Genomic DNA, 61,883 nt, shown 5'->3' on the forward strand with positions numbered 1-61,883 from the left:
CATTTCAGAGAGCCCCCACACCGTTTCATTTCTGGCCAGCATTGCACCATTTGTTGATTTCATTTCAGAGAGCCCCCACACCGTTTCATTTCTGGCCAGCATTGCACCATTTCACCTCTTTTCATTTCAGAGAGCCCCCACACCGTTTCATTTCTGGCCAGCATTGCACCATTTGTTGATTTCATTTCGGAGAGCCCCCTCACCGTTTCATTTCTGGCCAGCATTGCACCATTTGTTGATTTCATTTCAGAGAGCCCCCTCACCGTTTCATTTCTGGCCAGCATTGCTCCATTTGTTGATTTCATTTCAGAGAGCCCCCTCACCGTTTCATTTCTGGCCAGCATTGCACCATTTGTTGATTTCATTTCAGAGAGCCCCCACACAGTTTCATTTCTGGCCAGCATTGCACCATTTGTTGATTTCATTTCAGAGAGCCCCCTCACCGTTTCATTTCTGGCCAGCATTGCACCATTTGTTGATTTCATTTCAGAGAGCCCCCACACAGTTTCATTTCTGGCCAGCATTGCACCATTTGTTGATTTCATTTCAGAGAGCCCCCTCACCGTTTCATTTCTGGCCAGCATTGCACCATTTGTTGATTTCATTTCAGAGAGCCCCCTCACCGTTTCATTTCTGGCCAGCATTGCTCCATTTGTTGATTTCATTTCAGAGAGCCCCCTCACCGTTTCATTTCTGGCCAGCATTGCACCATTTGTTGATTTCATTTCAGAGAGCCCCCACACAGTTTCATTTCTGGCCAGCATTGCACCATTTGTTGATTTCATTTCAGAGAGCCCCCTCACCGTTTCATTTCTGGCCAGCATTGCTCCATTTGTTGATTTCATTTCAGAGAGCCCCCACACCGTTTCATTTCTGGCCAGCATTGCACCGTTTCACCTCTTTTCATTTCAGAGCGCCCCCACACCGTTTCATTTCTGGCCAGCATTGCACCATTTGTTGATTTCATTTCAGAGAGCCCCCTCACCGTTTCATTTCTGGCCAGCATTGCACCATTTGTTGATTTCATTTCAGAGAGCCCCCTCACCGTTTCATTTCTGGCCAGCATTGCTCCATTTGTTGATTTCATTTCAGAGAGCCCCCTCACCGTTTCATTTCTGGCCAGCATTGCACCATTTGTTGATTTCATTTCAGAGAGCCCCCACACAGTTTCATTTCTGGCCAGCATTGCACCATTTGTTGATTTCATTTCAGAGAGCCCCCTCACCGTTTCATTTCTGGCCAGCATTGCACCATTTGTTGATTTCATTTCAGAGAGCCCCCACACCGTTTCATTTCTGGCCAGCATTGCACCGTTTCACCTCTTTTCATTTCAGAGCGCCCCCACACCGTTTCATTTCTGGCCAGCATTGCACCATTTGTTGATTTCATTTCAGAGAGCCCCCACACCGTTTCATTTCTGGTCAGCATTGCACCATTTTACCTCTTTTCATTTCAGAGTGCCCCCACACCGTTTCATTTCTGGCCAGCATTGCACCATTTGATCATTTCATTTCAGAGAGCCCCCACACCGTTTCATTTCTGGCCAGCATTGCACCATTTGTTGATTTCATTTCAGAGAGCCCCCACACAGTTTCATTTCTGGCCAGCATTGCACCATTTCACCTCTTTTCATTTCAGAGAGCCCCCACACCGTTTCATTTCTGGCCAGCATTGCACCATTTGTTGATTTCATTTCAGAGAGCCCCCACACCGTTTCATTTCTGGCCAGCATTGCACCATTTCACCTCTTTTCATTTCAGAGAGCCCCCACACCGTTTCATTTCTGGCCAGCATTGCACCATTTGTTGATTTCATTTCGGAGAGCCCCCTCACCGTTTCATTTCTGGCCAGCATTGCACCATTTCACCTCTTTTCATTTCAGAGAGCCCCCACACAGTTTCATTTCTGGCCAGCATTGCACCATTTGTTGATTTCATTTCAGAGAGCCCCCTCACCGTTTCATTTCTGGCCAGCATTGCTCCATTTGTTGATTTCATTTCAGAGAGCCCCCTCACCGTTTCATTTCTGGCCAGCATTGCACCATTTGTTGATTTCATTTCAGAGAGCCCCCACACAGTTTCATTTCTGGCCAGCATTGCACCATTTGTTGATTTCATTTCAGAGAGCCCCCTCACCGTTTCATTTCTGGCCAGCATTGCACCATTTGTTGATTTCATTTCAGAGAGCCCCCACACAGTTTCATTTCTGGCCAGCATTGCACCATTTGTTGATTTCATTTCAGAGAGCCCCCTCACCGTTTCATTTCTGGCCAGCATTGCACCATTTGTTGATTTCATTTCAGAGAGCCCCCTCACCGTTTCATTTCTGGCCAGCATTGCTCCATTTGTTGATTTCATTTCAGAGAGCCCCCTCACCGTTTCATTTCTGGCCAGCATTGCACCATTTGTTGATTTCATTTCAGAGAGCCCCCTCACCGTTTCATTTCTGGCCAGCATTGCTCCATTTGTTGATTTCATTTCAGAGAGCCCCCACACCGTTTCATTTCTGGCCAGCATTGCACCGTTTCACCTCTTTTCATTTCAGAGCGCCCCCACACCGTTTCATTTCTGGCCAGCATTGCACCATTTGTTGATTTCATTTCAGAGAGCCCCCTCACCGTTTCATTTCTGGCCAGCATTGCACCATTTGTTGATTTCATTTCAGAGAGCCCCCTCACCGTTTCATTTCTGGCCAGCATTGCTCCATTTGTTGATTTCATTTCAGAGAGCCCCCTCACCGTTTCATTTCTGGCCAGCATTGCTCCATTTGTTGATTTCATTTCAGAGAGCCCCCTCACCGTTTCATTTCTGGCCAGCATTGCACCATTTGTTGATTTCATTTCAGAGAGCCCCCACACCGTTTCATTTCTGGCCAGCATTGCACCATTTCACCTCTTTTCATTTCAGAGAGCCCCCACACCGTTTCATTTCTGGCCAGCATTGCACCATTTCACCTCTTTTCATTTCAGAGAGCCCCCACACCGTTTCATTTCTGGCCAGCATTGCACCATTTCACCTCTTTTCATTTCAGAGAGCCCCCACACCGTTTCATTTCTGGCCAGCATTACACCATTTGTTGATTTCATTTCAGAGAGCCCCCACACCGTTTCATTTCTGGCCAGCATTGCACCATTTGTTGATTTCATTTCAGAGAGTCCCCACACCGTTTCATTTCTGGCCAGCATTGCACCATTTCACCTCTTTTCATTTCAGAGAGCCCCCACACCGTTTCATTTCTGGCCAGCATTGCACCATTTGTTGATTTCATTTCAGAGAGTCCCCACACTGTTTCATTTCTGGCCAACATTGCACCATTTCACCTCTTTTCATTTCAGAAAGGCCCCACACCGTTTCATTTCTGGCCAGCATTGCACCATTTCACCTCTTTTCATTTCAGAGAGCCCCCACACCATTTCATTTCTGGCCAGCATTGCACCATTTGTTGATTTCATTTCAGAGAGCCCCCACACCGTTTCATTTCTGGCCAGCATTGCACCATTTCACATCTTGTCATTTCAGAGAGCCCCCACACCCTTTCATTTCTGGCCAGCATTGCACCATTTGTTGATTTCATTTCAGAGAGCCCCCACACCGTTTCATTTCTGGCCAGCATTGCACCATTTGTTGATTTCATTTCAGAGAGCCCCCACACCGTTTCATTTCTGGCCAGCATTGCACCATTTGTTGATTTCATTTCAGAGAGCCCCCACACCGTTTCATTTCTGGCCAGCATTGCACCATTTCACCTCTTGTCATTTCAGAGAGCCCCCACACCGTTTCATTTCTGGCCAGCATTGCACCATTTCAGCTCTTTTCATTTCAGAGAGCCCCCACACCGTTTCATTTCTGGCCAGCATTGCACCATTTGATCATTTCATTTCAGAGAGCCCCCACACCGTTTCATTTCTGGCCAGCATTGCACCATTTCACCTCTTTTCATTTCAGAGAGCCCCCACACCGTTTCATTTCTGGCCAGCATTGCTCCATTTGTTGATTTCATTTCAGAGAGCCCCCTCACCGTTTCATTTCTGGCCAGCATTGCACCATTTGTTGATTTCATTTCAGAGAGCCCCCACACAGTTTCATTTCTGGCCAGCATTGCACCATTTGTTGATTTCATTTCAGAGAGCCCCCTCACCGTTTCATTTCTGGCCAGCATTGCACCATTTGTTGATTTCATTTCAGAGAGCCCCCACACCGTTTCATTTCTGGCCAGCATTGCACCGTTTCACCTCTTTTCATTTCAGAGCGCCCCCACACCGTTTCATTTCTGGCCAGCATTGCACCATTTGTTGATTTCATTTCAGAGAGCCCCCACACCGTTTCATTTCTGGCCAGCATTGCACCATTTCACCTCTTTTCATTTCAGAGAGCCCCCACACCGTTTCATTTCTGGCCAGCATTGCACCATTTGATCATTTCATTTCAGAGAGCCCCCACACCGTTTCATTTCTGGCCAGCATTGCACCATTTGTTGATTTCATTTCAGAGAGCCCCCACACAGTTTCATTTCTGGCCAGCATTGCACCATTTCACCTCTTTTCATTTCAGAGAGCCCCCACACCGTTTCATTTCTGGCCAGCATTGCACCATTTGTTGATTTCATTTCAGAGAGCCCCCACACCGTTTCATTTCTGGCCAGCATTGCACCATTTCACCTCTTTTCATTTCAGAGAGCCCCCACACCGTTTCATTTCTGGCCAGCATTGCACCATTTGTTGATTTCATTTCGGAGAGCCCCCTCACCGTTTCATTTCTGGCCAGCATTGCACCATTTCACCTCTTTTCATTTCAGAGAGCCCCCACACAGTTTCATTTCTGGCCAGCATTGCACCATTTGTTGATTTCATTTCAGAGAGCCCCCTCACCGTTTCATTTCTGGCCAGCATTGCTCCATTTGTTGATTTCATTTCAGAGAGCCCCCTCACCGTTTCATTTCTGGCCAGCATTGCACCATTTGTTGATTTCATTTCAGAGAGCCCCCACACAGTTTCATTTCTGGCCAGCATTGCACCATTTGTTGATTTCATTTCAGAGAGCCCCCTCACCGTTTCATTTCTGGCCAGCATTGCACCATTTGTTGATTTCATTTCAGAGAGCCCCCACACAGTTTCATTTCTGGCCAGCATTGCACCATTTGTTGATTTCATTTCAGAGAGCCCCCTCACCGTTTCATTTCTGGCCAGCATTGCACCATTTGTTGATTTCATTTCAGAGAGCCCCCTCACCGTTTCATTTCTGGCCAGCATTGCTCCATTTGTTGATTTCATTTCAGAGAGCCCCCTCACCATTTCATTTCTGGCCAGCATTGCACCATTTGTTGATTTCATTTCAGAGAGCCCCCTCACCGTTTCATTTCTGGCCAGCATTGCTCCATTTGTTGATTTCATTTCAGAGAGCCCCCACACCGTTTCATTTCTGGCCAGCATTGCACCGTTTCACCTCTTTTCATTTCAGAGCGCCCCCACACCGTTTCATTTCTGGCCAGCATTGCACCATTTGTTGATTTCATTTCAGAGAGCCCCCTCACCGTTTCATTTCTGGCCAGCATTGCACCATTTGTTGATTTCTTTTCAGAGAGCCCCCTCACCGTTTCATTTCTGGCCAGCATTGCTCCATTTGTTGATTTCATTTCAGAGAGCCCCCTCACCGTTTCATTTCTGGCCAGCATTGCTCCATTTGTTGATTTCATTTCAGAGAGCCCCCTCACCGTTTCATTTCTGGCCAGCATTGCACCATTTGTTGATTTCATTTCAGAGAGCCCCCACACCGTTTCATTTCTGGCCAGCATTGCACCATTTCACCTCTTTTCATTTCAGAGAGCCCCCACACCGTTTCATTTCTGGCCAGCATTGCACCATTTCACCTCTTTTCATTTCAGAGAGCCCCCACACCGTTTCATTTCTGGCCAGCATTGCACCATTTCACCTCTTTTCATTTCAGAGAGCCCCCACACCGTTTCATTTCTGGCCAGCATTACACCATTTGTTGATTTCATTTCAGAGAGCCCCCACACCGTTTCATTTCTGGCCAGCATTGCACCATTTGTTGATTTCATTTCAGAGAGTCCCCACACCGTTTCATTTCTGGCCAGCATTGCACCATTTCACCTCTTTTCATTTCAGAGAGCCCCCACACCGTTTCATTTCTGGCCAGCATTGCACCATTTGTTGATTTCATTTCAGAGAGTCCCCACACTGTTTCATTTCTGGCCAACATTGCACCATTTCACCTCTTTTCATTTCAGAAAGGCCCCACACCGTTTCATTTCTGGCCAGCATTGCACCATTTCACCTCTTTTCATTTCAGAGAGCCCCCACACCATTTCATTTCTGGCCAGCATTGCACCATTTGTTGATTTCATTTCAGAGAGCCCCCACACCGTTTCATTTCTGGCCAGCATTGCACCATTTCACATCTTGTCATTTCAGAGAGCCCCCACACCCTTTCATTTCTGGCCAGCATTGCACCATTTGTTGATTTCATTTCAGAGAGCCCCCACACCGTTTCATTTCTGGCCAGCATTGCACCATTTGTTGATTTCATTTCAGAGAGCCCCCACACCGTTTCATTTCTGGCCAGCATTGCACCATTTCACCTCTTGTCATTTCAGAGAGCCCCCACACCGTTTCATTTCTGGCCAGCATTGCACCATTTCAGCTCTTTTCATTTCAGAGAGCCCCCACACCGTTTCATTTCTGGCCAGCATTGCACCATTTGATCATTTCATTTCAGAGAGCCCCCACACCGTTTCATTTCTGGCCAGCATTGCACCATTTCACCTCTTTTCATTTCAGAGAGCCCCCACACCGTTTCATTTCTGGCCAGCATTGCACCATTTGATCATTTCATTTCAGAGAGCCCCCACACCGTTTCATTTCTGGCCAGCATTGCACCATTTGTTGATTTCATTTCAGAGAGCCCCCACACCGTTTCATTTCTGGCCAGCATTGCACCATTTCACCTCTTTTCATTTCAGAGAGCCCCCACACCGTTTCATTTCTGGCCAGCATTGCACCATTTCACCTCTTTTCATTTCAGAGAGCCCCCTCACCATTTCATTTCTGGCCAGCATTGCACCATTTCACCTCTTGTCATTTCAGAGAGCCCCCACACTGTTTCATTTCTGGCCAGCATTGCACCATTTCACCTCTTTTCATTTCAGAGAGCCCCCACACCGTTTCATTTCTGGCCAGCATTGCACCATTTGTTGATTTCATTTCAGAGAGCCCCCACACCGTTTCATTTCTGGCCAGCATTGCACCATTTCACCTCTTGTCATTTCAGAGAGCCCCCACACCGTTTCATTTCTGGCCAGCATTGCACCATTTGTTGATTTCATTTCAGAGAGCCCCCACACCGTTTCATTTCTGGCCAGCATTGCACCATTTCACCTCTTTTCATTTCAGAGAGCCCCCACACCGTTTCATTTCTGGCCAGCATTGCACCATTTGTTGATTTCATTTCAGAGAGCCCCCACACCGTTTCATTTCTGGCCAGCATTGCACCATTTGTTGATTTCATTTCAGAGAGCCCCCACACCGTTTCATTTCTGGCCAGCATTGCACCATTTGTTGATTTCATTTCAGAGAGCCCCCACACCGCTTCATTTCTGGCCAGCATTGCACCATTTGTTGATTTCATTTCAAAGAGCCCCCACACCGTTTCATTTCTGGCCAGCATTGCACCATTTGTTGATTTCATTTCAGAGAGCCCCCACACCGTTTCATTTCTGGCCAGCATTGCACCATTTCACCTCTTTTCATTTCAGAGAGCCCCCACACCGTTTCATTTCTGGCCAGCATTGCACCATTTCACCTCTTTTCATTTCAGAGAGCCCCCACACCGTTTCATTTCTGGCCAGCATTGCACCATTTCACCTCTTTTCATTTCAGAGAGCCCCCACACCGTTTCATTTCTGGCCAGCATTACACCATTTGTTGATTTCATTTCAGAGAGCCCCCACACCGTTTCATTTCTGGCCAGCATTGCACCATTTGTTGATTTCATTTCAGAGAGTCCCCACACCGTTTCATTTCTGGCCAGCATTGCACCATTTCACCTCTTTTCATTTCAGAGAGCCCCCACACCGTTTCATTTCTGGCCAGCATTGCACCATTTGTTGATTTCATTTCAGAGAGTCCCCACACTGTTTCATTTCTGGCCAACATTGCACCATTTCACCTCTTTTCATTTCAGAAAGGCCCCACACCGTTTCATTTCTGGCCAGCATTGCACCATTTCACCTCTTTTCATTTCAGAGAGCCCCCACACCGTTTCATTTCTGGCCAGCATTGCACCATTTCACCTCTTTTCATTTCAGAGAGCCCCCACACAGTTTCATTTCTGGCCAGCATTGCACCATTTCACCTCTTTTCATTTCAGAGAGCCCCCACACCGTTTCATTTCTGGCCAGCATTGCACCATTTGTTGATTTCATTTCAGAGAGCCCCCACACCGTTTCATTTCTGGCCAGCATTGCACCATTTGATCATTTCATTTCAGAGAGCCCCCACACCGTTTCATTTCTGGCCAGCATTGCACCATTTCACCTCTTTTCATTTCAGAGAGCCCCCACACCGTTTCATTTCTGGCCAGCATTGCACCATTTCACCTCTTTTCATTTCAGAGAGCCCCCACACCGTTTCATTTCTGGCCAGCATTGCACCATTTCACCTCTTTTCATTTCAGAGAGCCCCCACACCGTCTCATTTCTGGCCAGCATTGCACCATTTGATCATTTCATTTCAGAGAGCCCCCACACCGTTTCATTTCTGGCCAGCATTGCACCATTTGTTGATTTCATTTCAGAGAGCCCCCACACAGTTTCATTTCTGGCCAGCATTGCACCATTTCACCTCTTTTCATTTCAGAGAGCCCCCACACCGTTTCATTTCTGGCCAGCATTACACCATTTGTTGATTTCATTTCAGAGAGCCCCCACACCGTTTCATTTCTGGCCAGCATTGCACCATTTCACCTCTTTTCATTTCAGAGAGCCCCCACACCGTTTCATTTCTGGCCAGCATTGCACCATTTGTTGATTTCATTTCAGAGAGCCCCCACACCGTTTCATTTCTGGCCAGCATTGCACCATTTGTTGATTTCATTTCAGAGAGCCCCCACACCGTTTCATTTCTGGCCAGCATTGCACCATTTGTTGATTTCATTTCAGAGAGCCCCCACACCGTTTCATTTCTGGCCAGCATTGCACCATTTGATCATTTCATTTCAGAGAGCCCCCACACCGTTTCATTTCTGGCCAGCATTGCACCATTTGATCATTTAGTTCAGAGAGCCCCCACACCGTTTCATTTCTGGCCAGCATTGCACCATTTCACCTCGTTTCATTTCAGAGAGCCCCCACACCGTTTCATTTCTGGCCAGCATTGCACCATTTGTTGATTTCATTTCAGAGAGCCCCCACACCGTTTCATTTCTGGCCAGCATTGCACCATTTGTTGATTTCATTTCAGAGAGCCCCCACACCGTTTCATTTCTGGCCAGCATTGCACCATTTGTTGATTTCATTTCAGAGAGCCCCCACACCGTTTCATTTCTGGCCAGCATTGCACCATTTGTTGATTTCATTTCAGAGAGCCCCCACACAGTTTCATTTCTGGCCAGCATTTCACCATTTCACCTCTTTTCATTTCAGAGAGCCCCCACACCGTTTCATTTCTGGCCAGCATTGCACCATTTGTTGATTTCATTTCAGAGAGCCCCCACACCGTTTCATTTCTGGCCAGCATTGCACCATTTCACCTCTTTTCATTTCAGAGAGCCCCCACACCGTTTCATTTCTGGCCAGCATTGCACCATTTGTTGATTTCATTTCGGAGAGCCCCCACACTGTTTCATTTCTGGCCAGCATTGCACCATTTCACCTCTTTTCATTTCAGAGAGCCCCCACACCATTTCATTTCTGGCCAGCATTGCACCATTTGTTGATTTCATTTCAGAGAGCCCCCACACAGTTTCATTTCTGGCCAGCATTGCACCATTTCACCTCTTTTCATTTCAGAGAGCCCCCACACCGTTTCATTTCTGGCCAGCATTGCACCATTTGTTGATTTCATTTCGGAGAGCCCCCACACTGTTTCATTTCTGGCCAGCATTGCACCATTTCACCTCTTTTCATTTCAGAGAGCCCCCACACAGTTTCATTTCTGGCCAGCATTGCACCATTTGTTGATTTCATTTCAGAGAGCCCCCTCACCGTTTCATTTCTGGCCAGCATTGCTCCATTTGTTGATTTCATTTCAGAGAGCCCCCACACCGTTTCATTTCTGGCCAGCATTGCACCGTTTCACCTCTTTTCATTTCAGAGCGCCCCCACACCGTTTCATTTCTGGCCAGCATTGCACCATTTGTTGATTTCATTTCAGAGAGCCCCCACACCGTTTCATTTCTGGCCAGCATCGCACCATTTCACATCTTTTCATTTCAGAGAGCCCCCACACCATTTCATTTCTGGCCAGCATTGCACCATTTGATCATTTCATTTCAGAGAGCCCCCACACCGTTTCATTTCTAGCCAGCATTGCACCATTTCACCTCTTTTCATTTCAGAGAGCCCCCACACCGTTTCATTTCTGGCCAGCATTGCACCATTTGATCATTTAGTTCAGAGAGCCCCCACACCGTTTCATTTCTAGCCAGCATTGCACCATTTCACCTCTTTTCATTTCAGAGAGCCCCCACACCGTTTCATTTCTGGCCAGCATTGCACCATTTGTTGATTTCATTTCAGAGAGCCCCCACACCGTTTCATTTCTGGCCAGCATTGCACCATTTGATCATTTCATTTCAGAGAGCCCCCACACCGTTTCATTTCTGGCCAGCATTGCACCATTTCACCTCTTTTCATTTCAGAGAGGCCCCACACCGTTTCATTTCTGGCCAGCATTGCACCATTTGATCATTTCATTTCAGAGAGCCCCCACACCGTTTCATTTCTGGCCAGCATTGCACCATTTGTTGATTTCATTTCAGAGAGCCCCCACACCGTTTCATTTCTGGCCAGCATTGCACCATTTGATCATTTCATTTCAGAGAGCCCCCACACCGTTTCATTTCTGGCCAGCATTGCACCATTTGTTGATTTCATTTCAGAGAGCCCCCACACCGTTTCATTTCTGGCCAGCATTGCACCATTTGTTGATTTCATTTCAGAGAGCCCCCACACCGCTTCATTTCTGGCCAGCATTGCACCATTTGTTGATTTCATTTCAGAGAGCCCCCACACCGTTTCATTTCTGGCCAGCATTGCACCATTTGATCATTTCATTTCAGAGAGCCCCCACACCGTTTCATTTCTGGCCAGCATTGCACCATTTGATCATTTAGTTCAGAGAGCCCCCACACCGTTTCATTTCTGGCCAGCATTGCACCATTTCACCTCTTTTCATTTCAGAGAGCCCCCACACCGTTTCATTTCTGGCCAGCATTGCACCATTTCACCTCTTTTCATTTCAGAGAGCCCCCACACTGTTTCATTTCTGGCCAGCATTGCACCATTTCACCTCTTTTCATTTCAGAGAGCCCCCACACAGTTTCATTTCTGGCCAGCATTTCACCATTTCACCTCTTTTCATTTCAGAGAGCCCCCACACCGTTTCATTTCTGGCCAGCATTGCACCATTTGTTGATTTCATTTCAGAGAGCCCCCACACCGTTTCATTTCTGGCCAGCATTGCACCATTTCACCTCTTTTCATTTCAGAGAGCCCCCACACCGTTTCATTTCTGGCCAGCATTGCACCATTTGTTGATTTCATTTCGGAGAGCCCCCACACTGTTTCATTTCTGGCCAGCATTGCACCATTTCACCTCTTTTCATTTCAGAGAGCCCCCACACCATTTCATTTCTGGCCAGCATTGCACCATTTGTTGATTTCATTTCAGAGAGCCCCCACACAGTTTCATTTCTGGCCAGCATTGCACCATTTCACCTCTTTTCATTTCAGAGAGCCCCCACACCGTTTCATTTCTGGCCAGCATTGCACCATTTGTTGATTTCATTTCGGAGAGCCCCCACACTGTTTCATTTCTGGCCAGCATTGCACCATTTCACCTCTTTTCATTTCAGAGAGCCCCCACACAGTTTCATTTCTGGCCAGCATTGCACCATTTGTTGATTTCATTTCAGAGAGCCCCCTCACCGTTTCATTTCTGGCCAGCATTGCTCCATTTGTTGATTTCATTTCAGAGAGCCCCCACACCGTTTCATTTCTGGCCAGCATTGCACCGTTTCACCTCTTTTCATTTCAGAGCGCCCCCACACCGTTTCATTTCTGGCCAGCATTGCACCATTTGTTGATTTCATTTCAGAGAGCCCCCACACCGTTTCATTTCTGGCCAGCATCGCACCATTTCACATCTTTTCATTTCAGAGAGCCCCCACACCGTTTCATTTCTGGCCAGCATTGCACCATTTGATCATTTCATTTCAGAGAGCCCCCACACCGTTTCATTTCTAGCCAGCATTGCACCATTTCACCTCTTTTCATTTCAGAGAGCCCCCACACCGTTTCATTTCTGGCCAGCATTGCACCATTTGATCATTTAGTTCAGAGAGCCCCCACACCGTTTCATTTCTAGCCAGCATTGCACCATTTCACCTCTTTTCATTTCAGAGAGCCCCCACACCGTTTCATTTCTGGCCAGCATTGCACCATTTGTTGATTTCATTTCAGAGAGCCCCCACACCGTTTCATTTCTGGCCAGCATTGCACCATTTGATCATTTCATTTCAGAGAGCCCCCACACCGTTTCATTTCTGGCCAGCATTGCACCATTTCACCTCTTTTCATTTCAGAGAGGCCCCACACCGTTTCATTTCTGGCCAGCATTGCACCATTTGATCATTTCATTTCAGAGAGCCCCCACACCGTTTCATTTCTGGCCAGCATTGCACCATTTGTTGATTTCATTTCAGAGAGCCCCCACACCGTTTCATTTCTGGCCAGCATTGCACCATTTGATCATTTCATTTCAGAGAGCCCCCACACCGTTTCATTTCTGGCCAGCATTGCACCATTTGTTGATTTCATTTCAGAGAGCCCCCACACCGTTTCATTTCTGGCCAGCATTGCACCATTTGTTGATTTCATTTCAGAGAGCCCCCACACCGCTTCATTTCTGGCCAGCATTGCACCATTTGTTGATTTCATTTCAGAGAGCCCCCACACCGTTTCATTTCTGGCCAGCATTGCACCATTTGATCATTTCATTTCAGAGAGCCCCCACACCGTTTCATTTCTGGCCAGCATTGCACCATTTGATCATTTAGTTCAGAGAGCCCCCACACCGTTTCATTTCTGGCCAGCATTGCACCATTTCACCTCTTTTCATTTCAGAGAGCCCCCACACCGTTTCATTTCTGGCCAGCATTGCACCATTTCACCTCTTTTCATTTCAGAGAGCCCCCACACTGTTTCATTTCTGGCCAGCATTGCACCATTTCACCTCTTTTCATTTCAGAGAGCCCCCACACAGTTTCATTTCTGGCCAGCATTGCACCATTTCACCTCTTTTCATTTCAGAGAGCCCCCACACCGTTTCATTTCTGGCCAGCATTGCACCATTTGTTGATTTCATTTCAGAGAGCCCCCACACCGTTTCATTTCTGGCCAGCATTGCACCATTTCACCTCTTTTCATTTCAGAGAGCCCCCACACCGTTTCATTTCTGGCCAGCATTGCACCATTTGTTGATTTCATTTCGGAGAGCCCCCTCACCGTTTCATTTCTGGCCAGCATTGCACCATTTGTTGATTTCATTTCAGAGAGCCCCCTCACCGTTTCATTTCTGGCCAGCATTGCTCCATTTGTTGATTTCATTTCAGAGAGCCCCCTCACCGTTTCATTTCTGGCCAGCATTGCACCATTTGTTGATTTCATTTCAGAGAGCCCCCACACAGTTTCATTTCTGGCCAGCATTGCACCATTTGTTGATTTCATTTCAGAGAGCCCCCTCACCGTTTCATTTCTGGCCAGCATTGCACCATTTGTTGATTTCATTTCAGAGAGCCCCCACACAGTTTCATTTCTGGCCAGCATTGCACCATTTGTTGATTTCATTTCAGAGAGCCCCCTCACCGTTTCATTTCTGGCCAGCATTGCACCATTTGTTGATTTCATTTCAGAGAGCCCCCTCACCGTTTCATTTCTGGCCAGCATTGCTCCATTTGTTGATTTCATTTCAGAGAGCCCCCTCACCGTTTCATTTCTGGCCAGCATTGCACCATTTGTTGATTTCATTTCAGAGAGCCCCCACACAGTTTCATTTCTGGCCAGCATTGCACCATTTGTTGATTTCATTTCAGAGAGCCCCCTCACCGTTTCATTTCTGGCCAGCATTGCTCCATTTGTTGATTTCATTTCAGAGAGCCCCCACACCGTTTCATTTCTGGCCAGCATTGCACCGTTTCACCTCTTTTCATTTCAGAGCACCCCCACACCGTTTCATTTCTGGCCAGCATTGCACCATTTGTTGATTTCATTTCAGAGAGCCCCCTCACCGTTTCATTTCTGGCCAGCATTGCACCATTTGTTGATTTCATTTCAGAGAGCCCCCTCACCGTTTCATTTCTGGCCAGCATTGCTCCATTTGTTGATTTCATTTCAGAGAGCCCCCTCACCGTTTCATTTCTGGCCAGCATTGCACCATTTGTTGATTTCATTTCAGAGAGCCCCCACACAGTTTCATTTCTGGCCAGCATTGCACCATTTGTTGATTTCATTTCAGAGAGCCCCCTCACCGTTTCATTTCTGGCCAGCATTGCACCATTTGTTGATTTCATTTCAGAGAGCCCCCACACCGTTTCATTTCTGGCCAGCATTGCACCGTTTCACCTCTTTTCATTTCAGAGCGCCCCCACACCGTTTCATTTCTGGCCAGCATTGCACCATTTGTTGATTTCATTTCAGAGAGCCCCCACACCGTTTCATTTCTGGCCAGCATTGCACCATTTCACCTCTTTTCATTTCAGAGAGCCCCCACACCGTTTCATTTCTGGCCAGCATTGCACCATTTGATCATTTCATTTCAGAGAGCCCCCACACCGTTTCATTTCTGGCCAGCATTGCACCATTTGTTGATTTCATTTCAGAGAGCCCCCACACAGTTTCATTTCTGGCCAGCATTGCACCATTTCACCTCTTTTCATTTCAGAGAGCCCCCACACCGTTTCATTTCTGGCCAGCATTGCACCATTTGTTGATTTCATTTCAGAGAGCCCCCACACCGTTTCATTTCTGGCCAGCATTGCACCATTTCACCTCTTTTCATTTCAGAGAGCCCCCACACCGTTTCATTTCTGGCCAGCATTGCACCATTTGTTGATTTCATTTCGGAGAGCCCCCTCACCGTTTCATTTCTGGCCAGCATTGCACCATTTCACCTCTTTTCATTTCAGAGAGCCCCCACACAGTTTCATTTCTGGCCAGCATTGCACCATTTGTTGATTTCATTTCAGAGAGCCCCCTCACCGTTTCATTTCTGGCCAGCATTGCTCCATTTGTTGATTTCATTTCAGAGAGCCCCCTCACCGTTTCATTTCTGGCCAGCATTGCACCATTTGTTGATTTCATTTCAGAGAGCCCCCACACAGTTTCATTTCTGGCCAGCATTGCACCATTTGTTGATTTCATTTCAGAGAGCCCCCTCACCGTTTCATTTCTGGCCAGCATTGCACCATTTGTTGATTTCATTTCAGAGAGCCCCCACACAGTTTCATTTCTGGCCAGCATTGCACCATTTGTTGATTTCATTTCAGAGAGCCCCCTCACCGTTTCATTTCTGGCCAGCATTGCACCATTTGTTGATTTCATTTCAGAGAGCCCCCTCACCGTTTCATTTCTGGCCAGCATTGCTCCATTTGTTGATTTCATTTCAGAGAGCCCCCTCACCGTTTCATTTCTGGCCAGCATTGCACCATTTGTTGATTTCATTTCAGAGAGCCCCCTCACCGTTTCATTTCTGGCCAGCATTGCTCCATTTGTTGATTTCATTTCAGAGAGCCCCCACACCGTTTCATTTCTGGCCAGCATTGCACCGTTTCACCTCTTTTCATTTCAGAGCGCCCCCACACCGTTTCATTTCTGGCCAGCATTGCACCATTTGTTGATTTCATTTCAGAGAGCCCCCTCACCGTTTCATTTCTGGCCAGCATTGCACCATTTGTTGATTTCATTTCAGAGAGCCCCCTCACCGTTTCATTTCTGGCCAGCATTGCTCCATTTGTTGATTTCATTTCAGAGAGCCCCCTCACCGTTTCATTTCTGGCCAGCATTGCACCATTTGTTGATTTCATTTCAGAGAGCCCCCACACAGTTTCATTTCTGGCCAGCATTGCACCATTTGTTGATTTCATTTCAGAGAGCCCCCTCACCGTTTCATTTCTGGCCAGCATTGCACCATTTGTTGATTTCATTTCAGAGAGCCCCCACACCGTTTCATTTCTGGCCAGCATTGCACCGTTTCACCTCTTTTCATTTCAGAGCGCCCCCACACCGTTTCATTTCTGGCCAGCATTGCACCATTTGTTGATTTCATTTCAGAGAGCCCCCACACCGTTTCATTTCTGGCCAGCATTGCACCATTTCACCTCTTTTCATTTCAGAGAGCCCCCACACCGTTTCATTTCTGGCCAGCATTGCACCATTTGATCATTTCATTTCAGAGAGCCCCCACACCGTTTCATTTCTAGCCAGCATTGCACCATTTCACCTCTTTTCATTTCAGAGAGCCCCCACACCGTTTCATTTCTGGCCAGCATTGCACCATTTGATCATTTAGTTCAGATTGCCCCCACACCGTTTCATTTCTAGCCAGCATTGCACCATTTCACCTCTTTTCATTTCAGAGAGCCCCCACACCGTTTCATTTCTGGCCAGCATTGCACCATTTGTTGATTTCATTTCAGAGAGCCCCCACACCGTTTCATTTCTGGCCAGCATTGCACCATTTGATCATTTCATTTCAGAGAGCCCCCACACCGTTTCATTTCTGGCCAGCATTGCACCATTTCACCTCTTTTCATTTCAGAGAGGCCCCACACCGTTTCATTTCTGGCCAGCATTGCACCATTTGATCATTTCATTTCAGAGAGCCCCCACACCGTTTCATTTCTGGCCAGCATTGCACCATTTGTTGATTTCATTTCTGAGAGCCCCCACACCGTTTCATTTCTGGCCAGCATTGCACCATTTGATCATTTCATTTCAGAGAGCCCCCACACCGTTTCATTTCTGGCCAGCATTGCACCATTTCACCTCTTTTCATTTCAGAGAGGCCCCACACCGTTTCATTTCTGGCCAGCATTGCACCATTTGATCATTTCATTTCAGAGAGCCCCCACACCGTTTCATTTCTGGCCAGCATTGCACCATTTGTTGATTTCATTTCAGAGAGCCCCCACACCGTTTCATTTCTGGCCAGCATTGCACCATTTGATCATTTCATTTCAGAGAGCCCCCACACCGTTTCATTTCTGGCCAGCATTGCACCATTTGTTGATTTCATTTCAGAGAGCCCCCACACCGTTTCATTTCTGGCCAGCATTGCACCATTTGTTGATTTCATTTCAGAGAGCCCCCACACAGTTTCATTTCTGGCCAGCATTGCACCATTTCACCTCTTTTCATTTCAGAGAGCCCCCACACCGTTTCATTTCTGGCCAGCATTGCACCATTTGTTGATTTCATTTCAGAGAGCCCCCACACCGTTTCATTTCTGGCCAGCATTGCACCATTTCACCTCTTTTCATTTCAGAGAGCCCCCACACCGTTTCATTTCTGGCCAGCATTGCACCATTTGTTGATTTCATTTCGGAGAGCCCCCACACTGTTTCATTTCTGGCCAGCATTGCACCATTTCACCTCTTTTCATTTCAGAGAGCCCCCACACCGTTTCATTTCTGGCCAGCATTGCACCATTTGTTGATTTCATTTCAGAGAGCCCCCACACCGTTTCATTTCTGGCCAGCATTGCACCATTTCACCTCTTTTCATTTCAGAGAGCCCCCACACCGTTTCATTTCTGGCCAGCATTGCACCATTTGTTGATTTCATTTCGGAGAGCCCCCACACTGTTTCATTTCTGGCCAGCATTGCACCATTTCACCTCTTTTCATTTCAGAGAGCCCCCACACAGTTTCATTTCTGGCCAGCATTGCACCATTTGTTGATTTCATTTCAGAGAGCCCCCTCACCGTTTCATTTCTGGCCAGCATTGCTCCATTTGTTGATTTCATTTCAGAGAGCCCCCACACCGTTTCATTTCTGGCCAGCATTGCACCGTTTCACCTCTTTTCATTTCAGAGCGCCCCCACACCGTTTCATTTCTGGCCAGCATTGCACCATTTGTTGATTTCATTTCAGAGAGCCCCCACACCGTTTCATTTCTGGCCAGCATTGCACCATTTCACCTCTTTTCATTTCAGAGAGCCCCCACACCGTTTCATTTCTGGCCAGCATTGCACCATTTGTTGAGTTCATTTCAGAGAGCCCCCACACCGTTTCATTTCTGGCCAGCATTGCACCATTTCACCTCTTTTCATTTCAGAGAGCCCCCACACCGTTTCATTTCTGGCCAGCATTGCACCATTTGTTGAGTTCATTTCAGAGAGCCCCCACACCGTTTCATTTCTGGCCAGCATTGCACCATTTGTTGATTTCATTTCAGAGAGCCCCCACACCGTTTCATTTCTGGCCAGCATTGCACCATTTGATCATTTCATTTCAGACAGCCCCCACACCGTTTCATTTCTGGCCAGCATTGCACCATTTGTTGATTTCATTTCAGAGAGCCCCCACACCGTTTCATTTCTGGCCAGCATTGCACCATTTGTTGATTTCATTTCAGAGAGCCCCCACACCGTTTCATTTCTGGCCAGCATTGCACCATTTCACCTCTTTTCATTTCAGAGAGCCCCCACACCGTTTCATTTCTGGCCAGCATTGCACCATTTCACCTCTTTTCATTTCAGAGAGCCCCCACACCGTTTCATTTCTGGCCAGCATTGCACCATTTCACCTCTTTTCATTTCAGAGAGCCCCCACACCGTTTCATTTCTGGCCAGCATTGCACCATTTGATCATTTCATTTCAGAGAGCCCCCACACCGTTTCATTTCTAGCCAGCATTGCACCATTTCACCTCTTTTCATTTCAGAGAGCCCCCACACCGTTTCATTTCTGGCCAGCATTGCACCATTTGATCATTTAGTTCAGAGAGCCCCCACACCGTTTCATTTCTAGCCAGCATTGCACCATTTCACCTCTTTTCATTTCAGAGAGCCCCCACACCGTTTCATTTCTGGCCAGCATTGCACCATTTGTTGATTTCATTTCAGAGAGCCCCCACACCGTTTCATTTCTGGCCAGCATTGCACCATTTGATCATTTCATTTCAGAGAGCCCCCACACCGTTTCATTTCTGGCCAGCATTGCACCATTTCACCTCTTTTCATTTCAGAGAGGCCCCACACCGTTTCATTTCTGGCCAGCATTGCACCATTTGATCATTTCATTTCAGAGAGCCCCCACACCGTTTCATTTCTGGCCAGCATTGCACCATTTGTTGATTTCATTTCAGAGAGCCCCCACACCGTTTCATTTCTGGCCAGCATTGCACCATTTGATCATTTCATTTCAGAGAGCCCCCACACCGTTTCATTTCTGGCCAGCATTGCACCATTTGTTGATTTCATTTCAGAGAGCCCCCACACCGTTTCATTTCTGGCCAGCATTGCACCATTTGTTGATTTCATTTCAGAGAGCCCCCACACAGTTTCATTTCTGGCCAGCATTGCACCATTTCACCTCTTTTCATTTCAGAGAGCCCCCACACCGTTTCATTTCTGGCCAGCATTGCACCATTTGTTGATTTCATTTCAGAGAGCCCCCACACCGTTTCATTTCTGGCCAGCATTGCACCATTTCACCTCTTTTCATTTCAGAGAGCCCCCACACCGTTTCATTTCTGGCCAGCATTGCACCATTTGTTGATTTCATTTCGGAGAGCCCCCACACTGTTTCATTTCTGGCCAGCATTGCACCATTTCACCTCTTTTCATTTCAGAGAGCCCCCACACCGTTTCATTTCTGGCCAGCATTGCACCATTTGTTGATTTCATTTCACAGAGCCCCCACACAGTTTCATTTCTGGCCAGCATTGCACCATTTCACCTCTTTTCATTTCAGAGAGCCCCCACACCGTTTCATTTCTGGCCAGCATTGCACCATTTGTTGATTTCATTTCGGAGAGCCCCCACACTGTTTCATTTCTGGCCAGCATTGCACCATTTCACCTCTTTTCATTTCAGAGAGCCCCCACACAGTTTCATTTCTGGCCAGCATTGCACCATTTGTTGATTTCATTTCAGAGAGCCCCCTCACCGTTTCATTTCTGGCCAGCATTGCTCCATTTGTTGATTTCATTTCAGAGAGCCCCCACACCGTTTCATTTCTGGCCAGCATTGCACCGTTTCACCTCTTTTCATTTCAGAGCGCCCCCACACCGTTTCATTTCTGGCCAGCATTGCACCATTTGTTGATTTCATTTCAGAGAGCCCCCACACCGTTTCATTTCTGGCCAGCATTGCACCATTTCACCTCTTTTCATTTCAGAGAGCCCCCACACCGTTTCATTTCTGGCCAGCATTGCACCATTTCACCTCTTTTCATTTCAGAGAGCCCTCACACCGTTTCATTTCAGGCCAGCATTGAACCATTCGATCATTTCATTTCAGAGAGCCCCCACACCGCTTCATTTCAGGCCAGCATTGCACCATTCGATGATTTCATTTCAGAGAGCCCCCTCACCGTTTCATTTCAGGCCAGCATTGCACCATTCGATGATTTCATTTCAGAGAGCCCCCACACCGTTTCATTTCAGGCCAGCATTGCACCATTTCACCTCTTTTCATTTCAGAGAGCCCCCACACCATTTCATTTCTGGCCAGCATTGCACCATTTGTTGATTTCATTTCAGAGAGCCCCCACACCGTTTCATTTCTGGCCAGCATTGCACCATTTCACCTCTTTTCATTTCAGAGAGCCCCCACACCGTTTCATTTCTGTCCAGCATTGCACCATTTCACCTTTTTTCATTTCAGAGAGCCCCCACACCGTTTCATTTCTGGCCAGCATTGCACCATTTCACCTCTTTTCATTTCAGAGAGCCCCCACACCGTTTCATTTCTGGCCAGCATTGGAACGTTTCTTCATTTTGTTTCAGATAGCCCCGCGCTGTTTCGTCAGCAGAAAATCCTGCTAAAAATACCTGCTTTTTCCGTGGATAAAGAGTATTACCAATTGCTACATAAGAAGCTTTGCAATCGCCCCCGTTGGATCTGTCCCGTTAAATACCAAGGCTTCCGTAATGTAAAAACGAATTCCAAGTATGGTAACGCACAGCTTGAAAACATCTACAAAATGTGTAACGATTGCTCAGGAACGGGGGGTCTTCCTTTGTGCCGCGATGGTCGTCGCTTTGCTGTGGGCATCTGGGATTTTTTGGCTCCTTAGTTTACATGCCGATAGGAACCGTTTTCCCCCTCGCCCGCCGTTTGCGCAACACATACCCTACGACTGAAAAAATAAAACAATTGTTTACATCGACAGGAAAGAATGGGATCGATTGCTACGTAGAAACTTCGCAATCGCCGAGCCGCGCCGCCGAGCCGAGCCGAGCCGAGCCGAGCCGAGCCGAGCCGAGCCGAGCCGAGCCGAGCCGAGCCGAGCCGAGCCGCGTCGAGCCGCCGAGCCGAGCCGAGCCGCGCCGCCGAGCCGAGCCGAGCCGCCGAGCCGAGCCGAGCCGCGCCGCCGAGCCGAGCCGAGCCGCCGAGCCGAGCCGCCGAGCCGAGCCGCCGAGCCGAGCCGAGCCGCGCCGCCGAGCCGAGCCGCGCCGAGCCGAGCCGCCGAGCCGAGCCGCGCCGCCGAGCCGAGCCGAGCCGCGCCGCCGAGCCGAGCCGCCGAGCCGAGCCGCCGAGCCGAGCCGAGCCGCGCCGCCGAGCCGAGCCGCGCCGCCGAGCCGAGCCGAGCCGCGCCGCCGAGCCGAGCCGAGCCGCCGAGCCGAGCCGAGCCGAGCCGCCGAGCCGAGCCGAGCCGAGCCGAGCCGAGCCGCCGAGCCGAGCCGCCGAGCCGAGCCGCCGAGCCGAGCCGCCGAGCCGAGCCGCCCTTTTAGGGGAAGAAAACCCTCTCGTTTGCCTGAGAGCGCCGAGGCGACTCGCCCCGAGACTATAAATCCAACTACAATCCTCTCCTGTCTATAGAGATATTCAGGAATGGTATTCATTGCGACGGCAAAGAGGCTCTGAAGGTACCCCCCCACCGGATCTCCTCTCTGAGATGCAAGTAATGCCGGAACGGAAAAGCGATTTGCGCGTAGAGCAAAGCCAATTTTGGCAACGTACCTACCAAAGGGGAATCGATTGAAAGCGGCGGACTTACGCTGAGCGGTCCGGGGGGCGTCTCTTGCCGCCGCGCGTGGGAAGCGCCCCGCCGGCCTCCGCTCGGAAGGTTTTCCGTTCCGAGAAAAACCAACCCGACGCCGAAACCGGTGAGTGTTTAAAACCCCTACAACGCAAAGGAAAATCCGTGAGCTGTTGTGTACTAGAGATACGCACTGTAAGTTTACGTCTTTCAGAACCCCATGCAGCGCATTTCAAAGCCTCTTTTCAGACAAATTAATACCAGACTGCTGCGCCTAGTTAAACAGCAGAGCTATAAAGTTGCAAGAGAGGGGTGTCAGGGTTAGCTGGCCTCTGAGGGATTTTAATCCCCTCCGAGAACGTGCAAGCGTTTCAAACGAGCTGCTACGTAAGAACCCCAGAGAGCGGCAGAGGCTGGCGCTTACCTGGAAGGGAGCCCGAGGAAACCGGGAAGAATCTGAGTGAGGAGCTGAGCCCCGCCAAGCCCCCAACGTGCCGGTTCCGTCCGCCTCGCCTCGGGGAGCCCCGCGCCGGTTCCGTTCCGTCCGCCTCGCCTCGGGGAGCCCCGCGCCGGTTCCGTCCGGTTCCGTTCGCCTCTCCTCGTCTCGGGGGGCCCCGCGGGTGAGCTGCCACGGGGAGTTTGAGCCGCCGCCGGCTGAGGCGAGGAAAAATCTTTTCCTTCGCTGAAAGCGCTATGCCGACTCACCCTAAAACTGAAACTTTGCTGTTTACATGGATAGTAAAGAATAGGGTCAATTGCTATATGAAAACCTTTGCAGTCTCCCCCACTGGAATGCTTAGTGGAACCCCCTGGTTCCACCCCGAGGGCTCTTACCTGTGGCAGCGATTTGCCTTTCTCCCTTGTGGGACGCCCCCTTAGGTCTTACACGTTACCCCTTTCCCTTGACAGCAGTCCTTTTCCTGCCTGAAGGCTCTTGTCTCTTCCTGGGGTGATCTGACTGAGTTAGAAGAGCTCTGCCTGAGAAGCCTCTAAGGGGGCGCCCGGAGAGGTCCTGCGCCTCGGCGGGCCCCGCGGCCCGACGGAGAGGGGTCCCGCCGCGGTCCTCGGAAACCGATCTGGGGGAAAAGACGAACGCCACGGCTCGGGTAACTGCCGGAGTTCTATAGGGCTCGCTACAGCCCTGGACGGCTGTGGGATCTCTCCTAAAGGTCTCGGAGCCGAGCGGTTTCACAAACTCACCTTACTTCTGTGAAAGAGGAGGTTGGACTATTTCCCAGAAATCTGCTGCATGTTTTCCTGGTTTCTGCAGATAGTTTTCCTCCTTTTCTTACCAGCGACTTATGTGAAGTCTTAGGGCTTTTAATCCCCTCCTAGAACATTCAAGCGTATCGAACCTTCGGAGCACCTACACGGGAACCGCGGACAGCGACAGAGGCTGGCGCTAACCTGGTGCGGAGCTCAGCCGGACGAAGGGAACCCACGGAAGCTAGAGGAAGCCGAGCGGAGAGCAGACCTCGGCGGAGCCGGCTGGCGCCCGGGGGAGCCGAGCCCCGGCGCGCCTGGTGAGAGGCAGCCCGGCCGGCCGGAGCCGCCGTCTCTTCGGGGGAAGGAAATCCTCCGGCTTCACAGAGAGCCGAGCCGACTCGCCCTAAGACTGCCAATCTCTCCTGTTCATATAGGTAGTCAGGACTGGCACTAAGTGCCAGGTAACAAGGCTCTGAACTCACACCCGCTGCGTCTCTTCCGTTACACGCAAAGGCTGCTAGCAGGTAGAAGCCGATTGCAAGCAGAGCAAAGCAGTTTGAAAACAGAACTACGAAATGGGTCTCAAGGAATTAAAGACGGGGAACCCTCCTCGGTGCGTGTCGGGGGGGGGGGGGAAATCCTTTGTTTCTTTTGCCTTTATTCTTTGTCCTGAGGTTTCTTTGGGTTTTGGTCTCTGTAATTTGAATGGAAGTAACCTCTGAGGAGAGCCCAGCGAAGCCTCCCCCCACACACAGGGGTGAGAATCCCCTACCTGGTCAGTGCTGCCCCCGCTCTTAAGGGGCCTGCTGGCATCTAAGGTGGATCTGGGGGTATCAAAGGGGAATTCGGGCACACAGAGAGGGATATGGGGAGGCTCTGGAGGGGCTCCAAAAGGACCTTTCAGTTGGATCCAACTGAGGCCACTGCCACCAAGCCACGCCCCTCAAACTGAGGCCGCCACCAAGCCAGCCCCCCCACCCACCCAAACACATAGGCCGCCGGCAAGACAAGCAACCCCCCCACCAGCAACAGAAGCTGCCGCCAAGCCAGCCAAACCCCACACCCCAGCAACAGAAGCTGCCGCCACCAAGCCAGCCACCCCCAACCCCCACCCAATAACAGAGGCCGCCGCCAAACCAGCCACGCATCCCACCCACCCCAGTCACAACAGAGGCCGCCGCCACCAAGCCAGTCCCCCCCCCCACCCAACACAGGCCACCGCCGCCAAGCCAGTCCCCCCCCGCAACCACAGAGGCCACCGCCGCCAAGCCAAGCCGGCCCCCCCCAACGGCCCACCCAGTAACAGAGGCCGCTGCCCAAAAGCCAGCCACCCCCCACACACCCAAAAACATGGGCTGCCGCCAAATCAGCCACCACCCCTACCCCCCACCCAACAGAGGCCGCTGCCAAGGCAGCCACGCATCCCACCCCCCGCCCAACAGAGGCCGCCGCTGCCAAGCCAGCCAAACCCCCAACCAACAACAAACGCTGCCGCCGCCAAGGCAGCCAGCCCACCACCCCATAACAGAGGCCGCTGCTGCCAAGCCAGCCACCCCCCCACCCACCCAACGCCAACAGAGGCCGCCGCCAAAAAGCCAGCCACCCCCCCCAACCACATAGGCTGCCGCCGCCAAGACAGCCACCCCCCCACTCCCCCACCCAATAACAGAGGCTGCCGCCAAACCAGCCACGCATCCCACCCTTCCCACCCAATAACAGAGGCCACCACCGCCAAGCCAGCCACCCCCCCACTCCCCCACCCAATAACAGGGGCCACCGCCAAGCCAAGTCAGCCCCCCCCCCCCACGGCCCACCCAGTAACAGAGGCCACTGCCAAAAAGCCAGCCCCCCCCCACCCACCCACAACCAACAGAGGCCACTGCCAAAAAGCCAGCCCCCCCCCACCCACCCACAACCAACAGAGGCCACTGCCAAAAAGCCAGCCAAACCCCCAACCAACAACAGACGCTGCCGCTGCCAAGGCAGTCGGCCCACCACCCCATAACAGAGGCCGTCGCTGCAAAGCCAGCCACCCCCCCACCCACCCAACGCCAACAGAGGCTGCTGCCAAAAAGCCAGCCACCCCCCCCCAACCACAGAGGATGCTGCCGCCAAGCCAGCAAATCCCCTCATGCCCCCCAGCAACAGAAGCTGCCACCAAGCCAGCCAACCCCCCCACCCCAGCAACAGAAGCTGCCGCTGCCAAGCCAGGCACCCCCCAAGCCCCCCAAAAAACAGAGGCCACTGCCACCAAGTCAGCCACAGCCCCCTCACCCAACCACATAGGCCGCCGCCGCCAAGACAGACACCCCCCCACTCCCCCACCCAATAACAGGGGCCGCCGCCAAGCCAAGCCAGCCCCCCCCCACGGCCCACCCAGTAATAGAGGCCACTGCCAAAAAGCCAGCCACCCCCCTACCCACCCACAACCAACAGAGGCCGCCGCCAAAAAGCCAGCCACCCCCCCCAACCAACCACATAGGCCGCTGCCGCCAAGCCAGCCAACCCCCCACCCCAGCAACAGAAGCTGCCGCTGCCGCACCAGCCACTCCTCAACCCCCCCAAACCACAGAGGGCACCGCCACCACGCTAGCCACCCCCCCAAACCCTACCCAATAACAGAGGCCGCCACCAAACCAGCCACGCATCCCACCCACCCCAGTCACAACAGAGGCCGCCGCCAAACCAGCCACGCATCCCACCCACCCCAGTCACAACAGAGGTGACCGCCACCAAGCCAGTCCCCCCCCCACCCAACACAGGCCACCGCCGCCAAGCCAGCCCCCCCCCCAAACCACAGAGGCCACCGCCACCAAGCCAAGCCAGCCCCCCCCAACAGCCCACCCAGTAACAGAGGCTGCCGCCAAAAAGCCAGCCACCCCCCACACACCCAAAAACATGGGCTGCTGCCAAACCAGCCACCACCGCTACCCCCCCACCCAACAACAGAGGCCACTGCCAAGGCAGCCACGCATCCCACCCCCCCGCCCAACCGAGGCCGCCGCTGCCAAGCCAGCCAAACCCCCAACCAACAACAGACGCTGCCGCCGTCAAGGCAGCCAGCCCACCACCCCATAACAGAGGCCGTCGCTGCAAAGCCAGCCACCCACCCACCCAACGCCAACAGAGGCCGCCGCCAAAAAGCCAGCCACCCCCCCCAACCACAGAGGACGCTGCCGCCAAGCCAGCAAATCCCCTCATGCCCCCCAGCAACAGAAGCTGCCGCCGCCAAGCCGGCCACCCCCCCACCCCAGCAACAGAAGCTGCCGCTGCCCAGCCAGCCACCACCCCTACCCAACCACATAGGCCGCCACCGCCAAGACAGACACCCCCCCACTCCCCCACACCCCCCACCCCATAACAGGGGCCACCGCCAAGCCAAGCCAGCACCCCCCCACGGCCCACCCAGTAACAGAGGCCACCGCCAAAAAGCCAGCCACCCCCCTACCCACCCACCACCAGCAGAGGCCGCCGCCAAAACGCCAGCCACCCCCCCAACCAACCACATAGGCTGCTGCCGCCAAGCCAGCCAAACCCCCCACCCCAGCAACAGAAGCTGCCGCCAAGCCAGCCAACCCCCCACACCCCAGCAACAGAAGCTGCCGCCAAGCCAGCCAACCCCCCCCACCCCAGCAACAGAAGCTGCCGCCGCCGCACCAGCCACCCCCCAACCCCCCCAAACCACAGAGGACGCCGCCACCACGCTAGCCACCCCCGCAACCCCCACCCAATAACAGAGGCCGCCACCAAACCAGCCACGCATCCCACCCACCCCAGTCACAACAGAGGCTGCCGCCGCCAAGCCAGCCACAGCCCCCCCACCCAGCCACATAGGCTGCCGCCAAGACAAGCAACCACCCCATGCCCCCCAGCAACAGAAGCTGCCGCCAAGCCAGCGACGCATCCGACCCAAGCAACAGAAGCTGCCGTCGCCAAGCTGGCCACCCCCCCCAAAAAACAGAGGCCGCTGACAAGCCAGCCACGCATCCCACCCACCCTAGTCACAACAGAGGCCGCCGCTGCCAAGCCAGCCACCACCCAGCCCCGCAACAGAAGCTGCCGCCACCAAGCCAGCCATCCCCTAACCCCCCCAAAAAACAGAAGCTGCTGCCACCAAGCCAGCAAATTGCCCCACACGCCCCAGCAACAGAAGCTGCTGCCGCCAAGCCGGCCACCCACTAACCCCCCCAAAAACCAGAGGGCACTGCCACCAAGCCTGTCCCCCCCAACCCCCACCCAATAACAGAGGCCGCCGCCAAACCAGCCACGCATCCCACCCACCCCAGTCACAACAGAGGCCGCCGCCACCAAGCCAGTCCCCCCCCCTCCCAACACAGGCCACCGCCACCAAGCCAGCCCCCCCCCAACCACAGAGGCCGCCACCACCAAGCCAAGCCAGCCCCCCCCAACGGCCCACCCAGTAACAGAGGCCGCTGCCAAAAAGCCAGCCACCCCCCACACACCCAAAAACATGGGCTGCCGCCAAACCAGCCACCACCCCTACCCCCCACCCAACAACAGAGGCCGCTGCCAAGGCAGCCACGCATCCCACCCCCCGCCCAACAGAGGCCGCCGCTGCCAAGCCAGCCAAACCCCCAACCAACAACAGATGCTGCCGCCGCCAAGGCAGCTGGCCCACCACCCCATAACAGAGGCCGTTGCTGCAAAGCCAGCCACCCCCCCAACCACAGAGGACGCTGCCGCCAAGCCAGCAAATCCCCTCATGCCCCCCAGCAACAGAAGCTGCCGCCGCCGCGCCAGCCACCCCCCAACCCCCCCAAACCACAGAGGGCGCCTCCACCACGCTAGCCACCCCCCCAACCCCCACCCAATAACAGAGGCCACCACCAAGCCAGCCACGCATTCCACCCACCCCAGTCACAACAGAGGCCGCCACCACCAAGCCAGCCACAGCCCCCCCACCCAGCCACATAGGCCGCCACCAAGACAAGCAACCACCCCATGCCCCCCAGCAACAGAAGCTGCCGCCAAGCCAGCGACGCATCCCACCCCAGCAACAGAAGCTGCCGTCGCCAAGCTGGCCACCCCCCACACCCCCCAAAAAACAGAGGCCGCTGACAAGCCAGCCACGCATCCCACCCACCCCAGTCACAACAGAGGCCGCCGCTGCCAAGCCAGCCACCCCCCAGCCCTGCAACAGAAGCTGCCGCCACCAAGCCGGCCACCCCCTAAGCCCCCCAAAAACCAGAGGGCGCTGCCACCAAGCCTGCCCCCCCCAACCCCCACCCAATAACAGAGGCCACCGCCAAAAAGCCAGCCACACCCCCACACCCAAAAACATGGGCTGCCGCCAAACCAGCCACCACCCCTACCCCCCACACACAACAGAGGCCGCTGCCAAGGCAGCCACACATCCCACCCCCCACCCAACAGAGGCCGCCACTGCCATGCCAGCCAACCCCCCAACCAACAACAGACACTGCCACCACCAAGCCAGCCACCCCCCCCCCCACCCAACACCAACAGAGACCGCCGCCAAAAAGCCAGCCACCCTCCCCAACCAACCACATAAGCCAGTCAACCCCCCCACCCCAGCAAGAGAAGCTGCCGCCTCCAAGCCAGGCGCCCCCAAAGCCCCCCAAAAAACAGAGGCCACCGCCGCACCAGCGAATCCCCCCACAACCCCCAGCACAAGAAGCTGCTGCAGCCAGCCACCCCCCCAACCCCCCCAAAAAACGGAGGGTGACGCCGCCAATCCAGCGACCCCCCCCAATCCCCACCCAATAACAGAGGCCGCCGTCAAACCAGCCACGCATCCCACCCCCCCCCAACCAATAACAGAGGCCACAGCCAGGCCAAGCCCCCCCCCACACGCCCCACCCAATAACAGAAGCTGCCGCCAAAAAGCCAGCCACCCCCCCACACACACCCAAAAACATGGGCTGCCACCAAACCAGCCAACACCCCCCACCCAACAACAAAGGCTGTGGCCAAGCCAGCCACGCATCCCGCCCCCCACCCAACAGAAGCCGCCGCTGCCAAGCCGGCCAACCCCCCGACCAACAACAGACGCTGCTGCCGCCGCCAAGCCAGCCACCCCCCCGCCCAATAACAGAGGCCGCCGCTGCCAAGCTGGCCAACCCCACACACACACCAGAGGCTGCCAGCAAGCCAGCCCCCGCTCCCCCCCCCCCCCCAACTAACCCTAACCATCCAACTGAAGTGCCCCCAGGTGACCCTCCATTGGCTCCCACATGTCCCTGAATTCCTCTTTGATACCCCCCACACCCACCATAGATGCCCACAAACCCCCTGAAGTGGGGGGGGACGCTGACCGGTCAGGGGGGGGCATCTCCTCCGGGTGCGTGGGGAGTGACTCAGCTGGCCTCTCTTCAGAGGCCTTTCCATTCAAATTAAACAACTGAATATAAAACCAGTGGGGTCTCCTTTGTGTGTGTTGTGCGGTTTTAATTTGCCGCTCAGGGCCATTGGAAACCTTTTGGCGTACACATTACTACTGCTCTGCAACCTCTAGAGAAACGGCATGGCTTTTCCTCCGCTACAATACCTCACGCTAATACTTACGTTTTGTCATGGGTTTCCGTCCCCTCCGGGAACGTTCGGGCAAGCGGTCCGCTGGCAGCGTTTGGGAGAGGCTGCCCCCGCCGCTCGCTCGCCCACTCCTCGGCTGCGTCGTCGCTGCAGCGATTTGAGCCTTACCTGGGAGCTCAGAGCTCGGATGGTGTCGAGGCTGAGAATCTCTCTCCTGCTCCCCCCCTCCTCCCTCCCAACAGAGGGGAAAAAAAAAAAAAGGAAAGGACCAAATCCAGCAAGAAATAATTTGGAGTCAGCTGGGAAGCAGAGAGTTTAGTAGAACACTCGCAAGCCCTCCACCCTGTCTTCAGAATGGGCGTTCACCCGCCACAAGCCACCCCTCCGTTCCCCTCCCGCTCCCCTGTCACAGCCCTGTCATCTGCTCTTGGCACGTGGTATTCGACTCCTCGAGGCGAGTCCCTGGTTATCCCGGCTCGTTCTCTCTCAGGGCAGTCTCTCTGGTGCTGGAACTGGGCAGGGATGTGGAGAAGAATCAGGAATCAGTCTGACTTTGAAAGGAAAAGAGAAAAAAAAAAAATCAGGAACAGTCCATTGCTGCAGGGACAGCAGGAACAAGTACAGGTGGGATGACCCAGGAGCTCTGTGGGTTGCTGTGCAGTGCGTATGTTGAGTCCTGGACGCCAGGCTGGTGTTAAGCCAGGAGGAAAAGAGGTTAGACCGACTTCTAACTATTCGCACAGTGACTATAATGCATTGATGTGTGTTGCCCCCTCTGAGTTCATCCTCTCTCAGCCGGAGTCACGTTCTGCTGTGGGATACGCTGAATGTCCCCAGTTTCCAACATGCTCCGCTAGGTGTGACCAGGCCTCTTGGCAGAGGCCACCCCTGGGGTTGGTTTGCCCGGCGCTGGCAAGCCCTCCGCCCTGTTTTTGCAATGGTCTGTAACCCCCCACAATCGCCCACCCCCACGTGGCATCGCGGTAGGAAAGACAGAGACAGCTGAGGGGCTGCCCTGCTTCTGATAGCCCCGACCCACGGACGCCCTTCTTGGTAGGGTTTGCGCCTTCGGGACGCAGCTGAGTTTTTGCTGCGCCTCTCTGTGAGAGCTGTTGCACAGCTCTGCGTCTCCGAGCATGTTCCCCGTTCCCCAGGATTTACTACCCCCCGATCGCCTTGCAGTCAGTGCATTTCTCCCTGGCCATCAACCAACCCCTAATGCCTGTTGCTCTCTAATTAAATCTTTCGATGGTTTCAGCTTTCTGAGCCTGTGTTGGTACGACTCCTGCTCAGGGCACCGCGAGAGAGACAAACCCTCCTTCTGTCCTGTGGTTCCAGGAAGGGTCCTGGCACTCGCAGGCAGGCACCAACGGGGTAGCGGCTGTGAAGTGACATCAGCCTTGCTTGGTCGACCAAGTGGAAAGCAAAGAGTCAATCGGTAAGGAGTGGAGCAAAAAGTAAAGCTTAGCTCTCAGTTACTCACTTTGTAAAGCTGTAAGTAGTTTTCCCTGCACCCTAGAAAAACACTGCACAGGCATCTCATTTTCCTCTGGCATTCATTTAACTCGCAGAGCTGTGGGGGAGTTACTGGGAGACTTGGAAAGGCAGTGGGAGCACTAGGAAGGGAATTTGGAGTTACGGGGAGGAACACCAAGACGACAGGTGCCACGCTAAAAGAGCACTTACTGTTACCAGGAGAAGACCCCTCCTGACTCTTCCTGACTGCTGCTCGCCCCGGCCCGCCCGCCCGGCCCGGCCGGCCGGCCCGCCCGCTCGCTCGCCCCGGCCCGGCCCGCCCGCCCCGGCCCGCCCGCCCGCCCGCTCGCCCCGGCCCGGCCCGCCCGCCCCGGCCCGGCCCGCCCGCCCCGGCCCCAGCCCCGACCCCGACCGGTAGTGCGCGAGTCCCCCGCCCCTTCGCGGCTCCCAAACGGTCCCGGCTCGGCTCCGGGAACCCCCCCGCAAGCAAAGCCAGAGCGCGGTCCTGCAGCTGCCAGAGGAAAGCCCCGGAGAGCTGTGGAGGCAGGCACTCACCTAGCACGGAGCGAGCAGGAACGCGATAGCCCCGGCGGGCCAGTGAGCGCCGTTTTAAAGCCGCCAGCCCCGTGCGCGCGAACAACCCTCGCTGCGACGCATGCGCTTGAACCCATGGCAACGATCGCGACGCTATCGCCCTGGCGGGACCGGAGCCTCGCTGCGGCGCAGGAGTTGTACCCATGTCAGCGCTCGAGTCAGGCTCTCTCTCCCTTTTCCCTTCTCCCCCTAACAACTTTCCAGCATTTCAAGCGTTCAGCGCGGTTCGCTGCAGCGCTGAGCGCCCTCGGGACGGCACGCGGTGCCGCCCGTGACGCACGCGGGGGCGGCCCTGAGCACTGCCCTGGGCTTGGGCAGCAGCTCGGCCCGGCCCCGTTCGGGATGTTTTGGCATTTAAATCGAAACCCTACACCGCGCGCAGGTAAAAGCCTCTGTTTATGATGGGTACGGCCGCAGGCTGTGCTTATAGCTCAAGCCCCTGTGTGACTTCATTACGATTCTCACAGCCTTTAAAACAGAGAGGGGAGACGGGGGGTCGTTTCCAAAGTTTTGTGACACAGCAGTCGCTGCAACTCCTCCCTCTCCACCTGGAGAGGGTCTGCTCCGCATTGCCTCTCACGGCACTGACGCTGTGAAATGTTCTGTGGTCCCCTCCGAGACTTGTCAGCGGTTTAGGGGGGTGCCCCCAGCCCTCACCTGCTCCTCTGCTGCAGCATCCCCCTGCCCCATGTCCACCCAGAATCCCCCCGCTCCCTTTGATTCTCCCCCCAAAAGGCAGAATGTGAAGCAAACTGCCCGGCCAGCAGCTCCGTCCTTTCCTAGTCAGATGTGTACACATCCCCTCTCCCCCCGAAGGGGAGCTCTGCTGCAGCAATGAAGGGGGGCAGGGAAGGGTCCCCCACAAACAGCTGCAGCTACTCCAGCCCCCGTGCTGCCGGCTGGTGGCTGCCCCACGGTGGGGAATGTGCCAGAGGTCGATATCTCTCACACCCAGTTTGGGTTGGACCCCTGGGCAGCGATGCTCCGCCCGAGGCCTCCATCGGAGGCTGCAGGCAGGTTCCTTGCTGCTGCCTTTGCGCCTCAGACGCAGCCGCCCTTGGATCCTCCTGAAGCCATGCGGCCTGCTGCGGTGCTCCGGCGCCCCACAGGCTACCCCGAAAGCTACTTCCTAGACTGACATGGAGCAGAAAGAGAGCAGAGTTTTCTCCTGCTAGGCACAGGAGACTCCCGTGTGGGAATGCATGCAGGGACCCCCCTGGTGCAGCAGGAATCACTTACTGGTGCAGCAGGAATCATTTACTGGTGCAGCAGGAATCACTTCCTAGTGCAGCAGGAATCATTTATTGGTGCAGCAAGAATCATTTATTGCTGCAGCAGGAATCACTTACTGGTGCAGCAGGAATCGTTTATTGGTGCAGCAGGAATCGTTTATTGCTGCAGCAGGAATCATTTATTGGTGCAGCAGGAATCACTTACTGGTGCAGCAGGAATCATTTATTGGTGCAGCAGGAATCACTTACTGGTGCAGCAGGAATCATTTATTGGTGCAGCAGGAATCATTTACTGGTGCAGCAGGAATCACTTACTGGTGCAGCAGGAATCATTTATTGGTGCAGCAGGAATCACTTACTGGTGCAGCAGGAATCATTTATTGGTGCAGCAGGAATCATTTACTGGTGCAGCAGGAATCATTTATTGGTGCAGCAGGAATCATTTACTGGTGCAGCAGGAATCATTTATTGGTGCAGCAGGAATCATTTACTGGTGCAGCAGGAATCACTTACTGGTGCAGCAGGAATCACTTACTGGTGCAGCAGGAATCACTTACTGGTGCAGCAGAAATCATTTACTGGTGCAGCAGGAATCATTTACTGGTGCAGCAGGAATCACTTACTGGTGCAGCAGGAATCATTTACTGGTGCAGCAGGAATCATTTACTGGTGCAGCAGGAATCATTTATTGGTGCAGCAGGAATCATTTACTGGTGCAGCAGGAATCATTTATTGGTACAGAACAGGCAGTTTACAGAGGGGAAATCCAGCAGCCCAAGCACTTCCCTGGCACTCCTGCACCACTGCTGCTCTCTGAGTTTGCTCCATCATTGTCTTCATCCCGTATCAGGTTGATCTTCTCCAGCAGGGAGGCAAGCGTCCCCCTGCCTCACGCTTCAGGCTGTGTACTGCAGTCCGCTCTTCTTTATCACCAGGCCATCCTTCCAGTATCAGCAGCCTGTTGTTCTCCCTTGTCCTGAAACCCTCCTGGGACCCTTTCTGCTTTCCTACGCTCCCAGTGCCCTTCACCCCTCCCCCGGAGGCGCTGCACAGAGCCGGCGCTCGGTCCCAGAGAGACTGTAGAGCACAGCTGGATGGAAGATGCACCGCAACACACCCAGCACTCCTTTCTCTGCAGGAACAAGCAACAACCTCTCGGCAAGACTCAAGATGCTTACACAAGTGGCTCCACGACGTGTCTCAGATCCATCTCACCTCATCACCTGACCTGTGGAGTCCTTGTGTGAGCCAGAAAGAGAACCAGCCTTGGCCAGGGAGAGCGAGAGCGTCTCTTTCCCCCCGGAGCGGACGGCGGCTTGCAGGCATCAGGGCTGCTCAGCAGCCTGCCAGGCGTCCAGGCCTGGGCTCTGAGAAGGAAAGGGGAAGGGAGAGGAGAAGAGGGGAAGGGAGGGGAGGGGAGGGGGCCTCAGGGATCGGCCAGTTCCAACCCCCCTGCCATGGGCAGGGATGCCTCACCCTGGATCGGGCTGCCCAGAGCCACCTCCAGCCTGGCCTCCAAATCGCCCAGGGGTGAGGCTACCACCACCTCCCTGGGCAACCTGTGCCAGAGCCTCACCACCCTGATGGGGAAGAGCTTCCTCCTGGCATCCAATCGGAACCTCCCCCCTTCTGGGTTTTGTTCCATGCCCCTCAGCCCTGTCACTCCCTGACACCCTTGAAGTCCCTCACCTGCCCCACTTCTCCTCTTCATCCCTTCAAACCATCGGCACCTGGGCTCAGCTGGAGTCTCCTCCCACCCCAGGTGTGGCCACCTGGCCCCTCCCACCCACTCCCCTATTTAATCCCCTCCCCCAGGAAGAGCAGCCCCCCTAGGATGAGCCTGCCTGGGCTGAGGATCCTCCTCTCATCCCTGGTGAGTGTCTCTGGTGCACGCTGGGTGATGGTGGTGGTGACAGAAGGTTGGGGTCCTGGCGGCCCCCTGGCTGTCAGGGCCAGGGCTGATGACCGCCCCAATCCCATCCAGGGGTGCTGGCTGGGGCTCCCTGCTGGGGCTGAGCTCCTCTGGGTGGTGTCCTGGCTGGTGAGGGCCTTGCCCCTGGTGCTGGGCTGGGGGCAGAAGTGGTGGTGGTGGTGATGGAGCAGGAGCTGTAATGCTAACCGCACGGCTCTGATCTGGAGGCCCCTGGAGTCTGCTCTCCTCCCCCCATAGCCCTCTGCTGCTGTGCCTCATCTGCAGAGCCTCTCCTCCCCCTCACTGCCTCCCTCCAGAAAGAAGGGAAGGAGGGAACAGCCATGAGGCAGATCTGGAACTGCTTCCCCTCACCTGTCAGCTCTGAGCAGGCAGCCCCCAGGAAGGGGCAGGGTGGGCAGGGAGAAGCACAATGCCGGCGAGAACAGCCAGGACAGGACTGCATCTCCCCCCCTGTGCTTCTGTTCAGGGGAGCAAATGCAGAGGGGGAAATAGTTCAGGCTGGCTGGGAAGCCTCTCTCACACCTCTGGAGAGAAGGAATCCCTGAGCAGAGAGACTGAGCAGGGAATCCCCGTCCTGAACACACAGAAGCAGCACGAACCAGGCTGGGACGGGCCTCGGGGAGTGTCAGGTCCAACCTCCCACCCAGGGGAAGATGAAATAGGATGGGAAGAGAATTAACCAGGTTGGAAAAGGCCTCAGAGGTCCTCGAGTCCAACCTCCCACCCAGCCCCATCTGATCAACTCGACCATGGCACCAAGGGCCCCACCCAGTCCCCTCCTGGACATCTCCAGGGAGGGAGACTCCACCACACCCCCCCGGGCAGCACATCCCCAGGGCCAACCTCTCTTGCTGGGAAGAACTTCCTCCTAACCTCCAGCCTAAACCTCCCCTGGCACAGCTTGAGGCTGTGTCCTCTTGTTCTGGTGCTGGGTGCCTGGGAGGAGAGCCCAACCCCCACCTGGCTACGGCCTCCCTTCAGGTAGGTGTAGAGAGCAAGAAGGTCTCCCCTGAGCCTCCTCTTCTCCAGGCTAAGCAACCCCAGCTCCCTCAGCCTCTCCTCACAGGACTCTGTGCCCCAGCCCCCTCCCCAGCCCTGCTGCCCTGCTCTGGACCCCTTCACCTGCACCCTGCTTACCGTGGCACCCCGCAGAAGGCTCTCTAGTGGAAGACTCCTGGGGGGATGGCTCCCAGCTGGTGAAGAGCATCTACAGCCCACACAGCTCCAGGCCTCTCAGGCTGTGCCTCTCTCTCTCCAGGAGTGAGGGCATCCTGTCCCCTAGGCAGGGAAGGAAACACAGCTGTGAAATCAGAGCAGTGGGGTCTGAGACCCCCAGGAGAACCCAAACCGAACCTTGGAGCTGGCCTCAGAGCTCCTCTGGGGGAAGCTATCGCTGCTAGGAGCGCAGAGCCCCCCCCAGCGCGGCTCAGCCCTCGGCCTCCTGGAGGCAGCACTCGCCGCTGCCCATCTGCAGTGCCGACCGTGACGCGCGGGGACAGCACTGAGCCACCGGGTGGCGGCACAGCTGCGCTGCTAACCGCTCGCGATGTGGCTGGGGGGGGCCCGGGGGGAGAGGGGGGGTCCCGGGGGGACGGGGGGGGTCCCGGGGCTGCAGGGACGCCGAAAACCACAGTGAGACCTCCCCGAATCCTGCAGGACCCCAAAACCTTCAACCCCAGAGACCCCTAACCCTCACAGCCCCTCCCCAGCTCCTTTGGGACCCTCCAGAGGGCCCCCCCCCAATTCCCCTTTCACGCCCCCGGGACCCCCGGCGCCGGCACCCCCGGGAGCAGTGCCCATCCCACCTCCCCCCCTCTGCCCTCTCCCTTTTGGGGGTCCCTAAAGGACCGTGGGGGTCCTGAGGGGTCCCCAAGGGTCTGTAAGGGTCCTTGGCGGTCCGCAGGGTTCTGGGGGGGTCCGTAGGGGTCCCCTAGGGTCTGGAGGAATATGTGGGGGTCCCCAAGGGTCTGCAGGGGCCCGTAAGAGACCCCCGCGGACCCCTACGGACTCTTAAGGACCATTCCAGACCCCTGAGGACCCCCGCAGAGCCCCACAGACCCTTGGCGACCCCTGGGGACCCCTGCGGAGTCTGGCGGACCCCTGCAGACCCTTACGGACCCCCCAGAGCCCCCCCAGACCCAGCCCCTCCCCCCAATTCCCATCCCACCTTTTACAGACCCTCCTGGGACCCCTCCCCAACCCTTAGGAGCCCCTCCCGGACCCCCTCAAACCCTTTTGACCCTCCCCCGTGCCCCCCCCCCAAAAACCATCCCCCCTGCCCCCTCCCCTCGCTGGGGTCCTCAGGGGTCCGCTGCAGCCAGCGAGCCAATGGGAGAACCCCAGGGGCTGCACCCCGGATGCCCGCCCCCCCGGATCCCCGCCCCCCCAGCTCCTGGCCCCGCCCCCCTTATTCACCGGCACCAGTTCGAGGCACTGGGAGACGCTGGGAGGTACAGGGATGGGCTGGGAGGGGGACTGGGGGGGACTGGGAGCCCCTGGGGGGTGGGGAGGGGGGACTGGGAGCACTGGTCCTAACCCTAACCCCCTAACCCTAACACTAACCCTAACCCCCCAACCCCCTAACCTTAACCCCCTAACCCCTAACCCTAACCCCAACCTTAAACCCTAACCCTTAAACCCTAAGCCTAACCCCTAAACCTAATGCTAACCCCTAACCCCAACCCCTAAACCTAACCCTAACCCCCCCCAACCCTACCCTAACTCCCTAACCGTTAACCCTAACCCCAACCCTAACCCCCCCACCCTAACCCAACAGAACAGTTGCTTTTTTCAAAGTTTCATCCTACTTACTCCCTTACTTCAAATAACTTACTTCTCTGTTAACTGCTTAATCTGTCAATGACTTAGATCTTACTAGTTCAAGTTTTCACACTTCACTCCTCTTACCAACAGAGATGACTTCATCAGGCCCAAATACGTCACACACAAGGATCAAGACACAATGATCTACAAACACAGCAAACCCTATCCTCACCACTGTCTTTTACAATATGCTTTAAAGGTATGTTACACCTTCTCTTGTCTAAGACACTCAAAAATCCTAAGTTGTTTTATGTTAGCAAGATTCTCCTTGATCTATAAAGATAAAGCTGGCCAGGCTCCATCTCCATAAGTAAAGAAAACTCTTGCACGTAAACAGCAAAAGTGAAAAGGCTTCTTTGCCGGGTCAAAGGTGACATCTTGACTATTCACGGTACTGCCCGGTATAAAATTGACTGCAACCTAACAATCCATCCTTACTCATCCTAACAATGCTGCTCTTTTGATACTTTGCTTTTGCTAAGGCACCGAGTCCTATAGATACTATCTTTGGCCTAATGTTGTTTGTTCTTTCAAATTTCTCCTAGCTAAAACTTCCGGAATTCTTATATCCTCCATAAACTTTGTTAAATCACGCTTGAAACCGCACATAAAATGAAAGTTTGAGAATGTAATACCACTTTAGCCATTTTTTGGGGGGGGATGTAACACCTGAATTCTCCCTTGTTTTTTATAACCTAAAATGCAAATGTATTTTGTGTTATAATCAGACTAACTATTTAAAATTAAGACAAACTGGTGAGTTAACATACAAGCCCATGACAACATATTCTCTAACCACACAACAATTAAGCAATTGTGATATTCAGTCCTAATACACATAGCTTTATGGTACATTCTCCCGATTGATGCTTTTGATCTCAGATTATCGTAACAGACATTGTGACCTGTGTTAGGTAGTGTGACCGGTTGACGTTGCCCCCTTAAGAAAGGGAATATGGTGGACGGAAGTTGGTAAATGGAAAAGAATAATCTAAACTATTTCATTGGTAAAGTGGGAGGAAGCACCTTCTGAACTGGGAGTGAGCTGGGACTATCCTGGGCACTCCGGCACCCTATCTTCAGTCTTGCTTCTGCCTCTCCATGGTGCAGCAGCTTTCTGTGCTGGGCTTTCTGCCAAGGCTCCGGCCTTCAAACTGACAAACTTGATAAGGCCTGTATTAACTGCTTTTCCAATTAACACAAAACTGCTTTTAACTTCTTTCTTTCGCTCTCTCTCTCTTCTAACCTAATCTGGGGAAAGGGGGGAGAGAGGGGAAAGAGGAGGTGGGGAACCCCCTCGGCAAGGGGGGCTACTCTCATTTCTGTGTTACTTTATTGTATATCTTTGTATATATTGTAGATATTGTAAATTTGTAAATATTTCCCTGCAAATCCTACACTGCTTTGTAAATATAGCTCCACTGCTTTGCTAATTCAGCTTGTGAGTTTTTTTTTCCTTTCCCTTCAATTTTTTTTCCCTTTTACTTTACAAGGGGGAAGGGAGGAGGCTTCTTGGCCTTACCCCTCCACCCACCACAGGTAGGTCTGATTTTCAGCTTCATGTGAAATGCTATTTGTCCCATCCTTGTGATTCTTGTGCTGTTGTTTGTTGAGATGATTGCGGTACTGCGTTGCAGAAGCGATGTTTCCGGGTGTTGACATGGGTTAGCTATTTTTTGCTGGCATTACTAAAACCTTAGTTATAAAATATGCATCCTTTTTGTTTTAATATATAATCTCTCTCTTAAAACGATTTTGAATACAAACAAAAAAAAAAATCTCATTCTATAATATCCCTATATCAAACTCTTATGCTAACACCAAAAATCTCTACAGAACTGAAAGAACTATGTTCAAATTAAATTATCAAATCAATGTCTCAAAAGAAACTAATAAAAAGTTAGAGCTCTTTCAAAATGCCATGGCACAAAAAAAAAAAAAAAAAGGTTTGAACCAAAAGTTAAAATTTGAACTCACAGAAAAATGAAAGTTTGAGCTCATTACTAAATGCTTATACCTTAGTACAATCACTAATTACTTAATACTTATAAATACTAAATACTTACTATTCATTATGCTTACAGGTAAAACAACTATTGAAAACAGAAAAAAAAAATCTCTAAAACACATCACAATCAGAAATAATGAAATAATGAAATAATCATTGTTGCTTTAAATCAGAACACAACTTTCATAGACTAGAGAGGTTATCAGAAAGGGGGGGAGAAATGGGAGGGGGGAGGTGGCTGGCTAGCAAAGGCACCATAGGGACAAAGAGAGGGGGGGAAAAGGCGGGTGGGAAGAAAGCCACCGAATTCACACCAGCTGCCCTTCCAGGCAGCCTCCAGGTCAAATGTAGGATTCGCTGAAGGCATGGAGACTTCCATAGGAGGTGATAGCAGTAATTTTGAGCTACATTGATGTTTTTGAGCCTAAAACTCGAGGTGCTTGTAACAGATGCCACTGTCTCTTCTCCACTCCATATTGCTGGATGTCGGTGCATACAACTTACAGCAGCAGTTCCTAAAGTACACAAAAGTATCTGGCAATCAGTGTTTCTTACAGGCTTCTAGGACAGTCATCTTCTCCCACGTCATGCTTTTTGCCTAAAGTGTCCCTTCTGTCCACAATTAAAACACATGGAAAAACTTTTAAGAGTTAGTGGGGGGGTGTCCAGCAGCAGGGGGGGAGTGGGCTGCTGTTACTATTGGCCAGGTGCCAGTGACTGCAGCTCCACGGGAGCAGGTGAGCTTAGTGGCCATGGTGGGGGAGGGGGGCTGGGGGGCGTAGATGTCAAAGAGCTTTGTTCTGGTGAAATGGCATTACTATTGTAACAGCTTTATAATGCTCTGCTAATTGATCTAAAGAATCTTTAATTAGTCCCCATGTTGTAAGGGAAGATGTAACAATTTTGTTTACTTTTGTTGCCGCCCTGAACGATGCCATCCCTCCCTGCTCCCATGTCTTTTCATTCTATTACTTTTTTCCCTCCAAGATGTAAGTAAATTACTCTGAGTATCAAGTTATCTTCTTTTGTTCTTTGATTACCCATACGTGCTCCTCAACAGGAGGCACTGACCCTCAGTTTCCCCAGTCGCTTACCTCTGTCCGGGGTGACCATTTGTTGTAGTATCGATGTTTTACTTACTTCGAGCAGTGCTTTTTGGGCCAGATGTAAGCAGCTGAAGACATTTATTACATTATACAGCAAAGTTATATAGTCTAATCAGAAGGCGCACGTGGCACATCTCAATTGGGCATTTTCTACTGGCATACATGTAATTAAGGCATACAATAGGTCATAATAACGAAACTATTTTAACACGTCCAACCAAACTCTGCCCAGTTTCTCTCCTTCAGTTCCAAAGTGTTTACATTACTCTCAGAGTCAAAGGCAAAACATAGCTTTCTCTAACTCGAGCAAAGGCAAATCTTCCCCATAGTCTTCCAAAGCTATCCCAAAACATCTTCCCACATAATACTATTCTTCTACATCCAGTTAAACAGGAGAGCTTCTGGAATGTAAAAGCAAATTCTAGGGAGAGCAAAACAGGGTTTCAAAGCATAAATATAACATGTGTATCACATAAAAACAGTAGACCTTCCTTTTTGTCTGTCACGGGGGGGGGGGGGGGTTGCCCTTCTTTGTTTCTTTGGGTTTTTTTTCTTTTTGTTTCTTAGTTTTCAATACAAATGGAAAAATCTTCAAAGAGGGCCGCACTCAGCTGCTCCCCACACACAGGGGCAAGAGAAGCCCCTAACTGGTCAGTGTTGCCACCCCTCTTAAGGGGATCGGTTGGCACCTAAGGTGCACCTGGGGGTATCAAAGGGGAATTTGGGGGCACATAGAGGGATCAGGAGGGCCTCTGGAGAGTCTCCCAAATGATTAGTTGGATATTTAGGGTTATTTGGACCCCCGCCACAAAGGCCACTACTGCAAAGCTTTCCCCCCCACCACCACAACTAACCCTAACCATCCAACTAAAATACCCACAGGAGACCTTCCATTGGTCCCCACATGCCTCTATATTCCCCCTGACTTCCCATTCAAATTAAGAAACTAAAAATAAAACCAGTGATGTTTCTTTTGTCTCTCTTGTGGGGTTTTTTAGTTTGCAAATAAGAGTCATTTCAAAGCCTTTTTGCATCCACATTACTACTGTTCTGCAATCTCTCGATTAAGAGCGCAGCTTTTTCTCTGCTGGAATACCTCACACTAATACTTACATTTTTTTATGGGTTTTCATCCCCTCTGAGAGCATTCAGGCAGCTTTTTTGGGCAGCATCCCCCACCCCTCACTCACCTGCTCCTCTCCTGCATTATCACCCACCCCCATATGGTATCATGGAAGGAAAGAGACAGCTGAGGGGCTTTTTATCACCCTGACCCACGGACACCCTTCTGGGTAGGATTTGCACCTTCAGCACACAGCTGAGTTTTTGCTGCGCTTCCCTCCTCTGTGACAGCTGCTGCGCAGGTCTGCATCTCCAAGCGTGTCACACCTTCTGGGATTTACTACCCCAAAATCACCTTGCAGTTGGTGCATTTCTTGCTGGCAATCAACCAATCTCTTCCATCTGTTGCTCTCATTGTTTTGTTTCAGCTTTCTGAGCCTGTGTCAGTACAAGTCCTTCTCAGGGCACTGCAAACAGAGAGAGACAAAGCTTCCTTTTCTCCAATAGTTCCAGGAAGATTTCCGGCACTCCTAGGCGAGCACCGACAGAGTGACGGCTGTGAGGTGACATCAGCCTGGCACTGGAGCTGGGCATTCTGAGCAGATGAGGAACCCTGGGCAACACCTGCAGAGAAATCTTGGTTCCTCCACAGAGAAGCACTGGCCTTAGAGACAAAGCTGTCTTTGATCTGGGCACCAGCTGCAGCCCAGAGTTCCAGGTATCTCTGGGTACAGTTGAGGCAGCAGCCGCCACCCCCACAGAGCCCCGCCAGCCGAACCCGGACACCCCCCGCCGGCTGCCACCTCCCCAAAGCCCCGCGCTGCCCCGCTGGCAGCCACCCCCAAAGCCCCGCACAGCTCCAGCGGCTGCTATAGAGAAACCCCACAAAGCAGCAGAGACTAGCACTGACCTGGGACACAGAGGAGGAGCTCCGACCTCTACCAGCCACAACCTTGCACTGAGCCGTTTTAAAGCATCCGGCGCCATGTTGTTGAGGGCGGCGCTGCCACGCTGGGGGGGGCGGTGCCTGCGTTGTCACCTCATGCTCAGCTTTCCATGGGTTTTATTCCCCTCCAAGGCAACATGTTGAGTTCTGAGCACCTGAGGAGCCCTGGGGAACACCTGTACAGAAATGTTCCTCCAAGAGCTGTCAGAAAAACGTTCGTTCCCCCAGCAGGCAGCTCTGGCTTCAGAGCAAAAGCCTTCTGTGATCATTCTGTTTAGCTCAGCACCAGCTGCAGCCGTCAGTATTACCAAACTACACAGTAATGGCCTCCTCCCGGTGCCCTCCCGGTCCCAACAGTTTCCTCCCACCAAAGGACTGGGAGAGAACTGGAAGCGACTGGGAAGAAACTGGGAGGGACTGGGAGGGCACGAGGTGGAATCTGGGAGGGAAGGAGGAGGAAACTGTCAGAGACTGAAAGAAAACTGGGAGGAAACTGGTAGAGACTAAGAGGTAATGGAGGCTCAAGTGGGAGGCACTGGGGAGAACTGTGAGAGAGCTCCGAGGGAACTGGAAGGGACTGGGAACAACTGGGGAAAAAGTCCCAAACAGGACCCTAAATGGGCCCAAATGGCCCCAAAGTAAACAGAGCCCAAACTGGGGTGATCTGGACCAATGGAGCCAGTGGAAGCACTTCCCACCTAAACTGTACTGACCAAAGAGAGCGCAGCTCTGCTTTCCCACTCCGGGAAATCTGCCACGCTGCAAGATGAGAAGGAGACTGGGAGGGATTGAGAGGAACTGGGAAAGGACTAGGAGAGACTGGGAGGGGACTGGGAGGAGACTGGGAGAGGATTGGGAGGGATGGGGATGGGGACAGGACTGAGAAGGGACTGGGAGAGACTTGGAAGGGACTGGAAGGAGATTGGGAAGGACCGGGAGGGACTGTGAGGAATTCCAAAGGGAATGGGAGGGAATGGGAAGGAAATGGGAGGAACTGGGATGGAAATTGGAAGGACTAGGGGTGACTGAGAAGGACTGGGAAAGAACTGGGAGGGACTGGGATACCACTGGGACCCTCACAAGTCTATGGCACCAGATGGGATCCATCCCAGGGCAGAGAGCTCTGGCAGATGAGCTCCAAGCCACTGTCCAACATTTGCCACCAGTCCTGCCCTAAAGGCTCGGGCCTTTGATCTAATCCTCAACAGCCACCAGTGACACCAGAATGGTGAGAAATACCATTTCCCCAATAGATGGAGTCACCTGCTCAGACAGCAAAAAGCAGTCTCGGGGACAGGAGGCTCTTGGCAACAGCCAGCCTGCTCTTCTGACCCGAGTGCCACAGAAGGGTATAAGAGTAGATCACCTTGAAGGCCACCGCACGGACCGCAGAGGACATTCAGGTGCTCGTGCCTAACAGAAAAGATGTGTGAAAAGCAGGTGTTGCATCACTAACCTAATGTCCCTCTGTGACCAGGGGACCTTCATCCCAATCCCATCATGGGGTGGAAAAGATTTCCTGCTGGTCACTGTAAGGCAGGACTTTAACGCTTTCCCTAGCAAGTTTCTCTGAAAAGAAAATGGGGAATGAGACTTGAAGGAGTAAGGAGGAGATGAAGAAGATGGACTGTAGCACAGGCCATCTCACCAGCTACAGACATTTTCCCCTGCCCATGTGCTCTGTGGACTAAGAAGAGTTCCCTTCTTTTGGCGTGAAAGCACTGGCTTCAATGAAAGAGCTGGCTCCTCCTAAAGGGCAAGTATGAATGGAGCTCTCAAAGTACCACACTTCAGAGCCTCCTACTTGCTAGCACTAAGACAATTGTTCATGTAGAACGACTGGCCACTCACTTCAACAAACCCCATAGAACTGGCTCCTATCAACTCTCCAGAAGACACTGCTGCACTAGCTTGGCTGCCTGACCGGCTCAGTTCAGGTGGCTTAGGATCTCACAGAGGGTACCACAAGAACTGAGTGCCGCAAGAAGGGGCCGCTTATTCGACCAATTTGATCAGCGGAATCCAACTTTATTGAGTATCAGACACATCTTATGTACAGTCTACTATAATTATGCCCACTTGGCAACATACTATTGGTTGCTCTCTAAAAGGTTACATCATTGTTTTCCCAACTCTGTGGAATTCTTCTATCCGGTCTAATTGCTCTCTTCCCCAGATCTCGCCTCCTCCTTATCTTGCTTGCCTCCCATCTCAGAGGCAGCTGGACTTCAGCATACCAAGCAATCAGCACTTTCTCACATCTCTTACTCCGCCACTATATTATCACAGAGAATTCTTCAAGGCCTGAATTGCACAGGCGTTCCTGGGACCCAAGGCCCCTCTTGCTCAAAATAATCCTCAACAACTGAGGGGACTGCAATCTTTGCAGCTTCAACTTTCCTTCTCTGCTACTTCTTTTTTCAGATGGATTTTTTTTCAAAGGGATTGCTGGACAGCAGAACAGGATGGATGGCTGGGCCCCAAGAGCAGTGGGGAACAGCGTTAAACCCAGCTGGTGGCCGGCCCAGCAGAAGTGGTGTTCCCCAGCACACAGAGGTGAGAGAATGTCCCCAGAGAAGGGCCACAAAGCTGGTGAAGGGTCTGGATAACAAGTCTTATGAGGAGTGGCTGAAGGAACTGGGACTGTTTAATCTGCAGAAGAGGAAGCTGAGGGAATTACGGTGTGGTCTGGCTTCAGCTCTCAACTAGTTCCACGTTGAACAAGAACAGCTTGTACTCACAGAAGGCACTGGCTGCTTGGGTTCAAGGTTCCTGTAGAGCTCAGGCTATCTCTCTTCTTTAGTGAGGTCGTCCTCTCACCTAGGCAGAGAGAAGAAAATGCAGCTATGAAATTAGACCACTGGAATCGTGAGACTCGTTCTGTGTGCGACTCCAGGAGAATCCAAACCTAACCTTGGAGCTGCCCTGAAGAGCTCCTCTTTGGAAAACTCTTGCTGCCAGGCCCCACAAACCCCACACCCTCTGTCAGCAAACCGGATGTATGAGCTGAAGAGTGTCGACAGAAACTGTACGTGGATAGCTCAGGAAAATCCTGCCAGTCCCAGCACACCAGACCTGGAATGATCAAAGAAAGTCTGTTAACAACTGTCTGTGTGTCTGCTCATAGCTTGAGGAGTAACAGAGCAGGAACAATTCCCAAAAGGTTTTCACTGCATTCCTAGGGCACTTGAAGGATTGCCCTGGCTGTAGTTAATACCTAGAAATTCCTATCAAAATCTTTGCAGCACAGCAAGGAAACTAAAACAACCAACAAAGCACAGACTGCTTTATATTATCAAGCAGGATCTTGAAATCCTACAGGAATTGTGGGGTTTTTATGACAAATTGTGATGAATATACTGGTGATCTACGTTTAAAATTATAAGACTTAGAGTGCCCTGGGATTAAGGGTCGGGATCTTGTGAGGCCTGTTTTGAGAGCAAAGGGAAAGAAACATATCTTACAGACTTGCAAGGATACTGTCTGGTTAGTTGGAGACATCACGGCTGAGGCGGAGCTTATCTTAAAGATAAACATTCAGACCTAGGAATTTGTTTTCTTCAGATAAGAAACCTGCAAAATTGTGCACGTGAGAAAATGGATACATTGACCCTTACCACACCGAATGTGGGGAGAAGGGATTTGACCGCCTACTCTAAGACTCATTATCACATGCCTGCCTTCTGTTTAGCATAAGTTTGCTTATGCAGATGACGTAACTATAGAAGATGATGAAAACTATTGTAAGGCTGCTGTGGAGGTGGAGTTTTGTCCCCTCTCAAGCCCAGCGCGCTGCTTTGCTTGCCTTTTATTGCACTTTATTCCCTTTTTATGATCTTTTAGTGCCAATAAAACTGTTACCAAAGACTTTTACCTGCAGTCATCTATAATGCAAATTATTCCTGTTCTTTTTTCCTTCTTTTGGTGTCATACCACCTAGTACACATTCACCACCTAGTACACATTCACCACCTAGTACACATTCACCACCTAACCGAACGTCACAGTTGTGATTCAAAGCCAAGCAAGACAAAGTATATCGAGGAAAAGAAAAGAGAGAGAAAGCTAAAGAGTTCTCCTCCTCTTCACTTTTCCCCTTGAGAGATCCAACACTACAGGAAGGCAGGCCTGAATTTCATGAGCTCTGGGATTCAGATGAGCTCGGGAAATCATTTGGTTTGCACTTCACGGCTGTACACACACAGCTGTGTTCAGCTGTAGAACGACCTCCTTGCAACATAAAATACAGGCTTCCAAAACTGGAGCGTCTGTCCCACTGAGACTTCCACGACCCTGTGTCCAAACCCTACTGACATGTCAATTCAATTGTTCACAGCTTTTACCACAGGTCACTCTTAGCACCTGAGTTTCTGAGCCTAGATGAGACATCCTGCTGTCTGGCTCTGAGCTCAGGAGAACATGCCAAGCTGCTGGCTACCTGCAGACATCACATTGCTAGGACTGAATTGGCTCACCTTTATCTTTCCAACAGGCAGCGCCTCTCTGAATGCTGGATTCACATGAGCGTGCCTAAGGCAGATGACACAAGCAGGCTCTGTGTCCGGCACAGCCCTGAGGGCACTTGCCAGCTAGCAAACAAGCATCACACAGCAGGATGTGGGGGGAAGACAACTGGAAGGGGGAAAGTCAGAAAACTCAGGGGTAGGAATAATAGTAATACCAATAATAAGAGCAATAATAACAATAGCAGAAGTCCTAAGGAGGATAAGGAATGGAAATGAAGGCTATTGCTCACCATCAGCTGAGTGAGGTTAATCCAGTCCTGGAGAGTAGTCCACCGGCCAACCTGCCCTCCAGTCTTCTGGCTGAGCATGTGACATAGCCTTGCTAAATTAGAAAATCCTTGGTGAATATGCAATGCGCTCAGTGGGAATTAAAACGTCCCTGCATTATCAACGCTGTTTGCAGCACAAACCCAAACCCAAACCCACCCCGAGACACCCCCAGCTCCCATGGGAGCCTGCAGAGACCTCCCAAAGGGTCCATCGGAGGTGCCCAGCTGCCTCTCCATGACCCTTGACCCTTTCAGATGGCCCCACGATAACTTTACATATCCCCAGACCCTTTTAGGTGTCCCCAGACCTCCTCCGTCACCCCCAAAAGCCCTGCCAATGGCCCCAGACCACCTTCAGACGCCGGAAGGTACACACCTGGGAGTCCCAGGCCGGCAGCAACACCGGAAACCTCACTGCAAGCTCCCCGAATGCGCCAGGACCCCTTCCCCCACCAAAGGATGGCGGTTCGCAGGCACCCTGGGGCACAGAACGGCGTCAGGCGCCGAATCAGGGCTCTCCGCGACCAGTCCGGCTCCAAAGCTTCTCTGTGTGGCGCACGCCCCCCCGGCCAGAAAAGCGGGGCGAAGCCCGCAAGGAGGGCGCCTGCATGGGACCGGACCCGCTGCGGCGCAGGCACCGTATCCATAGCGACCACCGGGACGCTGCCCCTCTGGCGCGAGCAGAGCCGGGCTAGAGCGCAGGCGCCGGATCCATAGCGACGCTCTCCGCTCTTCCCCTAAGAATTTTCGAGCATTCAGCGCAGTTAGGCTGCAGAAATTAGCTCCCCCGGGGCGGCACACGCCGCGGCACGGCAGCACTGCCGGCCATTACACACAGGGTTGAGCACTGAGCTCCTCCGGGACGGCACACGCCGCGGCACGGCTGCACTGCCGGCCGTTACACACCGGGTGGCAGCACTGAGCACCTCCCTGGGCGTGGGCAGCAGCCGGGCCCCCACGTGGCTTTTATTTTCCAATGCTAAAAGCCTTTTAGAAGCAGAGAGGGCAGACAGGGGTCGTTTCCAAAGCTTTCTTACGCACCAGTCACTCCAAGCCCTCCCTCTCCAGCTGCAAACCAGAGGTTTGCCTCCGCCTCGCCTCACCCCAGTACTTACACTTTTAAAGATATTGTGGTCCCCTCGGAGAATTTTCAGCACTTTAGGGAGGGGCCCCCAGCCCTCGCTCACCTGCTCCTCTGCTGCAGCAGCCCCCTGCCCCACGCGGCAGAACCAGCCCACCCACAATCCCCCCACTCCCTTTGATTCACCCCCAAAAAGGCACAAAATAAAGCAAACTGCCCAGCCAGCACCTCCTGCCTTTCACAGCAAGGACTGAACATTGTAGCTTTGGCCAAGACTATCAGCCCAAAGGAAGGCCTGGCCCCTGAGGAGCTAAATGCAAGTGAACTATCTGACACCACCACAGTCCTGTGAATATTGCAAAGGAGTAGTGCACGCAGTATAATAATTTGAAAGTTAAGGGCTGCTCAAGCTTTACACAAAGTATCCTATTCAGTTTTGGATTCCACTTAAAGTAAAAGTATAAAAGGTCAGATGGAAAGCCAACTCTACCTCTGAACTACAGCAAGAAATACTGGAATCAAGGGGCCCTTTCTTCTGCTATTAATAGATGAAGAGAACATGAAAACTGATGGGCTAAACCAACAGGGCAAGATTGGAATAACTAGTAGAGAGAACGGAAGATACAAAGCTTCAACTACATCTGTTTAGCAACGACTCCTACCAGATAACTTCCATGCCATAACTTTACTGAATTCAAACAAGCCAGCTGGTGAAGCATCTCGCTTACAGGCGGCCGACGAGGAGACGTGCAGAAGGCAGAGGCGAGGGAACAAGTCCTGAGCTTTGCTGCAGGCTGTCCTGCGGCTTCCCGTACCGACTCTTTCCCGTACACCATCGCAGAATGAGTTGGGTGAATTTTGTCTCAAACCGGCTCCTAAGACAACCTCCGCTTTTTCCCTGGGTGCCTACGTGGGTGTTGCTTCATCTTTCCCTCACGCTCGGTACAGCATTCGGGTGCAGAGCAAGGCTCCGGACAGCCAAACCAAACTCCTGTGCTGAAGAAAAGGAAGCGGAAACACAGGCTGAGCCCCTGAGCTCTAAACATTCACTGAGCCCCAGGAAATGCCTGTACGTGCTGGCTGCTGCCAACTCCTCGTTGCCCCGGGCCTGCTCATTGGAGGCTGCCTGGCAAAAGCACCTGCCCCCACTTTCCTCGGCGTTCTTTGAATACCCAGGTTGGAAACCTAAGAGGTAGCGTACTAATTGGAAAGCATGTTCCAGCGGGCATGGCTGGAGGCTGGGCGCTGATGTCTTCCTGCCCTGCCAACTTAGCATGGTGAACCAAAGCTCTTCAGCTTTTTCTAGGGGTGGAAACACAACAGGACAAACTTTGTTTCTCAGGTAACAAGGCACAAAACTCATTAAGGGGTTTCTAGGCCAGAATCAACACCTACCCCTAACCTGAAACCCTTCTGGTTGCTTCTGCCTGTCAGCACAGTACCTCTGCGTCTCTCTGGGAGAGATTCCAATGGCTCAGGAGCAGATGATGTTTCCCACTGGAACGATCCCACTCTTAGTCATGCAGCAAAGATCCCCTCTATGCTGGAAATACATATTCTAATAGGGTAACCCATGGTGAAGAGGAAACACTGCCATTTGGCAATGTTGATTTACCATCTGGGATTTACTACCCCAAAATCACCTTGCAGTTGGTGCATTTCTTGCTGGCAATCAACCAATCTCTTCCATCTGTTGCTCTCATTGTTTTGTTTCAGCTTTCTGAGCCTGTGTCGGTACAAGTCCTTCTCAGGGCACCGCAAACAGAGACAGACAAAGCTTCCTTTTCTCCAATAGTTCCAGGAAGATTTCCGGCACTCCTAGGCGAGCACCGACAGAGTGACGGCTGTGAGGTGACATCAGCCTGGCACTGGAGCTGGGCATTCTGAGCAGATGAGGAACCCTGGGCAACACCTGCAGAGAAATCTTGGTTCCTCTGCAGAGAAGCACTGGCCTTAGAGACAAAGCTGTCTTTGATCTGGGCACCAGCTGCAGCTCTCAGCAGTGCCCAGCTGCAGAGCAATGGCCTGCACCTTCATCCTGATCCAGGTGGAGAGAGAACTGCCAGGAGCACAACTTCTCTGCTACAGTTGCAGCATCCCCAGGGGCCGAGCGCAGCCTTGCTGTTAGTGAGGAACACAGCCCCTGTGAGAAGCTTCTGGGGTCAGGGGACAAACAAGAGGTTTTCCACACTGGAAACAAGGGAAGTCTCTTTGCCACCCCCTTTGCCACCACCCCTAACCCTAACCCCCTAACCCTAACCCCAACCCTACATCCGCCGGCCCCTGCACCCTCACCCTGGTGCCGTCCGCGACGCAAACCCTAAACCCCCTGACCACCACACTATCATTAACCCTGACCCCAAACGCAATCCTCACCCGGACCCTAAGTTGCCCATCCGCCCCTTTGCCCATCCGCCCCTTCCCCTAATCTCTGCCTGAATAATCTCTCCTCCTTACCTCCATACTCACAAATGCTATTACTGGGCATTTAGAAAGCTTTAGCTAGCACCCCTGTCATTCTCCTCACTTACCTGCAAAGGCTTCTAGCATGTAAAAACAAATTGCACATACTACAACACACAGTTTAGAAATATGCCATGTTCTTCCCTTAGGCAGGGGACCTTCCTACATTTGTTTTCAGAAGGATGTCGCTACTTCCTTGCCCTGATTTTGTTTCTTAGTTTATTAGTACTAGAAACCATATACGCATCCTACACCAAACCACAATGAAGTGCAACAAGGACTAATGCTGCAGATTCCGTGACTGGCCGTGCTCCCATTGACAACTCTCGCTTCGTCCGTCTCTGGCCACGCTCCTCACGAAGACGTGGAACCGCAGATCGGGACTCCCGCTCGCTTTGTAGGTATTATCTACGTCTCAGTCTTGCACACGCTCCCATTGACATCTTTCGCTTCGTCTGTCTCTGGCCACGCTCCTCGCGAAGACGTGGAACCGCAGATCGGGACTCCCGCTTGCTTCGTAGCTATTTTCTACGTCTCAGTCGTGCCCGCTCTCACTCGCATGCTCAAAGCATCAACAGGGTGTCAAACATAGGAGGAACCTCCCCTGCCTCCACACAAGCCATCCTACAATTCATTACGTCCCTAAGGGACACAGGGTTTAGGACCAACACAGTCAGTTTACAAGGTTCAGCAGCAACACAGTCCGTTCACAGAGTTTACAGCGGCAACACTGTCACTTTACAGGGTTCGGCAGCAACGCGGTCCGCTTACAGAGTTCGGCGGCGACACTGTCAGCTTACAGAGTTCGGCGGCGACACTGTCAGCTTACAGAGTTCGGCGGCGACACTGTCAGCTTACAGAGTTCGGCGGCGACACTGTCAGCTTACAGAGTTCGGCGGCGACACTGTCAGCTTACAGAGTTCGGCGGCGACACTGTCAGCTTACAGAGTTCGGCGGCGACACGGTTTGTTACCGCTGAGCGTGGGAAGGAGCTTAGCCAGCTTCTGTTCAGAAGGCTTTCCATTCTAATAAAAGACAGAAAACCAGACACGCCCAAGTCAGTGAATACTTAAAAACCCTACAACGCACGCAAAGGAAAAAGCGTTCCTTGCATATTAGACAGACACGCTGCAAGCTTACGTATTCCACAACCCCATGGAGCTCGTTTCGAAGCCCCTTTTCGGGCAGATGAATACCACAGTTCCACACCTCCTAAACAAGAGGGCCGTGGAGTTGGAGGAGAGGGGTCAGGGTTAGCTGGCCTGCTAGGGATCATAATCCCCTCCAAGAACATACAGGCATTTCAAACCTTCTAGGTTGATACAGAAGAACCCCAGAGAGCAGCAGAGGCTTGGACTTACCTGGAGGGGAACCCAAGGACATCAAAAAAGCTGAGCAAAGAGCCAACCTCGGCAGAGCCTGGCACCACCAAGAGGAGCTGAGCCCACCGAGCCCAGTCTAAAGTAGCCAGGCTTGATGGAGCCACCATCCTTCTAGGGAAAGAAAAATGTCTCTCTTTACTGACCGGTCCTACACATACAATTATTAGCCACACACCCGTTGACAACTTTCGCTTCGTCCGTCTCTGGCCACGCTCCTCACGAAGACGTGGAACCGCAGATCGGGACTCCTGCTCGCTTCGTAGCTATTTTCTACGTCTCGGTCTTGCACACGCTCCCCGCACGCTCATAACGTCAGTGTCAAACATTTAAAGTACTGTGAGGAACTCCCCCTGATTCCACACAAACCATCCTACAATTCATTAAGATCAAGGGATCCATTTCACAGAGCGCACCATTGTTTCACAGAGCGCACCGTATGAGCCGCCACAGGGAACCGAGACACGCTGCCCCCTAAGACAAAAAATCAAAGTGAAAAAAAAAAGCCCTCTCTTTATAGATAGTCAAGAATGGTATTAATTGCTATGACAAAAGGCTTTGAAATCACCCCCACTGGATCTCTTCCATTAGATGCAAAAACTTCTAAGTTGTAGAAGCACATTCTAAGTAGAACAAAAGGGATATTGCAGACATACCTATAAAAGGTGTATGAATTAAAAACCAGGGACCTTCCCTTGTGTGTAATCAGGAAGGCATTTGTCATCTTTTTTTTTTTTTAATTTGTCGCGGACTTACTTGCTCTTTTGTTTTTATTTTGAACGCAAAGCCCTCTGAACAGAGCCCAGCAAAGCTGCTTCCCCATGCACGAAGGCAGGAGAAGCCCCTAACTGGGCTGCCACAATACCTTTCAAGAGGTTCTGATGGCATCTGAGATGGCGCCGAGGGGAGCCGAGGAGCCGGGCCGAGGCGAGCCGAGCCGAGGCGAGCCGAGGAGCCGGGCCGAGCCGAGGCGAGGCGAGGAGCCGGGCCGAGGCGAGGCGAGGCGAGCCGAGGAGCCGGGCCGAGGCGAGGCGAGGCGAGCCGAGGAGCCGGGCCGAGGCGAGGCGAGGCGAGCCGAGGAGCCGGGCCGAGGCGAGGCGAGGCGAGCCGAGGAGCCGGGCCGAGGCGAGGCGAGGCGAGCCGAGGAGCCGGGCCGAGGCGAGGCGAGGCGAGCCGAGGAGCCGGGCCGAGGCGAGCCGAGGCGAGCCGAGGAGCCGGGCCTCCAGAAGGCTCCAAGAGAATCTTTTAGTCGGACCTTTAGGGTTACTTGCCGACAGCCAACCACAACAACCAGAACAGCTACTACTACTACGGTGCCTGCCACCAGCCAACCACAACCACGACAACCACCACAACAACAACAAATACTATGGCACCTGCCGCCAGCCAACCACAACCACCGCAACGGTGCCTGCCGCCAGCCAACCACAACCACGACAACCGCCAGAAAAACAGCAACTGCTACGGCGCCTGCCACCAGCCAACCACAACCACGACAAACACCAGAACAACAACGACTACTACGGCGCTTGCCGCCAGCCAACCACAACTAGCCCTAACCATCCCACTAGAATACCCACTGGAGACCCTCCATTGGCATCCACACGCCCCTAAATTCCCTTTGGGTAGCCCCACACCCACCACAGATGCACACAGACCCCCTTAGGAGAGGTGGCAACACTGACCAGTTAGGGGGCTATCTCATGCTGCTGTGCATGGGAAGCGCCTCAGCCGGCCTCTGTTCAGAAGGTTTTCCATTCAAATAAAAACCAAAACACAAAAAACAACCAAGCCAATGAATATTTAAAAACCCTAGAACACACACAAAGGAAAATCCATTCTTTGTGTATTATAGATATACACTGTAAGTTTACATAACACAGAACCCCATGTAGTTCATTTCAAAGCCTCTTTTGAGACTGATTCTGTATTTCTACACCTCGTTAAACAGGACAGCTATGGAGTTGGAGGAGGGTCAGGGTTAGCTGGCCTCTTAGGGGTTTTAATCCCCTCCAAGAACATGCAGGCATTTCAAATGTTCCAGGCTGATACAGAAGAGCCCCAGAGAGCAGAAGAGGCTGACACTTACCTGGAGGAGAGCCCAAGGAAGCCAGAAAAAAGCTGAGCAAAGAGCCATCCTCAGCAGAGCCAGGAACCACCGAGGGCAGCTGAGACCCACTGGGCTCAGTCTTAAGTAGCCAGGCTTGCAGAGCCACTATCCTCAGAGGGAAAGAAAATTCTCTTGCTTTGCTAAGCGGTCCTAAACATACAATTACTGGCCACACTCACATTTAAAATTTTCACTTCGTGTGTCTCCGTAGGGCTTCGTCTGGGGGTGTCAGGGTTTTGGGGGTGTCATGAAGGGTCGTAGAATCGAATTGTAGTGTGCCAAAAGGGACGAGCTGGGAACTGGGTTTTGGGGGGGGGGGGGGGGGGCATGGGTACGGAGGGCACTGGGGCCTGACTGGGAGGTGCAGGCAGGTTAAAAAGGGTTTGAGGGTGTGCAGAAGTGTCGTTAGTATTCCGTAGGGCATCGTCTGGGGCTTTCAGGGATTTGAGGGGGGCGTGAAGGGTATTAGAAGTGAATTGTAGTGTGCCAAAAGGGATGAGCTGGGAACTGGGTTTGGTGGGGGGGGGGCATGTATTCGGTTGGCTCTGGGGTCTGACTGGGAGGTGCAGGCAGGTTAAAAAGGGTTTGAGGGTGTGCAGAAGTGTTCTAAATAATCCGTAGGGCTTCATCTGGGGCTGTCAGGGTTTTGGGGGGGTCGTGAAGGGTCGTAGAAGTGAATTGTAGTGTACCAAAAGGAATGAGGTGGGAGCTGGCTTGGGGGGGGGGGGGGGGGAGCATGGATATGGGGGGTTCTGGGGGCCTGACTGGGAGGTCCAGGCAGGCTAGAAATTGTTTGAGGCATTGCAGAGGGGTTCTTAGTACTCTGTAGAGGTTCGTCTGGGAGTGTCAGGGTTTTGGGGGGGGGGGGGCATGAAGGGTCGTAGAAGCAAATTGTAGTGTGATAAAAAGGATGAGCTGGATCCGGGTTTGGGGGGGGGGGGGGGGCGTGGATACGGGGGGCTCTGGGGGCAGACTGTGAGGTCCAGGCAGGTTAAAAAGGGTTTGAGGGTGTGCAGAAGTGTCCTTAGGATTCCGTAGGGCTTCATCTGTGGGAGTCAGGGTTTGGGGGGGGGGCATGAAGGGTCGTAGAATCAAATTGTAGTGTGCCAAAAGGGACGAGGTGGGAACTGAGTTTGGTGGGGAGGGGGGCATGGGTACGGAGGCCTCTGGGGGCTGACTGGGAGGTGCAGGCAGGTTAAAAAGTGTTTGAGGGAGTGCAGAGGTGTTCTTAGTACTCCATAGGGCTTCGTCTGGGGGTATCAGGGTTTTGGGGGGGTCGTGAAGGGTCATAGAATGGAATTGTAGTGTGCCAAAAGGGTCGAGCTGGGAACTGGGTTTTAGGGGTGGGGGGGGGCACGGGTACGGAGGGCTCTAGGGGCTGACTGCTAGGTGCAGGCAGGTTAAAGAGGGTTTGAGGGTGTGCAGAAGTGTCGTTAGTATTCCGTAGGGCTTCGTCTGTGGGAGTCAGGGTTTAGGGGGCGGCATGAAGGGTCGTAGAATCGAATTGTAGTGTGCCAAAAGGGACGAGGTGGGAACTGGGTTTGGGGGGGGGGGGGGGCGGCATGTATTCGGTTGTGTCCGGGGGCTGACTGGGAGGTGCAGGCAGGTTAAAGAGGGTTTGAGGGTGTGCAGAAATGTGGTTAGTATTCCGTAGGACTTCGTCTGGGGGGTGTCAGGGATTTGGGGGGGTCGTGGAGGGTCATAGAAATGAGTTGTAGTGTGCCAAAAGGGATGAGCTGGGAACTGGGTTGCGGGGGTGGGGGGGGGGCCATGTATTCGGTTGTCTCTGGGGGCTGACTGGGAGGTGCAGGCAGGCTAGAAATTGTTTGAGGGAGTGCAGAGGGGTTCTTAGTACTCCGTAGAGCTTCATCAGGAGGTGTCAGGTTTTTGGGGGGGGTCGTGAAGGGTAGTAGAAGTGAATTGTATTGTGCCAAAAGGGATGAGCTGGGAAGTGGGTTTGGTTGGGGGGGGGCATGTATTCGGTTGTCTCTGGGGTCTGACTGGGAAGTGCAGGCAGGTTAAAAAGGGTTTGAGGATGTGCAGAAGTGTTCTTAGTAATCCGTAGGGCTTTGTCTGGGGAGTCAGGATTTTGGGGGGGGTCATGAAGGGTCGTAGAATCAAATTGTAGTGTGCCAAAAGGGACGAGCTGGGAGCTGGGTTTCGGGCGGGGGGGGGGGGGGGCATGGGTACGGGCAGCTCTGGGGGCTGACTGGGAGGTCTAGCAGGCTAGAAATTGTTTGAGGGAGTGCAGAGGGGTTCTTAGTACTGTGTAGAGCTTCATATGGGGGGTGTCAGGGTTTGGGGGGGGTCATGAAGGGTCGTAGAAGTGAATTGTAGTGTACCAAAAGGGACGAGCTGGGAAGTGGGGTTGGTTGGGGGCGGGATGTATTCGGTTGGCTCTAGGTGCTGACTGGGAGGTGCAGGCAGGTTAAAAAGGGTTTGAGGGTGTGCAGAAGTGTCGTTAGTATTCCATAGGGCTTCGTCTGTGAGAGTCAGGGTTTAGGGGGGGCATGAAGGGTCGTAGAATCAAATTGTAGTGTGCCAAAAGGGACGAGCTGGGAGCCAGTTTTAATGGGGGGGGGGGGGGGGGGGGGGCATGGGTACAGGGAGCTTTAGGTGCTGACTGGGAGGTCCAGGCAGTTTAAAGAGGGTTTGAGGGAGTGCAGAGGTGTTCTTAGTACTCCGTAGGGCTTCGTCTGGGGGGTGTCAGGGTTTTGGGGGTGTCGTGAAGGGTCGTAGAATCAAATTGTAGTGTGCCAAAAGGGACGAGGTGGGAACTGGTTTTAATGGGGGGGGGGGGGCATGTATTCGGTTGTCTCTGGGGGATGACTGGGTGGCGCAGGCAGGTTAAAAAGGGTTTGAGGGAGTGCAGAAGTGTCCTTAGTATTCCGTAGGGATTCGTATGGGGCTGTCAGGGTTTTGGGGGGGTCGTGAAGGGTTGTAGAATCGAATTGTAGTGTGCCAAAAGGGACGAGCTGGGAACTGGGGTTGGGGGGGGGGGGGGCATGGGTACGGAGGGCACTGGGGCCTGACTGGGAGGTGCAGGCAGGTTAAAAAGGGTTTGAGGGTGTGCAGAAGTGTCGTTAGTATTCCGGAGGGCATCGTCTGGGGCTTTCAGGGATTTGAGTGGGGCGTGAAGGGTATTAGAAGTGAATTGTAGTGTGCCAAAAGGGATGAGCTGGGAACTGGGTTTGGTGAGGCGGGGGGCATGTATTCGGTTGGCTCTGGGGTCTGACTGGGAGGTGCAGGCAGGTTAAAGAGGGTTTGTGGGTGTGCAGAAGTGTCATTATTATTCCGTAGGGATTCGTGTGGTGGTGTCAGGGTTTTGGGGGGGTTGAGAATGCTCGTAGAAGTGAATTCTTCTGTGCCAAAAGGGACAAGCTGGGAACTGGGGTTGGGGGGGGGGGGGGCATGGGTACGGGGGGCTCTGGGGGCTGACTGGGAGGTGCAGGCAGGTTGAAGAGGGTTTGAGGGTGTGCAGAAATGTTGTTAGTATTCTGTGGGGCGTTGTCTGGGGGTGTCAGGGTTTAGGGGGGGGCATGAAGGTTCGTAGAATCGAATTGTAGTGTGCCAAAAGGGACGAGGTGGGAGCTCGGTTTGGTGGGGGGGGGAAGCATGGGTACGGGGGGCTCTGGGGGCTGACTGGGAGGTCCAGGCAGGCTTGAAATTGTTTGATGGAGTGCACAGGGGTTCTTAGTACTCCGTAGGGCTTCATCTGAGGGTGTCAGGGTTTTAGGGGTGTCGTGAATGGTCGTAGAATCGAATTGTAGTGTGCCAAAAGGGACGAGGTGGGAACTGGGTTGGGGGGGGGGTGGGAGGGGGGGCATGTGTTTGGTTGGCTCTGGGGTCTGACTGGGAGGTGCAGGCAGGTTAAAGAGGGTTTGAGGGAGTGCAGAAGTGTCCTTAGTATTCCGTAGGGCTTCATCTCGGGATGTTAGGGTTTGGGGGGGTCATGAAGGGTCATAGAATCGAATTGTAGTGTGCCAAAAGGGACGAGCTGGGAACTGAGTTTGGGGGGCTGGGGGCATGGGTGCAGGGGGCTCTGGGGGCTGACTATGAGATGCAGGCAGGCTAAAAAGGGTTTGAGGGAGTGCAGAGGGGTTCTTAGTACTCCATAGGGCTTTGTCTAGGGGTGACAGGGTTTTGGGAGGCTCCGGGGGATCTGAATGGGAGCAAAGTGGGGCTAGAATAATAGCCTTGGAACTGGGCTGGGGGGGTGGGTTATGGATTTGGGGGCTCTGGTTTGCGATGGGCGAATGCAGGCAGGGTGCAAAGGGCTTGAGGGAGTGCAGCAGAGTCCTTCCAATTCCGTAGGGGATGGTGTGGAGGTGTCAGGGTTTTGGGGGGGGTTATGTGGGGTCGTGTTGGGAATGGCAGTGTGCCAAATGGAAGGAGCAGGGAACAGGGTAGTAGAGGGTGGCATGAATTTGGGGGGACACTTGGGGGTGATTTGAGAGTCCATGCCAGATCCAAAGGTTTTCAGGGCATGCAGAAGGGTCCCTCCAATTCTTTAGGGGTTCGTCTGGTGGTGTCAGGGTTTTGGGGGGGGATCTCTGGAGGGGCTGAATGGGATCGTTACAGGGGAAAAAGGAGGAGCTGGGAAGTGGGCAGGAGGGGGGGAGCATGGATTTGGGGGGCTCTGGGAGGCTGGGGGGGAAGTCCTGGCAGGTGGAAAAGGGCTTGAAAGTGTCAGGAAGGGTCCCTACGACTTGGGAGGGATCGTATGGGGGTGTCAGGGTTTGGGGAGGGTCTCTGGGGTCTGTAACTCACCAGCACAAGCTTCCAGCCGAAGGCGCTGTTCCCTTTCTAGTGCAGATTGCAGTCTCTCACCTCTCAGCCTGGGGCTTTGTCCGAAGCTCAGCGGGAAGAGGCGAAACTCGCTGCTTCGGCTTCTCTTGCAGCTCCTGACTGTGGAGCCCCAGCTCAGCAACAGGTTTCCCTTTCCAGCTCTCAGGGCACATTCCTCCTGCCGACCAAGGGTGGCTTCTTCCCTTTCTTTGGCCATCAGCACTGTTGTTGCCTGGAAGTTGCCATCAGGTTGCCTCAGTTTAGCTTCTTGAAGTTCAGACTCCTCTTGGCAACTCTGCTGCCTTTTTCCCCCAGCTTTGCTTGCCATTTCTTAGGAAGGCAGCGCAGGTGACTCTGATCTCAGCTACAGGAGTTGATTATTAAGCCACTGCAGCTGCTTCCCATTTCATCTCTCCTGGCAGTTTCTCATCTTCAGTCCGGGGGGGGCACAATTCCCAACACCTGACACCCCCAGACGAACCCCTCCCAAATGGCAGAGCCCCTTCTGCACACCCTCAAACCCTTTTGATCCTGACTGGACCCCCAAATCACGCCCCAGAAGCCCCCAAATCCATACTCCCCCCCCCCCCAGTCCAGTTCCCCACCTGCTGTTTTTCCTCACTTTAATCCATTCAAGCCCCTCCGTGCTCCCCCCAAAACCCCTGACACCCCCAGATAAAGCCCTCCCAAATGGCAGAGCCCCTTCTGCACAACCTCAAACACTTTTTAGCCTTCCTGGACCCCGCCAATCACCCCCCAGAGACCCCCAAATCCATGCCTGCCCCTCCCGCCCTCTTCCCTGCTCATCCCTTTTGGCACACTACAATTCCATTTGCGACCCCCCATGCCCCCCCCCAAACACTGACACCCCCCATATGAACCCCTACGGAATACTAAGGACCCTTCTGCACAACCTCAAATCCTTTATAGCCTGCCTGCACCTCCCAGTCAGCCCCCATAGCCCCCCAAATCGACACCCCCCACCCCGCACCCGGTTCCCAGCTGGTCCCTTTTGGCACACTGCGATTCACTTCCACAACCCTTCATGCCCCACCCAGAACCCTGACACCCCCAGACGAAGCTCTCCGAAATCATAAGGACCGTTTTGGACACCCTCAAATGCTTTGGACCCTGCCTGGACCCCACACTCCCCCCCCTCAGAGACCTCCAAATCCATGCCCCCCCCCCCCTTCCCCCCTTCCAGTCCAATTTCCAGGACATCCTTTCATGCCAGCAATCATCCAGTTCAGGCCTCCCTAGAGACTCCCCAAAACCCTGACAACCTCAGACGAACCCCTCCAAAATGGCAGAGCCCTTTCTGGACCATCTGAAACCCTTTTTAGCCTTCCTGGACCCCCCAATCACCCCCCAGAGACCCCCAAATCCATGACCCCCCCCTTGCTCTCTTCCCTGCTCATCCGTTTTTTCCACATGACAATTCCATTCGCGACCCCCCATGCCCCCCCCCAAAACCCTGACACCCCCCAGACGAGCCCTTAGGCAATTGTAAGGACCCTTCTGGACATCCTCAAAGCATTTGGACTCTGCCTGGACCCCCAAATAATCCCCCAGAGCCCATCAAATCATTGCCACCAATCCAACCCATTCCCCAGCTCATCCTTTTGACCCTGCAACGATCACGTTCAGGCCCCCCCAGAGATCCCCCCAAAACCCTGACACCCCCAGACGAACACCAAAGAATTTGTAAGGACCCTTCGGGACATCCTCAAACCCTTTTGACCCTGCCTGGACTCCACAATCAGCTCCCAGAGCCCCCCCCGCATCCGTGCCCCCCCCCCCCCCCCCCGCACCCACGACGAGCTGGGTAATGGGTGGGGTTGGCAATGATTTGGGGGGCTCTGGGGGGATGACAGGGATATGCGGACAGGCTAAAAGGGGTTTGAGGGAGTGCAGAGGGGTTCTTAGTAC

General features: G+C 53.0%; 3 long non-coding RNA genes across 5 annotated transcripts; all 3 read right to left on the reverse strand.

The window, feature by feature from the left end:
- Nucleotides 1-22,869: 22,869 nt before the first annotated feature.
- Nucleotides 22,870-24,592, reverse strand: LOC137460690 (uncharacterized). Its single transcript, XR_010992999.1, has 3 exons — nt 23,640-24,592; nt 23,274-23,515; nt 22,870-23,162 (listed from the first exon to the last, which is right to left on the reverse strand). It is a non-coding gene; the product is annotated as an uncharacterized lncRNA (long non-coding RNA).
- A 9,609-nt stretch (nt 24,593-34,201) lies between these two features.
- On the reverse strand, nt 34,202-36,808 carry LOC137460688 (uncharacterized). Of its 2 annotated transcripts, XR_010992995.1 has the most exons (4): nt 36,747-36,808; nt 36,531-36,671; nt 35,305-35,527; nt 34,202-34,698 (listed from the first exon to the last, which is right to left on the reverse strand). It is a non-coding gene; the product is annotated as an uncharacterized lncRNA (long non-coding RNA). The 2 variants fall into 2 exon arrangements; XR_010992996.1 differs by lacking the exons at nt 36,531-36,671; nt 36,747-36,808 and adding an exon at nt 35,745-35,832.
- A 14,739-nt stretch (nt 36,809-51,547) lies between these two features.
- Nucleotides 51,548-60,377, reverse strand: LOC137460689 (uncharacterized). 2 transcript variants are annotated; one of them, XR_010992998.1, is made up of 4 exons: nt 55,146-58,483; nt 53,473-53,530; nt 53,039-53,170; nt 51,548-52,702 (listed from the first exon to the last, which is right to left on the reverse strand). It is a non-coding gene; the product is annotated as an uncharacterized lncRNA (long non-coding RNA). The 2 variants fall into 2 exon arrangements; XR_010992997.1 differs by lacking the exons at nt 51,548-52,702; nt 53,039-53,170 and adding an exon at nt 59,937-60,377 and having other exon boundaries at nt 53,211-53,530; nt 55,146-55,271.
- Between the last annotated feature and the right edge of the window lie 1,506 nt (nt 60,378-61,883).

Source organism: Melanerpes formicivorus, unplaced genomic scaffold (genome assembly GCF_026170545.1).
Source record: "Melanerpes formicivorus ecotype bairdi unplaced genomic scaffold, bMelFor1.0.p_v2 SCAF_702, whole genome shotgun sequence".
Taxonomy (NCBI): domain Eukaryota; kingdom Metazoa; phylum Chordata; class Aves; order Piciformes; family Picidae; genus Melanerpes; species Melanerpes formicivorus.